This window comes from Elaeis guineensis, chromosome 6 (assembly GCF_000442705.2).
Source record: "Elaeis guineensis isolate ETL-2024a chromosome 6, EG11, whole genome shotgun sequence".
In the NCBI taxonomy this organism is placed as follows: domain Eukaryota; kingdom Viridiplantae; phylum Streptophyta; class Magnoliopsida; order Arecales; family Arecaceae; genus Elaeis; species Elaeis guineensis.
Window position 1 is genome coordinate 127101118 of NC_025998.2, and position 60948 is coordinate 127162065.

The following is a 60948-nucleotide window of genomic DNA, read 5'->3' on the forward strand; positions in this document are numbered from 1 at the left end:
CGCTAAGTATAAGCAGATCGTACTCACCACCTACATTTGGAGCCATTTCCAATCTTTCTCTTCCATGACAGTCGGCTTCTCTTCGCACAAGAGAGCATCGATCAATCCTTATTGGATGAGCTTATCTTTCACCCTCGCTTGTCATAAAAAGAAATTGCTCTTCCTATCATATCAATTGATCTCCATCTTGATTGAGCTTGTCTTCTCCATCTTCTTCAACCTCGATCAACACCATCACAATCTGGACAACCATGTGCTTTGATACCACTTGTTAGAGAGGATCCCTTATAAGTGCGAAATAGAATCCCCCATCCAAGATCGCTACCCCAAATGACGATGTCGATAGCACAACAGAAAGAAAGAAGAAATAAAAAAGAATACAATCAAATACATGGATCAGTCCAAGGCTTATCTTCATGAAGCGTACAAACTTTACTATGAAAGAAAAAATAAATACAAGAGAAGATCACACTTTCTCAACTCTCATACATCAATCTTTCTCTCAATAAGAAGTATTCAATCCCTACAATACTCTTAAAAAACCCCTAAAGAAGGCCCTCTGCTGCTCTCGAAGATCCCTGGTTCGCTCTTAGTGCTCCTCAGCTCGTTCACTATCTCTCGAGTGCTCTTAGTCGCTACCTCTTTCTCTCAGCCCATGTATCCCTTTTATAGGGTCTCAAAACTACTTTGGATTGAAATCGAAGTTTTTTCATGACTCAAGAAACCTCTGCAAGCTCCCATGGCCATCCGATCGCACCTGCAAGCTCTCCTGACTCTCAGATCGTGCAAAAATATCTCTGGATCGCGTGTGGACCGTGCCTTGCATGAACCATGGCCTCTTCGCACGTGCCGCATGTCGCGCGCTCGTCCATGCATGCGTGAGCCGTGTGAAAATGCGTTTGGATTGCGGCGGTCCACGAGGAGCACGTGGACCATGTCTCCTTCCATAGTCCATGATGGACCGCATGGGCATGCGCTTGGGCAGCGCATGCCCACGCGCGTCTTGGGCCGCATGCCCACGTGCCTATGCTGTGTGCGCTGCAGTGGGCCTGGGCACCTACAGGCCTGTCGTCTGCTTCTACGTGCTCGTGAAGCTAGACTTCTTCTTTTGGAGCTACTGTGGGTCGAATTCGAGACGTCAAAACTCAATATTGATCACTACTAGACAATGACATATCACTCTACATCCATATCTTGGATATTCTTAAAACATTGACTTAGGACCATCCAGGATATGAATTATGTGAGCATAGCATCAGAAATTTTTCTCAAAAAAAAAGAAAAAGAAAAAAAAAAAAAAGGAAAGCAGCAACAACAACAACAAAGCATAACATTGCAAATACTCAATATATTCTATAGGTTAGGAACTCACATGATAATGTTCTTTTATAGACAACTGTTGCATCCTCGTTTGTACATTCCATGTCTCTCTACCCTTCTGGAATGGGATACTATATGTGCAGTTTAAGTTCATCCAGCGCAAAACAGAATGGAGACTTCCAAGCGGTATAGTTTCCAGGCCAATTTAGGTCACTGTAAGATTAGATGGTTTCTTTGTTATATTTTGAGCTTTTAAGGCTATTTAGTAGAAGTAATTCGTTATTAATGTAATTAAACATGTCTAGAGTACCAGAATAAGTGATCATTATGTTATCTAGGTTGCATGGAATGAATACTAAGTCTAAACTTGGCCCACCAAGAAGAAACAATAATTAGAACAGATGATATTTGGATCCACAAAAGCTTCTTTTTGCACTTTTTGATGGTCCTTATTCTCTTATTTCTTTCTTAGAGAAATTCTTTGTACACTGCCCGTGGTATAGAAAATCTGACGTGAAGTACACTATCTCATCCGATTGGGCCATATAGCTATCATTTTTCAATGCGCATTTAACGTTCATAGTTCTACTTTTTCGTTTAAAATTTTGAATAATAAAAATATCTCTCCACTTTTGAAAAAATTATGACTTCTTGTGACGATACTATGATATCTTACGTTGAAATTATAACTTCCTATCCAGGATGTCATAATTTTGATAAGATATTTTCGTCATTTAAAAATTTTATAAATTTTTTAATGATAAAAATATCTTTCTCTCTTTATAATATTCTGTAAAAAAATTATAATATTCTATATAGGAAGCCATATTTTCAACGCAAAATATCATAATATCGACACAGAATGTCATATTTTTTTCCAAAAGAAAGTAATATTTTCATCATTCAAAATTTTAAATAAAAAAATGAAACTATGGATGTTGGAAAATAGTAACTATGTGAGCCAATTGAATGAGATGGTGCAGTCCACATCGAATTGAGTTGGCGACGAGGATCTGAAAGGATCAGACCAAGCCTTCTGAGTGCGGGAACCGCTTTTGGCTCTATTGTTCACTGGAATTGTGGCTGGTCGGGGGTGGAATGCAGTCATTTTTATCATTACAAGGCCCACGCGATGCTTGCCAAAAGATGATCACATGCCACCATCGATAGGAGAAAACAGTGGAGATCCAGTAGTATATCCATTGCTTCTCTGGATAAGGCACATTTTTCTGGTTGTTGGGTCACTCTCTCCAGCTAATCTCCTTCTGCCTCTTCATTTGCCAAAATAGATAACATTTCGTTCTCTCTGTCACGCACAGATGGAGAGAGAGAGAGAGAGAGAGAGAGAGAGAGAGATTGCTATTAGTTTGATGGTGGCCAATAGCAACATTCATGTGCAATAATTTAAAGTAGATTGTTATAATTTTAAGAACCAAATTAGAGGGGTCCGATTGTATCTATCATGCGAAAAAATGATTGATTTTGTTCGAGACATTGTTTGTTGGATTGTGCTCCACACAATTCCCAAAGCAATCTGAGCACCCTCATCGATGCATAGATCTCGAAATAATAATTGTGCGATGGATTCACACGAAGAAAGGTGAATCCTTCTTTTGTGCAAAAGATGCAAACCCTATCCAATATTAGAGATCGTTGCTAATATTTATAAATAAATTTTAAAAATTTTAAAAAAATATTGGTGAATTAATGATTAAAAAATAAGGATTGGACATGGAGTTCTTGGAATCAAAACATGTGGAATACATTCTCTAACAGTGAATTTGGCCCTCTCTGAAGCTTATAAAGGTCTCCATGGTTGTGGTTAAGCTAGGAGACTCCTAAAGGTCTCCATGGCTGAGATAGGTTAAAAATAGGAGAGTGGGCTAAAATTTAACTGCATGCTGAGAATCATAAAAAAAGTTCTAACAGCTCGGGAAGGTTAAAATAGGTGGGAGCTAGAGAATAAATCACATGCTGACACAATGCTCACACATATAGTCTTCAACCCAAAAATCATCGGATCCAATTAGATCTTAAACAACTGTCTTTCACTAAAGTCTCCTTGCATTGATTAAATTATCCAATATGGGATTATCCAAAATCAACAAGATTTTAAAGTCTGAAAACTTTTGCGAAAGAAAAAAAATAAAAAAAAATAAAAATAAAATATTCGAAAAATTAATTCATTAAGCGTGCTTCCTCCTCCTTTCTTTCTTTTTTTCCAACCCTCAACTAATAGAGTTAAAGATTCGACCCCCACAACCTTTTTCCCACAATTTTAAATGCAAAATTCTATTTTGTGCAACGAAATTATATATTTTATTTTTCTTCATTTACTCAACATTTATATGAGAAAATGTATCCCAGTTCCTGAATATGCCTATCAGAAATGACTAAAATCATAAAGGTAGCAATAAAAGGCCTTCTTGTGGAAGAAACAATTAATGTACTATTGCATTTTACTAGAAGGCACACAGATAAACATCAATAAGAACAATTAATATTAAGCGAATAATCATATAGAGCTCATTAATTAGTTAGATCAATTGATAAAATCTGAAAAATACAAAACTCAAAAATTAATGGATTTTTTTAACATAAGTGTATTGTGATGCATGATTACATTCTCAAAAATAGTGATGCATAAGTAGACATATCTTTTTCCACTAATATTGGAGAAAGTAAGCTCTAGGTATATCATGGTTTTTGCATATCTACATTTGAAATAATAATAATAATATAATAATAATAATATTATTATTATTATTATTAAATAAATAAATAAATGAAAGAAGTGCTGAAAGGCATTGCAACGCAAGTCTCCGAGGGGTTGCATATGCTGCACTTTTACATTGCCCCAGTTCATGTCGGTCGCTTTCACGACATACAAGCATGGGTATCCAAGATTTGATGCTCTTGTATTATATGATCACAATCGTGAAGGGGTTGTATACTTTATCCTTCCAAAGGATCCCAAAAAACCTTTTATCCTAATAGGGACACTTTTGGTTGCCAAATCACTTTATATTTAGGGGTGGCAATCGGATCAGATCAACTATATAAGACTGATTTGATACATAGGCCAGAAATCTATTAACCCAAAGCTTATATATTTATTAAATGGATTAAAAGTCTAGCTCTGCACGATCATCTTTTTTTTTTTTTTGATAGAACTGCACTCGATCATTTTAATAAATAGATAACTCAATTCAATCTACAACAAGTTAAATCAAATTAAATTGGTTAAACATTGGCAGCCCAACATTAAATGTACAAAGGTTGACTTCATCGATTATTTGAGACCTTATTAGTATTACACATACAAGAAATACCCATATCCCAAGTGAATACAGCAAAACATTGGATCATCCAATAAATAATTTTAGTAGTTGTAAATAGGATCTTTCATGATCCTAACTAACATTATTGCTGTTTTCCCTTGCCAGCAAAGGAGCAAAGCTGCCGTTTCAAATGGTGACAACAAGAGGACACCAATCAGAACTGGAAGTATATATTCACTCTGAAGGAAAATCTCCCACACTTCAAAACTACAAAAATTTCAGAGTGGCAGGGTGGTTAGGTTTCAGCCTGAGAATAATGGCCCAAGGAAACTTAAATTCAGACTAGCAAAAAAGTGTTGAGTGAGAATCAGAATGGCAAAAAATTAGGGAGGAGAAACTTTCGGAAGCAGAGAGAGACTGGTGCAGCAACCTCAAATACTCCCACTTCAGATGCTCCAGCAGTTTGTTTTGAGACATCAAGATGTACGGGACAAGAAAGACACCAAAGGTTTGTTCAATCATGTGATTGAAGAAACTGCAAGTAAGCTTGTGCAGACCAGGAAGAGCAGGGTGAAGGCCTTGGTTGGTGCTTTTGAAACTGTGATTTCTCTCTAAGAAAAAAAACTAGCTCTTGCTGTTGCAGTTCTGACGGTGTGGTGTGCTGAGATTGTACACAAATCCAATATGAATGGAGATTGGCACATCACGATCTCATGCCAGTTCGAGTGCGATTTGATACTGGCAGTATGACCTGCGCGAACTTCTCGTAATGACATGTCCAACACTCTTGAGTTACAGAAAAATGGTAGTCATAAATACAGTATTATCCAACCTGTGCACCTTCAATAACAAGCAACAAAACAGGCTAGAATCTTTAATCTCAACAGTCAAATAAATCAGAACTTTAAGATCAAGATGCAAGCATTTGCATAGCAACTAAAAAGTGGAACACCCGAAACTGGAAATTATGCAGCTTCTCACTTGGTTGTACATAGTTGGAAGCACGGATTGCACAAAAGACAAGAATGTCACTAATAGCCAGTGACATCTGGGACTTGTTCAGTGAATAAAGCAAAATGCTTGCTTTAGTATTTAGCAGCATCAACTGTGTTAAAGCATTGTGTTGCATATTGAAAACATGGCAGGGAATTCACCTGAGTGAAATCAGTTCCAAAGAAAAAAAAGAGAAACACAGCTAATTTATACAACAGGCTACATGGTACACAAAATTCCTTCATATTGCACATCATAGAGGTCTCCATTCTTAATCCTTGCCATCGGATTCATCATCATCCCCTTCAAACTCAAGACCAGAAATAATCATTGGACCGACATTTACTGCAATTTGAACAGCAAACTAGTGAGGGAACATCAACCAGAGAAACTGAACTTTGCAATTATTCCATTATTTTTAAAATTATTTTTTGGTTTAAAATGCCACAGAGAATCCTGGCTGATGAAAATATTGAAACATCCTTGTAAAGATTTGCATTTTTTGTTCTTGATCATTAGTTGGATGCAAGTATCAAGCCCCCCCCCCCAACATTCCTACCGATGAATCTTAAAAAAATATTGGCAGGACCAAATCGGTATTGGAGATGCAGCAGATTTAAGTAACTGGAAAACAATTTTGAGAAATTATGTGAAAAATGGTCCCTTTGAAAGATTTATTTTAGGAATTAATTCGATAGTGCAACGCAAATGCATAAAAGAGGAACAAGGTGCAATAATCTTTTCCTTCATTTTCTTTTATTTTTTAACAGACATTCATAGTGAACATGGTGCGATCACACTGGTCTGTGTTCTGCTAGATGGTAATTAGAATGTCTTGTGGGTGGGGGTAAGAAATTTCATCTTGCATACATGTTTCATATGTTAACGTGCAATCTTTTGCCCATCAAACTATGTTATATCTTCCCAGCAGAAAGAGATCTTATAAGTTATAAATACAAAGATCAAAACTACAAAATATCTCCTTATACCTACCAACAGCATCAAGTCCAGCTAAATTAGGCATGTACTTCTTGATGTGTTCTTCAGCAGCATTTTCTGCCTTCAGTGTCTCACACTCGAAAGAGATTGAAATCTTCTGTTTTCCATGCTTCTGTTCCACCACATCAACAACATCTTTTTCCCACCTGCATGAATCACATATCTATTAATCATTGAATAATAGCCAACTAGTTTAAGAAATTATAATGGGTTTTGAAACTATCAAGGATAGGATATGAATGCATAACGTGAATGTACATGAAGCAACTAAAGAAATGAAAGGAATTTAAATCTACAAATTCTAATTACTCCTGAATATGTGTTCCTTGCACACAGACGTTCAATAATCACATAATCTTTCCTGACTATGAACAAGATTCTGATTCAATAGAACATTATCGAAAAGAGAACAAGAGTGAATAAGCATTAGTTATTATTCTTATGATATCCATGCACATTACAGGTCATAAATATAATGAAACAAGGCAAAAATATGAAAACAAGGCAAAAATAGTGAACCTCAACAGTTTAGATTAGTAGCACAAGTTATTTTTTATGAAATAAGAAAAAGAAAAGGCTATTTTTTAATCTTTGTAATAATGGAGCGCTTTGCCAGCGGCCAACAAACTGAAGCCATTAAGGTCGATAGGCAAATACCACTTAGCTCAGATGATTATTTACAAAAGTTCCTTCTGGATATCTTGTCCTGCATCCATACATGTAGAGACTACCGACATTGGCACGAGTTGATTGAGCAGCAGAGAGAAAAAGAAAGAAAAAACAATATATATATTAAAAAAAAAAAAGCTCTATAGAAAAGAACAGTCTTCATTAGGAAATGGCTAACAATTCTCATGGATCAAGACAGGTGAACTGATTAATATATTTGCAATCATACATGCCAGCCAGCTTCTTATTCCATGACTGGATGGTCAAAATGCAATAGACCAATCCAATCTGTTAACTGGTTTGAACGAGAAAAAAAATAACTTCTTAATTGTTTATTAGAGCATTTCCTGCATATTTTGATCTCTGACCGTGTGGATGTTTATCAGACAGACTTACCCATGGGCATGATCAATATTTTGGAGCCGAGCAGCATCATGTCCTCTGCACTCCACAATCACCACTCGGTCTCTTTTGCTCTGTTTAACATTCACTATCTTTTGTGAGCAAAGAAAGTCTGGAAGCAGGCTATGGTAAAGAGCTAACGTTGATGTAATTTAGAAATAGGAAAACTGCGGAATTGGGAAAGAATTATATTATGAGTCTTACAGCATAATCAATGATTGAGAGCTTAATAAAGCGGTAATCTTCTCCTCTGCTGCATTCCCTCTCACAAGATAATTCTTAAATGACAGAAACAATTAATGGTAATTTTCAGTTATTTTCACTTATCGAGGAACAAAAAATAAATGTAATCAAAAAAGGAGGAAAGAAAAATAAAAGGATATTATCTACAGTGATTTGTATGGTACAAAATCAGTCGTTGAATTCAATGCAGAACTTTTTTTTCTTCTCATCTTGCACAAAAGAAGTCATTCTTCACACACACACAGAAAAAAAAAAAAAGCCTACTGATTGTAACTTGCATTTGTTTCACCATTGTAACATCATAACTCGAGAACGCCACCAACCTAAACTATGCTTCAAAGCACTGATTTTTCACCATTAATGTTTCTTCAGCCTGTTTGCAGAACAACAATCATCCTCCTATGCATGGACAAGCACCAAATGCTATGCATGTCAGGAGCATTTACCCCTCATCCAACTCGAACAAAGCAAACAGGCATTCTAGAGAGAAATCTGAACATTTAACCTTGATATAAAATATTAACTTTGAGAAACTTTCGAAAGACCAGAGTATGATAACCAAATAATACCTGCAGTATGGGTTTGTGCATCAAACAATTTGATTTGTATCTTGTAGTTCAGAATGTCTACATTGTATAGCTGATTCAACCATTTGCTCTCCTGCCCAGTATCCAATACCTCCTTGTGATCATTAATTGAGCACATGACACGTTTACATTCTTGAACAGTGCCGAAGGCATTTCACTACCTTAGTTTAATCATAAGGAAGGATGCAGAGATAGATGTGACTGCCTCAAATAGGTCTATGGTGGTTCGGAGTATGGGTCTTGGTGTCACACTGCTGTCAGATATCCATCATTCCAATGATGGGGAACTTGAGATATACCTACAAGTTTCTAGCTTTTTTTTTTTTTTTAAATAATTGAAAGGATAGAGCGAGGGAATCAGAAGAAGATTGAGATTACAGAACAATCAAGCATATATTTGCAAAATAAATCATTTTGAAGCAATTGGGGCATGTGTAGAAAACCTAGTTAGACATATTTTGCTCAAGGCACTGGCATGTTGCAAGTCTTGGTCCACTGCATGTTAAAAGACTTCATCTTAGAGCAGTGGGGGGAAACATTGACCTTGAAAGACAGAATGTTGTACTCGATTTGAGAATTAGGAACATTTTGCTTCTACCCAGAAAACAAAAGAACACAGGAAGTGCGGTGAAAAAGGATTCACCTTGTCATTCACCAATCTCCTTAGCATTGTTAAAGGAGCTTCATATTTCAATCATGAAACAATATAAACCAGAATTCAATAAGTATCCCAGTTCGCCACATGTCTTTTTTCTGTTTTTTTTACTATTACTATTTTCTCAACCTCGGGATGATCTTTACCTTCCCCATACTACCTCGCAGTACCTCATGAAGACATCAAATTATCCAAATTCACCATAAAATTAACAGAAAAAAATCGCAATTAATGAACGAAAAACATTACTTCAGTTTCCAAACGCGATAGTATGGAGCTATTGCATTTGCTCTAAAACCCTAAACCCTGCAAGAAATTAACCTCTTTTAACACCCAAACAGCCATATTAATGCTACTCTAACTTAAAAGTTACCAAGAATGGCTGATAAAAGAAGAGAAATTCACAAGGAAAAGCAGTTCGAAATGAATAAAATGCATCAAAAAGACAATAATTTGGGTTGGAAGTCCATACCAGTGCCATGAAGGCCGTAGCAGATGGAGTCCGGGAGCCGGATGAAATGGCCGGAGATCGATCCGCAAGGCAACAAGGCGATGGATGCTATACCTTCCATCACCTCCTCCTCCTTCGCTCGCTTCCCCTTCATCCCTGAACCCACCTCGCTTCCCCTCGCCCTCGTTGCGATCACCGCGCAAAGTCTCTCCCTTTGGCTACCAAAAGTTAAGAACCGGGCGTGAGGTCCGATTTCGATTCGGGCAATCCTTGATCGGACCCACATATTACCCCACCCGAATCCAACAACGAGAAGGCGGATTTGGAATTGGAAATTTGGAAAAATAGAAATGGATTTTTTTGATAAAACGGATAAATTAATTAATTAAAATGAGTATGTATCCATCTATAAAAATTTTAAAAAATAAAACATCCAAAAATTAGTGTGAAAGATGCATTGAAAAATCTCTTTAATGTAGATCCGATATGATTAGACAACTTGCTATTCAATCTGCGGTAGTATTAACTTTCCGGTAGATATATGAAACTTCGATAGAAAGCAAAACATGTCTCAATTGCTAGAAATCATGTAAAAGAAAAGAATATTAACATCAACAAATGATGGATGTAGTAGTCATCTAATAACTATCCAGGAATCTTCCTCTAAATGAATGTGAGAAGCACTCTATCTCCGTATAGCTTATGCCGGTCTTTCCCATACAGTTTGTAATTCCACCAATGGAATGGTAGTATCAAAAATTTTAACACCTCTAGCAGTTATAAGTGTTCTACTAGCACATCTGATAAGTATTCCACTATCGAAAGCTTCTTTTGCTAGTACACTATCGACAAAATTGATCCTAATATAGTAGAGGTAGTAGCTCCTAAAAGAAATAATATAAATAGGAGAATGTAAAAACTGTGCTAAAAGAGCCACAAATTTTTTCTTCTATCGGAAGATCCCTCTAAAGTCAATATATGGGCAAATCACAACCCAAACTTGGGAATGACCCTATGCCTATACTAACCAAAACTGTGTTAATTGTTCAAATTATATTTTTTGACTTTTACCTGTATTTATACTGCATATAAAAGAGAAAAAATTCACTCCTATGATGGCAATCTAGACCTTTGGATTTTTTCTAACCAATCTTAACCACTGAAGCTACATCAGCTATCAAAGAAACCATCACAAGAAAATATAGATTTTGCTTATGAAAGATTGATTTTACTAAATTAATCTTAATTATCTAGAGTAAAGCCTAGATCTCATCCCTTCTTATGTTTTCGGAGGAGTATCAAACTCATCCTTGAGCTATATCTTTGAAAAATATGCATCTTCTTCCTCTTCTCTTGTTTTGAGCCTAGATCTCATGTATTAGTTGTTAAAATGATTCCAACAATAAATATCGATCAAATTTGATCCCCCTGTCTTTCCACGGACTTTCAATCTCACATATCCATGCTATATATTTCATGTTCTTCTAATTTATCATCTCTATTTTATAAAACATTCTTACATTTAGCCCAAAAAAAAGACCCTCATAAGAGAAATTGATGTCGCAAGGCTCCAGAGAATGGACGATGAGATTGGTTTTGGACTGAGCTAGAGTGTTTTCAAGTATAATTTGATGAAGTCTACGAGAAATCCTGCAAAAAAAATCTTAAATTCGGTGGGATACCCTCTAGATTAAGACCCTCCAATGATTAAATCAGCCGAGGCTTTAAGAATCAGTAGTGAGAATAGAAGAACTAGAAGGCGAGAGAAAAAATTTTGAGAAAATAGATTGAGGACTCTTATTTCCTTCAGTGGGGAAGCTAAAAAGATTCAGTAGAGTTTCAGTTCTGTGAATTTTTACTTACCTTCCAGAGAATACCTTATATAGAAGGGAATTACTTAGCTACTAAGTAATAGAGGGAGTTTGTTAGGCTGTTAACTTGTTATAATAGAATGACCAGCTATATAAAGATCATGGACTGTTTATCCATATGAAGATTTAGCTGTAGAATAGCTGAAAGATAGCTGTGGTTGAGTTGGCCAACAGTTGTAAGATAATCACCTGTATATTTTAGAATCATATCAGTGACATTGGTATTTATACGATGTCTGATACAATAGATCAGTGATGTCGGTATTAGTATGACATCCTATATTGTAGATCAGCAAACAACCAACAAACAACCGAACTAATCATATTATATAGAGGATTAGTTCTGATCGATTCAGATTGGTAAATAAGTGAGCTGAGGGTTGAGCTAGATCGATATTTAGCTGATCTAAGTTACTTTAATCAATCATTTTTAGATGATTCTGATGTTGCCATATGACTTGATGATGAGATTGATTTTTATGTACCAACAGATACCCCCTAATTTCTAGACCTGAAGTGAAATTCTTTACATCGAGTGTAAAAAGTCAATTTAGAAGATTTTATCTAACTTGTGCGGTCAACATAAATGCACCACACAACTGATGGTTGAAAATATTAATTCTTTAATCATTCGAAGCAACATACTATTTTTTGAAAATGATCCATCAGATTCAGTAATTGTGAGTGCTTAGAGAATCGGGAGTTCATTATTATAAGGACGGCTGTATCCAAACATAGTCGTGCCATGTGTCACGCTCATCATTGGTCACTCTATTTATTTTTCGAATTAATCCCGTACAACTTAATCAAGAAGAGATGCACTGAACCGACTTTTTCTAGAGTCACTAAATTATCGACAAGTGACATAGATCCAATGGCATAGTCAATTAATCTGGATCGTTGACAGGAGCCGAGAAAGAGGCCATCAGAGTCAAAAAAGGGTTCCTCAAAAGCTTCCTCAGATCCTCTTCTTTATTTATTAGGTAGACTCCTTCGTTCTTGACTTCTTTTTTACGTAAACCCAAGATTTTAATTAGATTCCTGCAATCTCTATTTTCTCTTTTGGACAGTTCTCCCCTTTTTTTTCTTTTCATCTACTTTCCTCTTTCCATTGCTTCTACTTTCCTATTTTTTTCAAAAAATATCTTTTGATGGTAGTAATGAGATAAGTCATGAAGATCGTGCACCTTGGTTGATCCAATCACTTCTCGAGTTTGAGATAAAAAATCCACCTGAAGCAACAGTCAAGGTCAGTATCTTAGGTCGGAAGGATCCAGAATCTCCTATAAGGATTTTCTTGGATTACTTCAGTCCAAGTATTGAACCATCTATCCTGACTGATCTCGATCTTTAGGAACTTAAAAAAAAATATTCAATTTTAGAAGAATTTCAACTAATAGCTTTAGATTAGAATGATCGGATCATTGAACCTCCAGAAGGTTGTGTCGTATTTTATGATGAAGTACTTCGATCTGAACTTTGATTTTTTTTACATCCCTTTTTTAGTAATATTTTAGACTTCTATAGACTTCATCCAACTCAATTTACTCCCAATGCCATTAGGATGATCATAGTGTTCATCATCTGTTGTAATTTTTTCGTCATAAAACTTAGGATCTCTCTCATTAGCATGCTAGTTATCCTAAAGAAGCATCCTTATGAAAAAGACTGGTGGTATATTTTATCTCGATCTAAGTATAAATTTGGTTCCACTCTTCCTTCTTCAATACACAATTGGAAGAATCATTTTTTTTTTATTTCTTCTGATGTTCCATGGGATTTTAGCTGTAAATGATGCAAGTTTGAAACCAAATAGAATTCAAATAATGAAATATTATCTGAGGATGAGGAGGTTTTTGCGAGACGACTAGGTATGAAGGTACCCAAGCTGAGTCACTGATATCCGATCAGTCCTTGTTTGATGTTAGCATCAGTCAAATCTCTCTCCAGGATGAGTCCGATGTCAATTTTTTCTTTATTACTTTTTCTTTATCATCATGTTTTATCATTTTTTTTGATAATCTTTTTCTTTTTGTAGTAGCAATAATGAAGTTCGATCCAAAAAGATTGACTGATGTAAAAAAGAATAAACAAGATCAAGCCGACCAACCTGCTTCGAAGAGGAATAAGGAGACTGCTGCTCCTCCAAGATCAACTACCCTTCGATCTTTACTTGGGGCAATATTGATAGATACAGATGCTGCTTCGATCTCCGTCGCACCATCGATGAAATCAATCTGGCAACATATCGAGGTGGCCCATCCATCTCCAAAGGAGTCTACATGTCTAAGGCAGGTATCTTCTCTAGTACCTCCTTCGACATCGACGAAGCCAAATTGACCAACAGAGCAATGATCGAGGTCCCAAACTTTCGACATACCATCCTCCTCATCTAAGAGGATTGATCTCTCCAAGGCATCGCTTTTGGAGATATCAAGTCTAAGCAGGGATCCGCTCTGCATGATGATGCCTCAAAAAGATTTGGATGCTTGAGGAGGGATCTTTTCATCGAACAGATAATAAATTTTGGATTCAACAGCATTTTAGATATAAGTCTCATTTTCTTTATATTCTACTTTTTTCTTTTACATCTATTTTCTACCTATCTAACCATATTCACTCTTTTGCTCCTATAGTCGATCATGTTTTTTTGGTTGCTTAATAAGCACCTAGTATGATTTTTTGAGAATAAAAAATTTTTAAAAAAGGAGCTCAAGGCCAAGAAGAAGGCCAAGAAAGCAATCGAAGAGGCCAAAAAGGCAATAAAGAAGAAAGCTGCCAAAGAGAGCAAGCAAGCTTGCAGAGGGACTGAAGAAATAGTTTTAAGAAAAAATATACTCCATAAAGGAGAAAAATAAGCAGCTTCTAGACAGTTAATGTTAGATCAATGACCAAAAGATTAAGCTATAGAAAGATACTAAAAAGATTTTCGAGCTGGAGGCTAAGTTGGTGGAGGTCGAATCCGTGATCGAAAAGCATGACGAGGCCCTTCTCTCATATCAAAACAACTTGAGAAGGATAAGGAGTATCTTTTAAGAATCATTGAAGATTACAAGAGCTCGGATGCTTTTCAAGATGAGGTCATAGAGGCTTTAGAAAGAGCTTTCGATTATGGCTTCTTGAGCTATAGAAGTTTGATTATCTAGCTCTTCTGAACCTTGATCTCAGTAAGGTTACTATGGAGGTAGCTCTGGCAGCAGTAGCCGAAGTGACCTCTAGGACCACTTCTAGGATCCATACTACGGTGCCACCTACCACTCCTACTGAAGTTCTTTCGACTGAAGTTCCAGCTAGTCCAGCCGAGATCTCCATTGTTAAAGTTACTCCAATGAAATTGACTGACAATGGTCCTGCTCCAGCTTCTTCAGCAGATGTTCCTCAGACTAAGGCCTAAATTATCTTTATAATCTTTTTTATTTCAAACTCTTGTATTAGCCTGATGCAACCCTCTATAAGTTTTTTCACATTAATGGAATGAACTTTTCAAGTTAGTATTTTTTCTCTTCATTTCAGATAGTACCGATCTCAATTAATCCAATCTAGATTTTTGATGTTTCAAAAAATATCTCAAGTCATTTACAATAAATGGTCATTATCTGACTTCGATCAGATAATTACAAGTATATACAATTTAACCTTGGCTAGGTAAACAATTAAGACATTCAACAAATATTGACTAATCTCAGTCAAACTAATAATGGAGCCAATATGGTTAAATTTAACACATAAGCTTATCATTGAAATGAATTGAATCAAATCAACTAATCAGAGATAAATCAATCTCTTATAATTTATTGTAAAGATTTCAAAAGTACCTTTGTCTGAATTCAGAGTGATAGATAGGGTATTTTTACTTATGAAGTTTCGATCCACGATGCCTTGCTGCGACTTCAATCGTTGATTGCTTCGAATCGATGTAACAAAGCTTGGTTTGTAAATCTGATTTTTACTAGATTTTTGTTGAATTCATTTCGAAAATCAAATATTTTAGTAGATATTTGTGAGATCTGATCTGAAAATCAAATATCTCACATCCTTCATTTGAGGTCCAATCTGGAGATCAGATATCTCACATCTTTCATTTGAGATCCAATCCAGAGATCGGATATCTCACATCTTTTATTTGAGATCTATTCCGAATATCAGATGTCTCATATCTTTTATTTATGAGGTCTGATTTAAAGATCGGATGTCTTACATCTTTTGTTTGTAAGTCTCACATCTTTTGTTTATAAGGTCCAATCTGGAGATTGGATGTCTCACATCTTTTGTTAGTGAGATTCAATCTGGAGATCGGATGTCTTATATCTTTTGTTTATGAGGTCCAATCTGAAGATTGGATGTCTCACATCTTTTATTTATGAGGTCCAATCTAAAGATCGGATGTTTCACATCTAGCCGTCCTAGTTTGGTTAGGATTATTATAGCCTTAATTCGGCTTTTTTCGACCTTATCCAGACAGGCTTAATTTTTAATACTATCCTCATTTGGTTGGACATCGTAGCTTTGTTTGGATAGACTTATTTTTTGATCGATTTGATATCGATCTGATTCAGAAATAAATTTTGTTTATTATCATCTTCGTTTGATCAATTTTCATCGATCTAGTTTGGATGAAAAAGAATTCTTCGACAGAAAACCATCTTCATTCAGATAATCAAAACTTTATCTTCATTGGGATAAAAGTAGAAGGATTTATTAAAAGACTTCATAGATCGTACATTCTGAGATTCTCAGTATTTCATGTTCGTGAAATAATTATGCTATCTAAATTCTCAATTCGATAAGCTCCTGAACGAATTACTTTTATAATCTGATAAGGTCCTTCTCAATTTTGAGCAAGTTTTTTCTATTCTATGGGTTTAGAGACTTCAGCTTGATGAAGGACTAAATCTCTTTTTCAAAAGATTTTAGATTTTACCCAAGCATTATAATATCTAGCAATTTTTTGCTTATAAGTTGCCATACGGATCCGAGCTCTTTCTTAGATTTCATCAAGCAGATGTAGATCGATCCTCAGCCGACCTGAGCTATTTTCTTCATGAAAATTTTTTATTTTGATCGTTGGTAAACCAATGTCTATCGGTTTACAGCTTCTACTCCAAAAGTGAGATTAAAAGGTATTTTTTTAGTTGATTTTCTAGGTGTAATTCTGTATGCCTAGAGAATGCTATAAAGTTCTTCTATCCAAAGATTTTTTGTCTCAATGAGCTTTGTCTTTAGACCTTGAAGGATAGTTATATTAGTGACTTCTGCTTCTCCATTAGACTGTGAGTATCCCATCGAAATAAGTCGATAATTTATATAAAGCTTGAAATAAAATTTTTTAAACTTTTGATTATCAAATTACCGTCCATTATCGATGATTAGCATCTAAGGTAAACCAAAATGATAAATAATCGACTTCCATATGAAGTCTTGCATCTTCTTCTCAGTAATTTGTGTCAGAGATTTAGCTTCCATTCATTTGATAAAATAGTCAATAGCCATAACTAAAAAAATTTTCTGACCTGTAGCCATCAGAAAAGATCCAAAAATATCCATTCTCTATATAGCAAAAGATTAGGATGCTGTAATAAAAATGAGTTTGGCTATAGGATATCATTGGATATTGGCATACCTTTGATATTGATTACATCTGTTGACGAGGTTAGTAATATCTTTTTGAATGGTAGGCCAATAATAATTTTGTCGAATGACTTTGTAAGCTAATAATCTACCCCCCAAGCGATTATCATAGATTCCTTCATGAATTTCTCGAAGAGTATAATTAGCTTCGGATGATCGCAAGCACCGAAGTAATGAAAATGAATATGACCTTTTGTATAATCAGTTACCTTGAATGACATACCATGTAGCTTATCTTTTAACTATTTTTGCTTTAGTTGGACCAAAAGGCAGAACTCTTTTCATAATATAATTCATCAACAGATCGATCCAACTTGATTTATGCTTAATTTGGGTGATTGATAAAGCTTCAATACTAGATTTTTCAAGAATATCAATAAAATTTTTTTGGTTGAGCTTGGAAAAATTCGATGTGGCTAAATATGATAGGGCATCAATTCGAGTGTTCTCTAACCTTGGTATTTGTATGACTTCTAAATTTTTGAAACTTTTTGATAATTCTTTTATATTCTACAAATATTAAGACATTATAGAATCTTTAATTTCAAATTGACCTTGTACCTATCCGCTAACCAACTATAAGTCGGTAAAGACTTTAAGTTTCTTAACATCAAGCTCCTTGCCCATTTTGAGTCCAATAATAAGAACTTCATATTCTACTCTGTTATTCGAAGTATTGAAGTTGAATCTTAGAGCTTATTCAGTGATAACATCTTCTGGACTGGCCAGAATCAAACTGGCTCCACTTCCTTTAGAATTTGATGCTCCATCAATATGTAGCACCCAAAAAAAGCTTTCATCAATATCTTTAGGACCTTCTGAGATCGATTCTTTATCAGGGATAGAATATTTCATAATAAAATCTGCTAATGTTTGAACTTTTAATAAAGATCGAGGTCGGTAATGACTATCGAATTCGCTTAATTCAATAGTCCACTTGGCTACTCAACCTGAAGTATCAAGTCATTGCAAGACTGATTTCAATAGTTGATTGGTTAGAACAACAATTGAATAAGCTTGAAAATAAGATCGAAGTCATCTAGCTGATGCATTAATAGTTTCTACCATAAATAGTTTGAAATTATCATAAATAGTTTCTACCATTTAAGGGATTTGCTAGACGCAGATGCATTAAGAATTATTGATGCTGTGGGAGGACAGTAACTTTAGTCCTATATCGATTATGAGTGAAAAAAAGATCCTGACTTATATGAGATTAGAGTGTCTTTTACATAAGATAAAATCATGCAGCATCTGATATGAGATATTTTGTTTTATGATTTATGAATTTGCATTTTAAAGGAATTTGACATGAATAGACTTCTCTCTCCCATTTTAAAGGAATTTGACATGAATTTGACATGAATGGAGGTTATATTGGGGGGAGACCGACATCTCCAATTTAACTCCCATTTTTCATTGAAAATTTTGAATGGTGGAGAGAATGAGACCATAAAACCAAGGCTTGTCACAACTAATAATAAATAATTTATCAATAAACTATAGATGGCTTGTCACTGTTTTGCTCAACAATTAATGAACTAATAATAATATATATCTATGTAAATGCTTGAACTCCTTGCACAGTGAGGCGGCTTTCTCAAATTGCTCGAGTATTTATCAGTCACTATTGTTTTGTTTTCCCTGGAACAATGCCATTCTTAACACCCCCACCTCCCTGAAACCAAGTTTTTTTAAAAAAAGAAAAACGAAGCAAAACAAAGAGAGAGAGAGAGAGAGAGATTAAGATGCAAATATTTAATTTCTTTAGATTTGAAAAAATATTGGTCAGATAAAGATAAGCGTCTGTGACCTATGATCCACTCAAATGACGATGCTAGAGCAATATTTTGTTATAATCATGAGACCAAGTCTATTTCTTTGATGTATGTGAGCTTCTCACGTCTATCCGCCATAAATATATATTTCAATATTAATATATATCAGAAGCTTCTGTCAAGCATTATCATAAATCCTAAAATTTTAGTTCTCTTCGTTCTCACAAAAAGTATAGAATCTTTCAAGCGTCAGACCGTCTGAAATCCACTGAAAACGTGTTTCCAGCGCGCCCTGGAAAAGAGTCGTTCCTGGAAACACCTTGTATTGTTATATCCAATCATTCATGTCACGAGGATTGTACGGAGGAAAGATCCATGCATCTTCTGGCTCGCCAAAGTCTATTCTTTTTTCTTTTCGATCAATAATAATCTTTTATTTCAATTTTACTTTTTAAGTGGTGAAGACTTCAATGTGTTTTTTTTTTTTTTTTTTTTTCTGTTTGAATTTACCTTTGATTTTAGTGGGGGTATTCCCTCCCTGACTCTTCTAAAAATGAAGAATTTACCTTTTAGAGACAGAATGAAATAAAAGATGCTTTTAATCAAATTATAATTTAACATTACCATCAAAATGAAATAGAATAGGACTTTTATCCACCATTGTACTCAAAAGATGCACAAGAGCACTATCTTGTGTTTTAATCTTGTCCGGCTATTCTTGGTAAAGTTATACTTGTAAGGATCTCAATCATCAAAGGAAACATGCTCATATTTTGCTTTGCTTGAGCAAAGTTAATTAAAAATTATTGTATTTGGCGGCATTTTTTTACCATGTGACCACATGCATATTGTAATTGATGTAGATATGGGTCAAGAGCTTGCGGATATCTTTTTCGGTATCGAGGTATTATTCGCTTCGATTGGATCCGGATTGGGAGCATGCCCGATGGTCCCCACCGGGGTGGGCCCGACGCCACGTGGGTGGCGGCCTCACGGTTTTGTCCTTTCACCCCCCAGAGAGGGAAAAGATATCTCGTGAGGGAAGAAGATTCTCTTGGACTACTTAAGGCCATAGACACTCTTGATATATCCGATGTGGGACTTTCGAGAGTTGCCCTCACGAGATCTACCCACAACACAGCCCTCCTGTCAAGAGGGTGCTATGGCATCTAAGCACATCCAACATGCATGCACAAGGCTGCATAAGCTATGCATGAACCCACATCTTTGGCTGTACATATAGAGACATATTATCATGGATATGCATGCGTAGATGTTATAAACCGGCATGTACATGTATCCGCATTCACATAAAGATAACCCATTAAATTTGCATGGTCGATGATGCATGTTTTGCACTGTAGAGAGATGTGCCTATACATGTAGCCACCTAGAGAGCTCTCACACAGTCTCTAAATCATGTTGGGTTGCAAAATATGCAGGGTTGGGATATTGTGCGAGGACCCTCCATTTCTGAGATAAGTGACATGGTGCATGCCCAACTCTTTGTGGGACAAAGTATGCACAATGGAGAATCCGGTTAAGGGGATGCGAGGTTAATCGCATCGCAATTTCTAATTGGATAGAACCAATCAGAAGGGAGGCAAACCTAGCAATAAAATTTTTGGTCGAGTCAGCGAATCTTGCAGTGTTGCACCCGGCAGTCAAAGTTTTTTCTTTTGGACCTCTCCAATTCAACCCCAGTTAGTCATGACCACAAATAGGTTCTATTTGAAGGTTATCCAAGGTCATATATGATGACCTTTTTGTCACATGGAAATAAGCTAGGTTTGACGGGTCAAGCCAAACATAAGAAAAATTTGTGGGTCATGGTTGGTTTGACCAAGGCTTTCCCACTGGCTTGTCTTCCTGCCTCCTCCATTTGCCAGTCCAAAATTCCACAATAAGGTGGCCAGAATAGACTGTGGAAAAGATCCATAGAACTCGTCGTGTTAGAAACTTTCTATATGAATGTTTTTGTTCAATTTTCGAAACTAAATATTAGAAATTATTTATGGAACGCTATAAATGGAGATACTTAAGATGTTATTTTCATTCTAGAACTAATAAATATTAAAATCTTTTATGGCATAGTGTTCGTGGCTCATGCCAACATGAAAATAATGTTTCTGGAAAGGACAATAGTAGTTGGCATAACTTTAACAAAGACAGCAGTGAAGAATTTACCACCAGTTATTTAACAACCGAAACATATCTAGAAAATATGATTAGCCAAGAAATAAGGTTACATATAATTCTCATTTTGATCATGTAATTCATGAATTGTTTGAGATGTGTATTAAAAGTTATTGGAGAAAGATTTTTAATAATTCAAATATCAAGAGAAATATTAGACCTATGTTAACTTCCTTGAATGCCTCCACTCTAAAATGAAAGCAGAAGCCAAGCAAAGCAGGTGAAACCTGGGGAGGAGGATCTGATCTTCTTCCAATGCTGGCAGCTCTGGTGACTGTGTCAGCCTACCTACTCTGAAAAGAAAGACACTCCAAGGTGGGGTCCTAGTAAAGGCAGGGCATATCTTTCATCAAGGGCATAAAGAATTAGGTGACCTGTTGACCCTACTCTTTTGGTAATAATAATATTCAGAACTCAACCTTTCAGATGTATTGCTACTATGGTAACTTACAAGATTTCCCATATACTTTTCTCTAATCCTTCCATCATTAACAAAAGTTAAGCAGTTAGGATACTAATCCATGCACTTAGTTACCTAATACATAGGTTGATATCTCCATGATCATCCAATGGAACATAATCCAACTCCGGGATCAAACCTCAAACCAACCTAAATAAATTGAACCATTTGTGCATGCTTGGATGTTTGTGTAGATTCATGCATGATCAGATCTCCATGAAATAAAAAATGTAAAGTTTTTTTTTAATTTAAAAAAAAAACAAGGAGTGGGAATCTAGCACTGTCAGATCACTGTTGTTTAAGATGAGATTAAGATTGCTTAACAAAAAAAAAAAAAGAATAAGAATAAGATTAGTAATAAGGTCTTTGAGAACACTTCCTAATCATTTGCATTCTTTTATCTTGTTCCGTGGTATTAGGATAACACACCTCTCCTTTTCAATTATTGGGAAAGCTATAACTTTGACTGCGGGACCAGAGGAAGGTAGCTTTTTAAGCCATGGCCATATTGATCATATCTCAAAGTCAGTAGGCAAATCTATCGAAGACTCATTTCTCCCACGACGATTTCTCTTGTCGGAGAGAGTGAGAGGAAGGGTAAAAAAGCTCAGATCGATGGAAAAGCTCGCGCCTTTTTGCACAAAAAACGCCATTTTTATGCTAAAGCTCCTCTGAGAACAGCCACTAAAACCTTGGAAAAGAGCTTCCTTTGGTGCCATTATCCACGATTTTTTGGTGTTTATATGTGTGGTATCAGGTAAGTTCTCCTCTCATTGATTTTATCCTTGGATCCAAGGCTTGTAATCTTAGCTCTTCTTAGATTTCGTACCCACTACCCCCCCCCCCGCCCCCCCTTTTTTTTGCTGGTGTTGTTTTTGGTGTTGTCTATACTGTGATGATTGACTAATGGAAGCAGTTTGGATCAGAGATGGAATTCAGTTCATGTTTTTTTCTCCTGTTTGTTTATTTTCTTTGCGTTTTTGATTTCTGGATTTCAGATGGAACTCCCATTCTTCTGTAATTATCTTAGCGTCTTAATTTATAATTTATTTTTAGGATGATTAGATTAGTTCGTCCATTTTTATGCTTGCAGCTTGGAGCTTACGCCTTATTTTAGACCGTTGCAGATATTACTCCCAGTTCTTTTATTAGTATATTAAATGCCAGCTCTAAGCTTTCATACTTTAGTTCATATCTACTTCCACCTTTAGGTGTTAGCCCTATTTGGATTTTTTTTCCCTTTTCGTATCATTTTCTTTTCTTTTCTTTTTTTTTTTGCTCTCTTGACTCTTCTAAGAAACCCAGCTCCTCAGTCACAATATATTTAGGCGGACTCTAGTCGATATCCAGATACACAGCTGCTTTTAGTTTGTGTTGCTTAATTGGAATTTTTGTCCATAAAACCTTGTTATCTGGATCAGAAAGTTATGCTGCCTTGTTGTATCTCTAGCTTTTGTTCTACATCTTCCTAGATTGACCTGAATGGAAAGAAAAAAGAAAAGAAAATTCATAACTTCAGACATACTCCAAGCATATTCTCTCTTATCTTTTTGCTCTGTCTGAAATCTGAAGTAATGATTCCAGAACAATCTTTCTTCATGGTCTCAGAAAAAAATTTAGTCTGATTATCCTTTTTTCAAGGAAAATTCCAATGCAAGAAACATTGTTGTTTGCTTTTGCTGTTTTTTAGCTATGCTTGAATAAGATGGTTAACCTGTCTTTCTTTTCTGCCTTTTGCTTTAGGATATTTATTGAAACATCAAGATATCAGAGTTAAAACCATGGGTTTCCACCTTGTATTGTTTCTTGTTCTCTGTGCTCTTCCTGGTATTTTTTCCAAAGAATCCGCGGATGTAACTGTTATAGTCAGGGGATCTGCTACAGTAGCCAAAACCAATGATCATTTTGTATGCGCAACTCTTGATTGGTGGCCTCCTGAGAAGTGCAATTATAATCAGTGTCCATGGGGGCAATCTTCTATTCTAAATTTGGTAAGTCTACCATTGTTTTTCCCTTTTTTTTTTTTTTTTTTTTTTTGCTTTTAGAAATATGGTGGTAACCCACTGGACCAAAGTCTGTTGGCTCCCAATATGCTATAGATGATGACAACCTTCGCTATTTCTGCATTCTTTAAGAACTTGTATCAAACCATTTTACAACCACAACAAAAGTTGATACTATTTCTTTTTGCTGGATTCAGGACTTGACCCATCCGTTACTAGCAAAAGCCATTCAAGGTCAGTTGAATTTTTTCAGTAATTTGTTTATGTTTCATTTACTTTTAAATATCTGCCCGCAAATCTAAATTCTTCTAGTCAAATCATCGTCATCCTCATCCACCTAGATGCTTAGCCACAAGTTTGGCATATGGAATAATTCATCTAGAGGTAGAGATCCATGCTTGAAAAAGGTTCAAATTTGCCAAAACTTCAAAAGCATTTGGACAACCAGATGTTTTTTACAAAAAAAAAAAAAAGAAAAAGAAAATTGATATATATACCTGTATTATTTCATAGGGAAACAAGACAGGGACAAGAACCATAGATATTAGAAATACAACCATTGCTAGCAACATATAGCATCATTAGTATGCAATCGGTAGGTGATTCTTGAATAATTTGAAAAATTTGTAAGTAACTGAGTATTCCAATTATATTATTTTGGAGGACCATTTGCCCAAGAAAAAGCAAGGACTAACCTAGAATTTTTTTCAGTTGTTTGAACAATAATGTTGCTATGCCTGTAGGCATTGTCATAAGTTTCAGCCATTAAAACAATTTTGATGGTGGTTAGATTCATATTGCTAGTTTTGACAATAATGCCTGTATTCTAATGTCTTTTGATGATTCAAGTCTTGTGGGAGCTATGAACTGGTTTTTTAATAGCAATTTCTATTTTGCTTACTTTTTTTCCTATAAAACTGCTGTTGCATTTTGTCTCTAAAAAATTGTTTTGTGGTTCATCTGTAAATTGCAGCCTTCAATTCCCTGCGGATAAGAGTTGGGGGCTCTTTGCAAGACCAAGTGATTTATGGTGTACCAAATTTTGGTGGCCCATGCCTTCCAATAAAAAAGATGGCTGGTGGTTTGTTTGGATTCTCCAAGGGATGCTTAAGCATGGCAAGGTGGGACAAGCTAAACCTTTTATTCCAGAAGACAGGGTAAGGCTGGTTCAGAACTTCTATTTCTCCTCTCTTTGGCTGTTAATTTATGTATTTTTAGTTGAACACTGTTGATAATTTTAATTGTTGACACCAAGAAAAACTCATATAATCTATAAAAATGTATTGCATGAACATGGCATCGGTATACCTTTATACATAGCTTTTCAGTAGCCTGCCTTTATTGGTGAAGATGGTGCTTACATATAATAATACTTTTGGGAATCAAATTTGCCATAGACAAATCATTAATCCAATTTTTCTGAAATAATTGAAATTATATCCAGCATTCAACTTACTTTTGGATAAAGCACTTGCACAACCTGCTGATTCAAGAGCCTCATTGCTATTCACTTTTATTTTCAGTGATATGAAATTCTTGCTAGTGTCATGAGGAGAAAACTGACAACTTTTCTAGATATATTAACCAGCTTTAGAACTTGAACAGCCCATAAAGTATCATAAATCTCATTGCTTTGCAATTTTAGCAATTAATTTATTACTTGAGTAGCTCTAGGATCTTTTTGCAGCAAATTATTGGAATCAATTCCAAATCTTATGTTTGTTTCTATGGAGGTCATCATAAATATTTATGTAAAATTTCTCCTATGTTTATTTTGTATGCAATACAAGGAGAACTATTGTTCATTGGAAGATTTGTACCAACATGATAGTTACAGGCCACAGCTACCAAAAATTTTGATCTGATTAATAACTTATGTCCTGATTTCAGAGCAATTGTGACTTTCGGTCTTAATGCGCTGAATGGGAGGCATCATATACACAATGGTGTCTGGGGAGGTGATTGGAACTCTAGTAATGCTCGTGCTTTCATAGAATATACAATTTCTAAGGGTTATCCAGTTGATTCATGGGAATTCGGTAATGCATGTCTCAAACTCAACTCTTTTCCTTCTCTTTCCATTTCATCAAATCATAATGCATCCTTCTTTGCAAATCAGGAAATGAATTGAGTGGACATGGAGTTGGTGCAAGTGTTAGTGTTGAACAATATGGAAAGGATCTTGTTCATCTTAAAGCCATCCTTGATGAGTTATATAAGGATTCTCGGTCAAAGCCACAGCTTGTTGCACCTGGAGGATTCTTTGACCAGCCATGGTATGCTCATCTTCTTCAACTTTCAGGATCAGGAGTTCTCAATGCCATGACACATCATATATATAATCTAGGTGGAGGTGAGTGTGATGCACATGAGCTATACGTAGCATCTCCATTTTTTCACCATATAGAAAACTCTATAATATTTAAAAGCTTCACTAATTCCAACACACAAACATGATATATTGCAAATCAGGTAAACAACCACACAATGTGCTGTCAATCTTATTAAAAAAAAAAAAATCATTGATGTGGCTAGGCATTTCATTCCCTTTGCCTGGCATGGATCCTGGGAGCTCATGGCTTCTTTCCCTGTGCTGACACTCTTCCCTTCTATTTATTTTCTGTTGCTGTTTGAGGGTGGCTTTTCTTCCATCTATTGTGTGGGGGGATGGCGCTAAGGAGATGTGGCGCAAAGACTGTGCCTTTGTATTTTGGCTTCTTTCTCTTTTGTAGCCCATCCATGTTGTCTACTGGGCTGGGGAGTTTGCTGATGTTTATGGCTCCCTGTTCTATTCTTTCTTTTTCTTTTTGAGGGGTTCATCACCTTTTTTGTTATGATTTCATCCAACTCAATGAAATAGTGGTGATTTTGTTACCATTCTCTTCAAAAGGATATTAAATATGGTTATATTTAGTTTTGATATATGAACTCATGATGGTGGATGATAACCAATTATTTCCCCTTTCTCTTGGTAATTAACTAATTATTTGAACTTAAACTTCAGGTAATGATCCCCATATCACAAGCAAAATAACAGATCCACAATATTTAAGTCGCGAAGCTGATACATTCAGGAGTGTCCAGCTTACCATAAAGAATCATGGACCATGGGCTTCTGCTTGGGTTAGCGAAGCTGGTGGTGCATACAACAGTGGCAGTCGTCTTGTGTCCAGCACTTTTTTAGACAGCTTCTGGTATTGTTCCTTCCTTTTTCTCCATGAAGTCCTCAGGTTAAACTGAAACTTTCTACTGAATTAATGAAATGCGAAAATAAATTAATCTTATTGAGATGACATAAATGCAGGTATCTAGATGAACTTGGAATGGCTTCAAAGTATAACACTAAGGTGTATTGTAGACAGACTTTGATTGGTGGAAACTATGGACTCCTTGACACAAAAACTTTCATACCCAATCCTGATTACTACGGGTGAGGCCATTTAAACCATATACAGACATATTAATCTTTTATGTGCTTCAAAAAACATGCCTAAACCTCAGATCTACCACTATTCTTACCTCTAACCAGTGCACTGTTGTGGAGCCGGCTCATGGGGAACGGAGTTCTTTCCATTGATCTCAGTGGCTCTCCATATTTGCGTGCATACGCTCATTGCAGGAAAAAAAAAGTATGCCCTTATCTCATCATATTTCCTGTAGTTATTTATATTGTTTTCTGTTAAACAGTGGTTCTCCAAAAATTCAGGCTCATATTTAGTTTTATTTCATGCTTGTCTCTAGACTCAAATTGAGTCAACTTACATCTTTTTTCACATCTGGAATGAAATTATGCCTTGACAAATAAAATAGTAAATAAACACATTTTATTTTACTAAAAGTCTGGAATTATATTTATAACTATTGAGTAACCACTAATTCTGCCATTGAACGATTGTATGTTAATATAGGGGAAAAAAACTTTCTTATATTTTATCTTATATCAAACTGCGCATTGGAAGTACAAGTTTTTTTTCCCCAGTTTTAGACAAGCACCTCAAACTATTATTGTAATTACATTTTCGAGTTGTACCTATCATGGGTTTTAACTCCCTCTGTCAAAACTAATAAACATTGCATTTTCCTATCATGCTTTCTCTTAGCAGGCAGGTGTTTCCCTACTGTTGATAAACCTAAGCGAATCCACTGAGTTCACTGTGACTGTAAGAAATGACATCAATGTTAATCTTGCCGAGGGAGGAGGCATTCAAAGGGATGGCGCTTTTGTTCATGGTCTTAAAAAGACAGTTTCTTGGGTCGGAAGGAGAGCATCAGATGAGTCAGAGATGAGAGAAGAATATCATCTAACAGCAAAGGATGGGAACCATCTAAGCCGAACTGTGCTGCTTAATGGGACTCCTTTGGAGCTTACTAAAGATGGAGATATTCCACCTTTGAACCCTGTATCCATTGCAGCCAACTCACCAATATCAATGGCTCCCTTATCCATTGCATTTGTGGTCTTTCCGAAATTTGAGGCTCAAGCTTGTGTATGACAATTGTTTACAGATCTAGCTAATACTACAGTTGTATACGTTCGCTGATTTGTAATGACTTATTGAATGTATACAAGAGCTTGGTCAAATAGGCCCCAAATGTTTTTGACTTGAAAGAATAAAAGGCATTTTAAACCTTCAGATCATAGTATATTTATTTCATTTTGCTTCGATAGAGTAAAATTTCTAACAGTATAGTGATATTTATGCATATTTCCTTTTGGACCTGGATTGCTAAAACAATAAAAACAAATATGGCTTTTGATATGTACTTGGCAGCATCTGGTATGGCAGTCACATTTAACTGAAGTGCCCACCAGGCTTGATTTGCTGGTGGAGATTAAATAGTAAAATAAAAGTACAAACATGCTGATTGTTTGATTTTTAAAGATCATCATCACAAAGCATCCCAATAGGTTTGACTTCAAAAAAGTTGATGTGAAATGCCACCCAAATGCTGTTTACTTTTAACAAGAAGTTTGAAATTATTTCCACAGATTTGAAGGGGGCTACGGCTATTAGCTTTATTTGAGGCGAACCAGTTGACATTCAAAGAACCCCAAAAAGAACTACTAACATATTTGGGACCATTGAAGTCAAGTGGAGGGGATCGTAAGTATGTGATGAAATAAAAAGAATTTAATCTAATTCAAATTTGGATATATATTTAAATAGTAAATTTATATGTGGCTAAAGAGCATTCCAATGCACAAGGCTTTTGCCACTATAGAATCTGAAGGGTTAGATGTATATAGCCTAACTCCCATATGTGGATTGGATATCTCCGTGTTTTGAACCTGACACTAGCAATCGAGCAAACTTACTATTACACCAAGGCCATTCCTCTCAAGCTTGAAGCATTGGGAAATTTTATGAAGAGCAATTGAATCTCAGAGAGTATTTACAGCAAGGTTCTAAAATCTTCTCACCCAAAAAGGCATATGCTAAAGCTATCAGACCTTCCATAGTGTTATGGAATTCAAGAGTTCATTGAAGGTGTATCCAAAAGCTACTAGATTTGAGTACGAAGGATTGAAATCTAACCGGAGTGATTCCAGATTTGTCTGTATTTAGGGAGTATTTGGTTGGGGAAAATTGAGGACTAGAATGAAAATAGATGGCTCCATTTAGTTGAAAGGAGTTTCATTCTAATTTCGATTCTGAATGGAATGAGAATGACCTAATCCCCTTAAAATTCAATCTCAACTCTTCTATCAGGATTCAAATCTCGATTCTAATTCTGAATCTGATCATGAATTAAATATTTTGGAGGATATAATAATGGATGGTTTTGTTCACAAGCACATTTACAGATGACCAGGTGTGGGAGCTTGCAATCACAGACGAGAATTTTGATCTCAAGAGTATCCACATTCTACGCAGACAAAGCATGGTATTAGCACATCCTGTACACACTCAATATACTACATAAATTAAAAGAAATGTATATTTCATGATGCTGGAAATATGCCGAAAGGGCAGAGGTGAAACATTAAAATGTTCATAATGAATCTTGAATTCTTTACACCTATTGTCATATGAATACTCCATAGAATGCACCAAATATTCAAAAGAATATACACATGAAAATCTATATAACCACCACATTTTGCATGTAGAAAAATTTTATTGTGATTTCCAGTTACTATTGAAGGCAGCATAATATTCTTATTCTGTATCTAGAGCCAGATCCTCTCAGAAAGAACAAGATTATCACCAGATATCAGAAACAACTTTGCAAAGATTTATCACTAGACATCGGAACAGCCCGGTGACTGCAACGCAGCCAAGTCTGACCTGCACCCAGTGACTTCAACTTAACCAAGGTCATTCCTGTATTATCTTTTAACGGCCACCATCCTCTATGAAGAGGAATATTTACAGAAGACTAAAGAAACGATGACACTGTTGCCTCTTGGCTTGTGAAAGCAATGAAACAAATGATGCCCACAGCCAGAGAGGCTGAGCAAAAGAATTATCTGCACATTTCTTATGAGTTATGAATAGTAAAAAATATCCTACAATCCCCAAATTAATATGGGGTTTCTTTCACAATAATCTCCATAGCCTCTAAATCAAAAGATGATTACAGGACCAAAAAAGAACAGTGATTTAAAATAAATTATCAGATCTCGAAAAGGGAAAAAAGAAGATAGGTAAACCAATCCATGCGTCTGTATGCGATATTGTGCACTCTGCTGCTCCACCATAGCAATGCAGAGAGCATCATTCGTGCCAAAAAAATGGGGTCACATCTCGTTGTAAGCATCAAAGAAATACCTTACAGCATGACGAACACTGATCGCTATGTTACAAAATGAACTGAACCTCCCGTGCCACCAGCAATGCAGCCATTACTAATAAAGGGAAACAGCTGGGAGGGACAACTCCTGAGAATGGCAGCATCGCTCAAGGGACTGATTTCTCAACATTCTTAATGAAGGTCCAGATTTTAGATGCAAAAAATAGAATGTAGCCACATCTCTCCTACTACCCTCCTCTCTGCTTTATCATGTCCTGCCTTCTGGTCTTTTATTGGGGCTCCAAGATATGACAGTTCCTGACGAAGTCATTCGAGTAGTTTACATGCTTTGTCCAGAAAGGTTGGAGGTGCTTATAGCCAATCTCCAACCATGGTTTACACTGCCCATTGTAATGGATCACAGCAGCCTTGCTGACACTGTCAAGGTCAGTCTTTTCCTGATAACCCAAGCCTAGCATGTGCCAAGATGGGTCGATAGGATGGACATTGCCTCTGAATGCTATAAGCGCCGGAGGCAACGTTCCAAGCTTCCACAATGTCAGATTTGACTTCAGATTCTGCCATCCAAAAACGAGAGGGGGTTAAATCAAGGAATATTACAACTAAAACCCAAAAATATGCAGATAAATGCACGCATGCACATGTAGTATTTATGTAGACTTTTTATCATTCCAAGATATTTGGTCATACTAATGAAATATTTTGAATGGGGCTTTCCAAAATTGGCTGACCTTATTTCAGTTTCAGTTTCAGATCTGTGTCCATTCCTTTGTGTGCATGTGTGTGTTTTTTTATGTTTTTGCAAAAATGGTCCACTTTTTAAATCTTCAGGTGCTTTTGCCACTCAAATGCATAAGTTAAAAGGGAACACATATATTCCCATATGAATGCACATATTTGTTGAGTGCTGGTGTACAATCACAGGCTGAAGTGAACCCATGGTGTCTGGGGAAAAGGGCTCTGAGAATTTCAAAAAATTAGGTTCATTTCTGAGAAAAGACAGAACACAAAAGGTAGTCCAAAAATTTAAAAACTAGGTCCATTTTTGAGAAAAGACAGAACAAAAAAAGTTGTCCAAATCTGCAGAGACAAAAAGTAAAATGGACTGTTTCTGCAAAATTCATGCTTTGGAAATAATAGGCTGTATTCAAGTTACAGATTCCTCAAATAATTTATAGCTTTGACTTCAGACCTACAAATATATAGTGATATCTTCTACAAAGAAGCTAACATAAGAGAGAAGTTGAGGAAAAATGACCAAATGAGGTGCTGAATGAGTGAGGTAACATGATTTTGGTGAAGGATGATAAATTAAAGGAATAAACAAAACAACTCCATTTTTAAATACAATCTATATGGTATCTTAGTAACGGAATTGGAAGCAATTATGAAAGCAGATAAGGTTGCAGGACCGAAGTTGCATGTAGAAACTTAGGCAGCAGAAGTGCCCTGGAAACCTTTACTTGGAATAGTAATAAAAAAATTCAAGTATTTAATATTGCTTTCAAAAAATATATATTTTATCTAACTAGTTTTCTTCTTATTATGTGAATTTCGCATTTGCAATTAGGGGAGAAAGCATCAATTTGACTAACAATGAAATAATTCAGGAAATGAACTAAGATTGATCAAGATAGTGTAGAGGAAGCAATGGTTTTTGCATTGGTACAACAGAGGGCCAAAAGTGTCAGGAAGCACAAGCAGGAGACAGATTCCAAAGCAGGTTTGCTGCATGTGGTAAAAGATTATGGTTATTAAGATCCCATTTCAACATCTATAGCCCTTATGGCTTGAATCAGTAGCTAAAAGCACACATTTACTCACACATTTACTAAGATATATTTAAAAGATGGCCAGAAAAGTTCACAAGAAATTCTGCAGCATATTTAACGACCAAAAGGATAACTAGCCCATTATCATTGGGAGGATAACATCCTTGAGCGAAGATGGTGTAAGACAATAAAATATCATCAGCAGTATTTATAAATGAGAACTATACCAGAGGAACAGAATAGGAGGAGCCATAATTGGGGATGCAAATAGGACATTTGCTTTTCTTAAATTTTGGTTCGCAAAAGAAAATATTGTTGAAATTTCAACTAAGATAAGTTTGATCTTTTATCAATACTCTAGTATTATATGTAGCACTATGCTGATAATGAGTATACGATGGGCTAACTTCTGAAGACTGTAGGCCACTGAATTATGGAAACTAGCTAAAAGCAAGAAAACAATATATATCAACAAAAATTACATGCATGAATATTGAGAATAAATAACATTATAGTGAAACATATTAAAATTAGAACTTCTAGTGCTTTATTTCAGTTCGAAATATTATTTATAAATCAAACTATAAATACGTAACACAAATAATTATCAAAGTTTAAGTTCAAAAGAAAGCGAAAGGAAACATAAAATATGGTTAATAATGAAATTATAAAAAGGACCAATTTTGTTGAAATATACTAAAGGAATAATATAAAAGAGCAATAATTATGGAGAATGTAAGCATGCTGCCAGACAATTCCGATAATTATAGTAAGGCAGTTCAGACTTCAAAATGTATATAAAAGATTAAGGACCCAGATAAAATCATATAGCTATTGTCTATATTATTTAAAAATTTTGAAATGTATATTATTGTCTTATTTCAGTTCAGACTTCAAAATTACTAACGGAATATGAAAAATATCAAGAAATTAAAAGATAAGTCATACATTACTATATGTTTTGTTTTAAAAACAAAGAATGCAAAAATCATACCAATTATCATGCAATATAAGCAAATGGCCAAGCTATTGGCGAACATTGACGAATCAAAGATAAAAGAAATAATGAGAATCATTCTGAAATAGTCAACCATGGAGACCAGAATCTTAGGTTCATTTGTTCCAATGTAAGCAAGTACTAGACTTAACCCTAAAGTTGCAACTTTCAACCAAAACCTTTTCCTTTTTTTTAAGTGGCTAAGAAAATTTTACATGCAAATGCACCTATCGAAAATATAAACATATATATACCCACACTAATTTTTAGGTACCATGTCAGATGTATAAAATATAGCTTTTACTTTAGCCTTTTACAATACTTTTTTCCCATTTAACATGATTTAGTCATGATTAAATTTAAAATATTCCAAACGGATCTCTAAGTGTCAGTATCAGTTTTTGATTAAGTTTATTACTATTAAATCTAATGTAACTTGAGTAAACTTGATGCTCTTAGACCTCCAAAGTAGAATATGGGATGTTCCATGAACCTAAATCCAATTAAATTTGTAATTTGACTTGATTTAAATCTGCATTACAAAACATTTATGATTTTTCATATGGCTGCTTTTCCACTTTTCTTTCTATTTTCAGAAGAGTATGTATCTGGTATCGTATGAGGATTGTATTGCATCAAGCTACTTCCTTTAAATGTTCTAACAAACATTGACTTGAATTGGAACTACCATAGCTAAATTAACCAAGAACACAGTTTGTTTGCGAGTTCTGCCAACTTCAACAGGTATAAAACACAATATGGTAGTGGGTTACATCAAAAGATATTTGTGAAACATGTCCATTACATCTGAACCATGTGGCCTTGGAGTATTCACAAATTCACATGAACTTGCAAACTAAACCAAGTTCATAAATAAACTCATAAAATCATAAGAAGACATACCAAGTTCATTAATAAACTCATAAAATCATATGGAGTCATACCATTTAAAGAAGGTAATATCTTTATTGAGGATAATTTCTGATTCTTGCATTTCATTGTTCTCCAATAGGAGTATATATAGATTACAAGGTCTAGCTATTATAGCAATTACAAGAAGAAGGAATATCTCGATTACATACTAAGTAAAGAGAAACCAAATGTAGAATAGCTAAACAAGGAGAAAGACCAAATAGGAGTGCCAGCCAAATATGAATATGTGTTGACTTGCTAAACATAGAAAAGAGCCAAATAAGAGTGCAAGCCAAAATAGAATGTTGGGTTGGAATGAGTGTGTGCTGATACACCCCTCAAGATGAAGAATCGGGAGCACGAATCTTCAGCTTGTCCCTTAAGAACCTAAAACGGGAGGTACCCAAGGGCTTGGTGAGAATATCGGCAAGCTGATCTTGGGTGGAGATGAACTAAACAGATAGTTGATGTCTTGCAACACGTTCACGAACGAAATGAAAATCAATTTCGACATGCTTCGTGCGAGCATGGAAAACAGGATTGGCCGACAGATAAGTGGCCCCAATATTGTCACACCATAGAATCGGAGGACCATGTAAGGGATGGCCAAGTTCCTGAAACAATGACTCAAGCCAGATAAGTTCAGCTGATGCATCTGCTAAGGCTTTATATTCAGACTCTGTGGACGAGCGGGCAACTGTTTTCTGTTTACGAGATGCCCAAGAAATGAAGTTGGGGCCGAGAAAGATTGCATAGCCCCCAGTGAAACGCCTATCAGTCCCACTACCCGCCCAATCTGCATCCGAGAAAGCTTGGAGAGAGCGAGAGGTGGATCGGCGAATGTGTAACCCATGATCAGCTGTAGCTTGAAGGTACCGTAAGATGCGTTTGACCATAATCCAGTGATCAGTATTAGGAGACTGCATAAACTGACATACTTTATTCACTGCAAAGAAAATATCCGGACGTGTCAATGTAACATACTGAAGAGCCCCAACAATGGAGCGATACTGTGTGGGGTCCGGATGGGGAGCACCCCCTGAATCAAAATCCTTTGTCATGGCCATTGGGGTCTGAACAGGTTTACAATCAATCATGCCTGCCTTTAAAAGAAGATCTTTAATGTAGCGGTTTTGAGATAATAATAATCCAGTAGAGTTCCGAATAACCTCAATTCCTAAGAAAAAATGGAGATCACCAAGATCCTTAATAGAAAATTCCTTAGCAAGTTGTTGAAGGAGAAGAGAGATCTGACTGGAGTCATTGCTGGTTACCAAAATATCATCAACATAGATGAGCACATAGAGGACATGAGACCTCAACCTTAAAATAAATAATGAAGGATCAGTTTTGCTGGCAACAAACCCTACTCGGAGAAGAAACTGGGAGAGACGGTGAAACCAGGCACGGGGTGCTTGTTTTAACCCATATAAAGATTTGTGGAGATGACAGACATAATCTGGATGGTCGCGGTCCTCAAACCCTGACGGTTGGGACATGTAGACTTCTTCTGTTAGGTTGCCATGTAAAAAGGCATTATGAACATCTAATTGCCGGATGGACCAACCTTGAGAGATTGTAATACTTAGAATAGACCGAATGGTGGTAGGTTTGATAACCGGACTGAATATCTCGTTGTAGTCTAGGCCAAGTTGCTGATGGAATCCTTTAGCAACTAGACGCGCTTTGTAACGCTCGAGAGACCCATCAGCTTTTCTCTTGATCCTGTACACCCATTTACACCCGACCAAATTCTTTTGATGAGATGAACGTGGAACAAGAGACCACGTACCATTGCGAATTAAGGCATTAAATTCTTCAGTCATTGCAGCACGCCACTCAGAGTGTTTAGAGGCTTGAATAAAGCAAGTAGGTTCTATGGTGAGGATAGTGGTGGTGAGGGCGGATGGCTGGTTGGAACGGGGTCGAAGTACCATGGAATGTGTACGGGTGGATTGGGTAGGTGGGTCAGGGGAGGTTTTGTCTTGCTGGAAGCTAGTTGTAGGGGAAGGTGTAGGAAGGGAAGGTTTTGCTGATGAGGAATTGCAATAGAGGTCAGTAAGTAATCTGGTCCGAACAGGTGCAGAGTCGTTAATGCTAAAAGGGCTTGGAGTGGGATCGGTCATAGGAGAAGGTGTTGAGGCAGACCGAAAAAAGGGGGATGCAGCCGATGATGAGTTGGACAGACGATGCAAAGGAGAATGTGGAATCGATGGAGGAACGGATGGTAGTGGGGTGGCCTCTTGTAGAGGTTGAAGTAATGTAACGCCCCAAGGTGGGGAAGAGGGAGATGATGGTGGTGGACAAGTTAATGAAGACTGAGATTGAAAAGGAAAGGTAGATTCGTCGAAGCGAACGTGCCTAGCGATATATGTACGATTTGTTTTTAAATCGAGACATCGATAGGCACTATGAGAGGGACTATAGCCGAGAAACACACACGGTTGAGACCGATACTCCATTTTATGCTGAGTGTAAGGACGAAGAAGAGGATAGCAAAGACACCCAAAAATTCATAGGAAGGCATAGGATGGTGGTTTGTTGTGAATGAGTTCGAAGGGGGATACATCACTAGAGACTTTAGATGGCATCCTATTAATGAGAAAAATAGTCGTTTCAAAGGCATAGTGCCAGTATGACATGGGCACGGATCCATGAGCAAGAAGGGATAGACCGGTTTCCGTAATATGACGGTGACGACGTTCGACAGCCCCTTGTTGCTCGTGGGTGTGAGGAGCAGCAACACGATGGGTAATGCCAATTTTACAAAAAAATTGAGGAAGAGAGCGAAATTCTCCTCCCCAGTCAGTTTGGATTGATTTAATAGTACGAGAGAAATGCCGTTCAACCAAGGCTTGAAATTATAAGAAAATAGAGAATACATCAGATTTGCGCATTAATGGATAAAACCAAATATATTTACTTTGATCATCAACAAAAATTATGTAGTAGCGGTGTCCTAACAAAGATGGAGTAGGGAAAGGACCCCAAACATCACTATAAATAAGATCTAATGGAAACTGACTGCGACGATGGGATGAAGGTAAATGCAACTTATTAGACTTGCCTAATTGACATGAGGGACAAAGGGGACGAAGATGTGCAGACTTGCAGGGTAGATTATTGGTCTTCACCATGGAGCGAAGCAAGCGATAATGGGGATGGCCCAAACGGTTGTGCCAGCCATCAAGAGTGGTGCTCTCGGCTACGTGAACAGATGCAGACAACGGAGGACTGGAATGGAGAGTGTATAATCCTCCTTTACTCGGACCGGATAACACTATGGTCTTGGTAGTTCGATCCTTCACAAGAAAATGAGAGGGGTGAAATTCAAAAAAGACATTGTTGTCTTTTGCGAACTGTTGTACGGAAAGTAAATTTTTAGAAATAGAAGGAACATGTAAGATGTTAGATAACTGAAAAGAAAGAGAAGAGTAGGGAGAGGAAAAAGAACCATGACCAATATGTGATATATGTAATCCCTTACCATTGCCTACATGCACCTGATCAGAACCAGTGTACTCATCATAGGAGGACATAGAATGAATGTCAGGAGTGATATGGTGAGATGCTCCTGTATCTGGGTACCAAGTGAGGGCAGTGGAGGGGTGAGGGGTAGGGAGAAGTGGTGAATTAGGGTGACGTTGAGATGGATTTGGATTTGGATATGGTGAATATGAGAAATTGGCATTGGGTTGTGGAGAGGAAAAGTATGGATATGGTTGCTGAGGGCGATAGAAGCAGGTGGCATTAGAGTGGTTGTTACGATTGCAAAACGAACACCATTGAGAACCACGACCACCAGGTGGACCAAAACGACCACGACCTCGACCAAACTTGCCACACGTCCTCCACGACCTCGAGTAAAGCCACGGCCAATAGAGGGCCTAGGGTCATTAGAAGAATGGACGAACCATTGAGCAGTATTGGCGGTAGGATTTGTAGGAGTGGCATCAGCAACAGTTAATTTTCTAAATGCCCGCATGCTTTAATGGCTAAGTAACAGCCCATGAAGTTCAGTGTATGTCGGAGGGGTGTATCGGTTGAGAATGCCAGGGACCGCATCTTGTAGATCATCACATAGAGCACGCAATACATGAAGATTAAATTCGGTTGGCTTAAGAGCATTACCAGAGGCAGCAAGTTCATCAGCCACAGCTTTGGCACGTCGGAGCAGAGAGGTGACGGTCTCATCTGATTTTTGACGTAGATTCTGCAACTCTAGATGCAGAGACATGAGCCTGGTAGGAGATGCTGAACCAAAGGCTTCATGAAGAGTGATCCAGCACTCAAAACTAATCTCTTTGTCAAGAAGAAGAGGAACCAAATCTTCCGATAATGAAGCAACAATAAGGCTTACGAGTTGGGCATCTTGTTGTTGCCAAGCAGTAGCGGCAATCGGATCGGTGGGCTGTGGGTGAGAGCCATCAAGGAACCCAAACAGGCCTTGACCCTTTAAGAAAGGAGTAATTTGCTTTCTCCAGATCAAAAAATTGGATGCATTTAATTTAATAGATAGAAAATGCTGTGCCGATGAAAAGGTGAGAGGGGTCGTTGTGTTGGGTGGAGGAGGAGAAGAGGGATTGGAGGAGGTGGAGATAGATGAGCTGGTGGCCATGAGAGAGCACAGAAGGAGGAAGAAGAAGAGATGCTCGTTGGAGCTTCAAGGCTCTGATACCATAAAGAAGGTAATATCTTTATTGAGGATAATTTCTGATTCTTGCATTTCATTGTTCTCCAATAGGAGTATATATAGGTTACAAGATCTAGCTATTGTAGCAATTACAAAAAGAAGGAATATCTCGATTACATACTAAGTAAAGAGAAACCAAATGTAGAATAGCTAAACAAGGAGAAAGACTAAATAGGAGTGCCAGCCAAATATGAATATGTGTTGACTTGCTAAACATAGAAAAGAGCCAAATAAGAGTGCAAGCCAAAATAGAATGTTGGGTTGGAATGAGTGTGTGCTGATACCATTCAAAGTTGAAAAAAGTCATGCCATTCAAAGTTGAAAATCAAGACAGTTGTCTTCTAAAGAAGCCAAATTTTATTTGCACACTTTCCAAAATAGATAGTTTGCACAATATTTATCTAAATATTAGTAGTAAATTATACCATCTCATGTGCATCATCACCATGAACAGTCTCAATGAAATCATACTTGGAAGCTATTCTTAGAGAATAGGGATAAATTATTGTCATGGTCCTTTGTCACTGTACATTATCAAGATATCATTGATGCAAGTCCAGGAATATGGCTGACTAAAAGGTGGTGGCCCAGCTCCATGCTGATCATGTTGGAGTTAAAGGTGGTGATTGAAGTGATTTTTCATGGTCCTAATGAAAATTCTTGGGGATGGCAATGGGATTAGAATAAGAAAGACAAAAGAGAAGACTGATTTGTCTGAAGATGGACTCCAATCCAAATGGAACAAAGTTTTGTTGCTTGCAAGAGAGAAACTAAGCATGTGACAGTCAAAATTTTACATCCCCATGGGACATAGGGTGTCTCGGCCATCTTGTCCTGTTCCTATGAGAAAATGAGACCGAGACAAGGTTGAGACTCCGAAAATCCATCTACATGGGAAGAGACGAAAAAAGAGGATAGAAAGAAAGGAAAGAGAGATAAAGAAAAGAAAAAAGTAAAAGGAAAGAAGAAGAAGAAAAATGAAAGAAAGGAAAGGAGAAGAAAAAAAAGAAAAAGAGAAAGAGAGAAGAACAAAAAGGAAAAAAGAAAGGAAGGGATAAAAAAAAAAAGGAAAGGAACGAAAGGAAGGTAGGGATAAGAAAAAAAGGAAAGAAAGAAAAAGAAGGTAGAAGAAAAAGAAAGAAAAAAAAAAGAAAAAGAAAAAAAGAAAGAAAAGAAGGGAAGAGAGACACAGGATATATACCTGATCGAATGATCGAGACTACCACCTGGACAAGACAGACAACAGGCATCCCGTTCTATAGAGAAACCAGGACACCTCTATCCCACAGGATTTATAACCTTAATGATAGTATTGGACTTTCTAATAACTGCTTATTCAAGGATTGAGAGGATGAAAGTCCTGGTTTGACTTTTCCAAAGAAAATGCAAATGAAACACATTATATTTAGCATCCATCATATGGTGAAAGGATTATCATATTCCTCATCCATTCTCTCTTCTATCAAATGCCCAAAAAGTATCAACCACCATTCTTGAAATTGTATTAAAAGTTAGAAAAAAGGAGAAAGTCTCCAAAAAATCCTAACATCAATCTGCACTGGACGATAGAGGGTAAGGACAAGAATCTTTGAGTTGATTTCTCTTCAAAAGATAAAAGAAAAATAATAAAATGACAGCATAATCATAATTGATCATGTGGAGAAAGGTTCATCACCTCCCTTCAGTCTCCCACGTCCCACCAAGACAAATAGCCATCAGACTTAATCCCCCCCATCCAAAAAAAAAAAAAGGAAAACAGCACACCTTTAAAAAACAAGCAGATGAGAAATATATCCAAAACTGTGAAGATATCATGATTAATTGATTATGATGACCAAATCGGCAGAAAAGCAGATGACTGAGAGGACTTTAGTGTTTGCCTGATACAGCAGCCGTGAAGAAATCCTCCACCACTAGTCAGCTATCTGATGTAGAGATTTACATGGATATTTTGAAATTTAAAGCATTTATATGACCGAGAAACTTTGTGAGATTTATTGCTTCTGGATGTACAGATTTATGGAGGATTTAAACATCTTTATATCATCAAAAAAACCTTTTGAGATCTATATTACATCACAGCTATGGAGATTTTAGAGCCTTTATATGATCAAGAAAACTTCCCAAATATTAGATTGGGAGACATGAGGGTTTTTTGGATTCTTTTATGACACTTTAGATGGATAGGATTTGCTCCGCTAGACTTACGAGTCCAGATCACTTACAGACAGAAATTATTGACACTTTTATAGGTAGTATAGACATAGATAAGGACCAATGAGGCAACTTGGACTTTCCAAATCCCTCTAAATTACCATCATATTTTTTGGCTTAAGGGGAGCAGACTTCAAGCTTTAATGATTGGGAGAAAATAAAAATAAGGGGTATGTGGTGGCGAACTGGATTATGGACACTAACAAAAGCATCGGACTAAGACATGTATCAAGCATCTGACTCGACAAGAAGAAAAAGAAGGGACATATGGAGATACATAGACAAAAATAAATTTAATTAAATCATATATATATTAAGTATTGCTAAAAGAAGCCACTAAAAGATTTTATTTGTTAAAGGTCACCCAAGCTCCACAATTAGCATAAGGATATAAGACAAATGACATTTGTATAGTTACTTTAAAACCTACTGTTGTGGGGGGTTTAGTCCCACATCGGTTGTGAGTCAGATATACTCTACCTTATATGAGATAGGAGATCCTCTCTCTCTCAAAAGGCACCTTTTGGGCCAAAGCCCGGCGGACAAAACTGTGAGGCCCGATAGCTGCAAGCATATAAGCTACGGTATGCATACAGCCAAAGCGGACAATACCTCTTGCTGGGATAAGCCCTCTGTCCGTATGAGCCCCGAAGTCCTTTGACCACAACAAATGATGCTAGAGAAAGGACCCTCCAATAAGACAAGGTTCCCCTGACTGCGGGGGGGGCTACTGTTGTGGGGGGTTTAGTCTCACATCGATTGTAAGTCAGGTGTACTCTACCTTATATGAGATAGGAGATCCTCTCTCCCTCAAGAGGTGCTTTTTGGGCTAAAGCTCAAGGGATAAAGCCATGAGGTTCGGCAGCCGCAAGCGTACCAACTACAAGGGCTACAAGCATATAAGCTATGGTATGCACGCAGCCAAAGCAGATAATATCTTTTGCTGGGATGAGCCCTTCGTCCATACGAGCCTCGGAGTCCTTTGACCACAACACTTACATTCTTGGATAATTTCTAAAAAGCATAAAACTTGTCCCTAACACCATTATGGTAGATCAAACTCATTGTTGAGAATCTAACTTTTTACCAAACATTTAAAAACATAATCAAAGAATTTGATGAGTATGCAAGTGTCACAACATGTATTTATTTCAGATATGTGTTTCACATGAATTCTTGGAGCTTGATGCAAACGTCCATGTAACCAGGAAGTCCCAATTATCTTGACTTGATCGATACCTCAGCCAACTTGATCATGAAATCTAACCTAATCGGATTAGATCTGGCTTGCTCCAAATTTTATCTAGTCTCAGCCCACTTAACCCAACTCAGTCAAATTGGGATCAAACCAAGCAAACCAAACCTGACTCAGTTAGACTACCTGACCATAGTCAATAAGATTTCACTTTCACTATGTTCAAGCAAACACAGAGTTTATTGGAACTACAACTAGATTGCATCAAATTGCATTTAAATAAATACTAGTAATGAGCTCACAGAACTTCAGTTCTACTTTTGGGAATTATGCCGATATAAATAGGCCATCAAATAATTGACATGCTTTTGAGAGAGAATACTTGTCAAAAACCTATACCCTATACTTAAAGATGTGTGAAAGAAAGCACGTCATAGGAGGCACCAAAAGAAATACTACCTTATGCTTTGACCTTGTGGACATAAAAAATGGCTATCAAAAGGGCTTATTGACAGCTTTAGTGTGAGAAAATATAGGAATATATGGGCAAGACTTTCCAATCATGGTGACCAAGGGGTTAATCTTAAGCTTTCATCATATTACTGGATACAAAAATGGACAAAACAGCCAATATAATTTGTCTTTATTGGATAAAAATAGAAGATTGCCCCAGAAACCTAAACACTGCATATCTTTAAGAATTAAGACAATCCATGTCTACAACAAGAAGAACTACAATTTTTTGGATAAAAATAATTGGAAATATAGGTAAACACATGTTTGATGTGAATAATAAAGTAGTAGATTAGGATTTTATGATAAAGGAAAATAGGAGTTCCATCAACTGAAACTAAAACAAATAAATGACAGACCACAAACTGAGATGATATAGATATATTATTCAACAAATAGAAAAATTTCACTACACCACTTCATTCACTGCTCAAAGCACTAGTTATATATGGAAGTTGCTGATTGACTGTTGCACGAGGCCCTGACTGATACACAAGTACTCCATCTATACCACACCAATCCCTGACTGCCAGAGAGGATTGGTGCTATGAGCAGGGAATGGAGTGGTGTAGGGTAGCAGTACTCTTCAACAGCATATCACACTGACAGGGATGATGTTGAGTTGTTGACAATTGAAACAATTAAGGACGTTTAGTTAAAAGAACAGACATTTGTTGTAATTGGTCCAAGATTACCCCAACTACAGAAGAATAGAGAGAAAGACAAACATACAATTACTAAATTATGGCATGGTGGATAAGGTGGAGGAGAACTTTTGGAGTGTTATGAACTCTTGTACTTAAGACATCAAGAGAAATTCTTATGACAATAACATTTAGTTTGGATTAGTATATTGAGCAATAGATCATGCAGATGAGAATAAGAGGTGGATAAGATCAATAAGTTTAGAAATGATTGCATAAACAGAAATGCATGTGCTGTAGCATCTAAAGATAAAGTTGTGGAGCAACACCCGCAATCTTGGTACTATGTACGGTATTAGTACCTACTAGTACACGACATAGTATGATATTCGCCCCATACTGAAATAGCTCTATAATCACTTTCTCAATTTTCATCTTGGTACACCTCAATATAGATTGATACGCTCTCATATAGGTCAGTATGCAACTCAGTACATCTTAGAACAAGTCAGTAAGCCTTGATATGGGGCGGTATGTCTCGATATGGGGTAATATGAGGCTTGTACTGACTTGAAGTTGAGTTTCACACCAATTTTCTCCCGGTATGGTACGGTATGCCTCATAACGGACTATATGGGATGGTACAACAGACCATATTTTGGAGAATTAAATGTGGTGATATATTCAACAAAAATATGAGTAAGATGGGTGCTTAGGTTAATGTTCAAAGGTCGTAGATGAGAAGAGGAAGGCTACAATTACGTAGATGAAATTGTGAAAATGGGTTAGAAAAAATCTTAAGCTTGCAAGAAGAGTAGTACTTTACAACTAAATTTTGACATGGATTTGCATGGAGCAGTTTAGTGGAAAAAGAAAAATACTTGCTGCTATGTGTATATGGATGCGCATTGACATAATTTATATATTTGTATGATGCATGTCATCGTCTAACTGCCAACCAAGATTGATATCTTGCACCTCAATAGAATATGTGCTACAATCTTGATATGCATGCTGTATGTACATAAACAATAAGGATGGATGGCAACCTACACAAGAGCAATGTCCATCTGTTTCACACTGAAACCGTCCTGATCACAACTCAAATTGAAAACCTTACCTTCTGAATAATTATAGATATACTCCAAAAGTTATCTAAACATGTGTAAAAACACAAGTTAGTTGACTTTTATCAAACAAGGATAGAGAAACAGAGGACTCATGGTTCAGTTTTCCTATCATTACACTTCTCCACAACTGAAATTAAATACTTGCATATCCTCAACCATTCCTTAATCAATATAGACTCCATGATTATTACTGATCAAATAAGAAGCTTCAGATTATCTGCAAAAGGGTTTTCACCAAAGAAATGTAAGTGAAAGTTTGAAGTGATATTGAGATCATGGAGTTGTCTCTAACTCTCTAACTGCCTGGTATAGGAATTTTATCCGAGTGACCTGGATCCTGGTGTGCCCAATAGGCTGGGTGCAAATGTCATTTATTAAAGTAATGCCATTATCTGAAAAGGGCAGCAAAAGAGCATGGGCTCGAGAATAGGTGGATCCAAGACCAATTGACATTACTCTCACCATTGTAGCGTCGATTCCTGCTGTGAAGTAGTGAGGAAAATCATTTTGTAGATAAGGATAGGTCGAAGCATCATTTCAGAGAGCAACTAAATCAAAGTATTAAGCCAATTATTAGTATTCGGATAGCTATTTAACAACACACCAAACACATGGATCCAGGGAGGAGGGTTAGCACATGTCTATATTTAGGTGTAAAAGGGTAATGGAAATATACGGTTTTTGACTTGTCAAAGTTTGACAAATGGATAATCCAAATTTTTTTCCATGTTTTTCCAACAAAGTTTAACTTAAGGGTGCTTTCACACAATAATCAAATTTCTTAGGGGTGCTCAAACTATAGATGAGAGAAGACTTTCTTCTTAATAATGAGATTTATAGATGAGAGAACACAAATTAAATGCACCAAGTAAATTACTAATTTATACAAAACATGTATAAGCTCATATAGCTACTTTTTCAAATGAGTTTTTAAAGCCTCCATTTAATTCCATCAGAGTTTGTTTAAATTTCTGATATAGCTTGTAGAAGAGAATATTTAACCAAAAAAACACTTAGCTCATGTACTAGGGTTAGACAAAATTTTCATATTAGTTAAATTTCCATTCGTTATGGTTAGTTTACTGGAACATAATCTCGGAGAGCCAAATTCAGAGGGTGGTGACAAGAAGAGGATGCAACATTTTCTAAATTGAATTTTTGGTAGTGCAGATAGAAAGGAAAAAATGAGATGGCAAACGAATTGAAACATTACCTCTTTCACCCAGTAATGGTATGTGTCTCTTATGTTTGTCTTCCTCCATGCATTTAAGTCAAATATATTCATCCCATATGCCCATGCACACTCATGAGGGTCCAAATTATTGGCTACGAGAGGATGGGAGAAGTTAAAATATGTCTTGAAGCGCTTAGACATCACCCATCTATCTTCACCTTTGCAAGTTTCTACAGCCCCATTTACCTTTCCAGAAAGATCAATCTCCCACAATGGTGATAAATCATGCTGAATAACGACATCATCATCCAGAAATACCACCTTATTGAGGTTCGGGAAAAGCTGTTTGCACATATCACAAAGCTCTTGTTATCACCATATGCAACTAAAATGACTCAATGTTTAAGAAACAAAGTTTTCAAAGCAAAATAAAGAATATAGAATTTGTGATTTAGAGACAAAACTCAGATATTATACAATATTTAGGATTTTTCTGTTCAAAATCCCCAAAGCTTATTAATCTAGCCAGATTGCATGGTGAGTTAGACAAACAAATTTTCTAAATTTTGTTTCCTGAGTAAAATTTTTGTCATGTTAACCTAAATAAAAAATGACTGAGTGACTGAAAGATATGAACCCATATTCTGTATCAGTTTACCTTTTCTCATAACAATTCTTCCTGTTTCTTCTCTCAACTGGTTCTTCCTACACTTTTGCTTAACTTATCCCAATTCTTTCTTCTACTTACCATTCAGATTAAAAATCTATCTGGTCTAAGCATCTATTCATTACAATTTAATTTTAATATACATTAAATGCATTTCTTCAACATCTTTTGAAATTAAAATTTCAAATTGTTATCCAAACCTGAATCTGGTCGGCACAATAGAAGAGGTATCACAGCAAAAAGACACTAACAATGTATGTTGATCCATTTACCTCAGGCAGGTATATGCGGAGATGATTGAGCAGGGAAATGTACTTTGGACTCCTGGCCTGCAGTTTTGAAGCAAAAAACCTTGGGTTTTCACTTGCATTGCTAGCCACCATGTGCTTTCCATGATAGTGATTTCTGACACCTTGATGATTTTCTATAGCCTCAAGGACTGGTACATTCTCTCTTGTCAACCAATCAAATTGGTGAACACCTTTCACCTCAACAATGGCAGGGGACACAGGATTCAAAGCAAACCATGAATGCATACCCGGATAAGTCTTCTTGTCAGTGATAACATGGAAGACTACCTTTTCAGGTTTTAAAGAAGATCTCACAGCTGAGGTGACCACAACAGAGGCTGCAAGAATGTTATCAGTAGCTACAATGAAATGGTAATAAGAGTTATCTGAGAGCAAAGGTAGAAACTCAGGGGGAGGCAATTGTTTCCGGGCATGAGCATTGGATGAATACTCATCAGTCAAACGCAAGGAGAGACAATAAAGGCCTTTCGGAATAGCAGTTGCTGCAAAATGTTTGTGCAACTGTTCTGCCAGCCTTGATCTTTTTACCTCCCTATCCATATTTTCCATCTGCATGAGTCAGAAAAAACAATAGTTCTTAGAAGATTAGAAGATTAACTAAAATAATTGAGCATAACAGGATACACCACATACATGATAATTGAATGTAAGAGTTTTATAAACTAATATCATATCAAAAATGGAGAGATATGATCCAGACCTTATTATTAGGGCCACAAATAAAATGGCTATATGCTGAAATATACATAAGTACATACATAACATACATACTTAAATAGCAACTTAACAATTTTGAATTAGCAATATATCAAGCTACAAATGAAATAAGTCACTTTCAATAAATAATTAGTAGCTTAGATTTTATGCTGCTACAGTATTTTCACACACACACACACACACACACACACCCCTTATAATATACAATCCATATTTCGAGACTTGGGCATGATTGAGTCAAGTTCATTTTTGGCTATGCTTGAAATTAATTTCAAGCCCATGAAATAGGTTTAGGCTTGGCTCAATTTAACTCAAACCAAGCTTGATTTGTGGTTATTTCTGGCCAAACTTGGGCTGCTTAGATCAACTAATGGCCCCAGAAATGAAGGAGTAACATATGCTAAATTAAGATCAGCCCTGCTTCCATCCTTTAAAGAAATTAAAAAATACCAAGATTTTAACAAAATGCAAGAGCTTCTGCTAAAGTTGATCCATATAGTAGTAAACAAAGCAACAATTTTTTCACCGAATATTTTCAGCTTATAGCACTTGCAGCAAAATGGAGAATCTGAGATGCCAAGGAGATAACACTTCTAACTCATGTAGAAGTGTTCATTCCTAGTAGTCTTAGAAAACAATGCACCAATAAAACATAAAACAAAAATAATCAATTGCATACCGTCGCTTTCAACCTTATAGCAAATGACTTGGCATCATACTGATTATTCTTCATTTCAGAAAGAAACTCACTGAAAGATTCTGGCAGCTTCAAGCCAGGTGGAATCTCCTCAGAATTTAGTTGATCAAGAATCTTGTATAAATTAACCATAAGCTTCTGCACAAGTATAATCAGGTGAGCCAAAGTAAGGTAGCAAATTTTAGTAGCACACATGCTTCTGTTTATCACAAACTAAACACTGAAAATTTGATAATTACCACTGAATCACTGCCGCCCCTAACAAGAAACCTTGGACCTAACCGTCTTCCCAAACAATCTAGAGGGGAAAAAATGAAGGTATTAAAAAGAAATGGATATGACTCACCCATAAACAAGTAGACAAGCAAATCTATTCATAAACAGCATAAACAGTCATAAAGATGATTGTGCATGAACACCTGAACCATTCTGAAGGTAGATTTTATTTCCATCCTACTAGAGCAAATTAGTGAAGAGGCCCTTAATTCCAGTTGAAAGAGAGTTTCTCTACAGACCAGCTGAATTGGCATATGCATATACATTTACATACACACACATATACACATACATATATGCATAAATATGCGTAACTGAAGATACTGCAGAGGAAAGAACCAATAACTTTTCTATAAACCTTGTTGAGACTATTCTTCATGCAGAAGATTGATCCAGAATTTTCTGAAATATGGTAAATATGGTTGGTGCATGATATGAATATCCAAGAATTAGAATGTCAGGCTCAAACAACTAGCTAAAAATTGACTACCTAATCAAAGTTCAATGCCCTAATATGCAGCAAAGATTGACTTAAACAAATATTAGATGAAACATTCTGTGAAATGGAAAAGCACAAAAGTGAAACATGATACCATGATGTTGCTGGGAAAGTGGCAATGAAAGAAACCATCCAAATAAATTGGACTAATAATGAAGCTAGAATAGTTTCTCCTTAGTACTATTAATTTGGCAGCAAAAGAAAAGTTGCATGCCCGACATAGCATTCCAACCAAGCAGCACCACTCCATGAAAACATTAAGGATGAATCCATCTTGTCAAATTCAACAAAACCTAACCTATAGGTCTTATACAATGCAAATAAAAAAATGATAAATAGATGCTCAATAATGCCGATGAAAATGGTTGCAGCACAAACTGCAACTCAGCACCTAAAAATTCAAATAGGTCAGTAATGACCAGAAAAGGGTCCATCAAAACAGAAATACAAACAAAAAAACCACAAAAATTAACATCAAAAATTGTATCCAGTTCCAAAGAAAAGCAATATGGATTGGAATCAATTAAAAAAGGGGAAAAAAAAACATAAGTAAAGATGAATATATGAATAAAAGGACAACAATTAAATAGTAATGCAGAACCTTTCATAGCATGAGTTCACAACTTCACAGTCAAATGAAAAGAAGAGATAACAGTGGGAGATATGTATATCCAAATAGGAAAAGCAATTTAACATCACCAGGGAATAGGAGAAGTGTAGTAATATATATCCAAACCAGGCAGCTAAGCAAGCATCAAAACAAAAACCATATCAAATGGCAGACAGCTCAGTTTATACCGGAAACAAGAAAAGCATCAAAAAGTTCCGAATTAACACTATTGAAATAGTTCCCAAAGAGCAGGAAAGAAGATGAAGCCAAGAGAAGGAAATGATGTACCAGCTCAATTAGTACAGCTAGGACAGGAAGTTGGGTACTCAACAAACAACATCAAAAGACACCACAATCCAAAAACCCGATATGCTACCAGGATTTTTATTCACCCCAATTCCAGAAGCATCTGGACAAAACAAATGCAAGCACCAAAATAAAATAAAATAGAGATATTGCGACTGATTCAAACACCTAGAATGAAAAAACATCCATAAATCGAAGGCCAAACTACACCAGGCAATTCAGATTCCAAATCAATCAAACAAAATACAAAATTTAAGCTAATCGCACCAATCTAAACCCACCCAAGATCACATTGTGAAATCAAATTAATCCAGCACCAGATATAAAAAGCCAGGACAACTAAGACTAGAAAATTAGCAAGACCTAGAACAAGAGCCAAGGATTCGATAACAAGAAAAAAAATAATAACTTGTCAACCAAGTAGCAATTCAGATTCAAAAATCAACCAAAATTCTACCACAAAAGCAACAAATCATCTACCAATTCAAAATTGAGATGCACGAATCTAAAAAGCATAAAACCTCAAAAATTCATAGTCGAATATATATTAAATCATTATGAGACGTCGAGCGAGCAATTAAAGCAGAACTCGACGAGCTTACTGAAGGAGGAGCACTTGTTGACGCCCTCGAGCGTGACGACGGCGGTGAGGATGAAGACGAAGGGAAGGAGGAGGGCGAGGATGAGGATGGTGTGGAAGAGGGTCCGGTAGGAGATGTGGCGAGCTGCGACCTTGACCTTCATCAAGTCGAGGAACCCATTGCTGCTCGATATCGTGATGCTTCTCATGCTCGGCGAGAACCGTATCTGCATCGTAGCAGCCGATGCCGCCACACCCTCCTCCGCCGCCGCCCCCGCCCCTTTTCGCCGCCCGTCGTCGTGGCGTCGCCGGCGGTTCTAAGCGCTGCCCATGCAAGAAAATCGCCGGGGCGGGTGGCCTTGGGATCGAGGGGAGGAGGGGGAGAGCAAGCAACTGAGGGAGCCAAGATGTGATTTTCCCGGCGTCACCGGATCCGGCATTGGATTCTATAATAGGAAATATAGGAATAATTGGGCAGGAACGGATCGAATCGGTTTTGGTTTCTCTATGAATCGTTTCTACGGGAGGATTTTTTTCTTTTTTTTCCTCCTTTTCTTGTTCCGAGATCTTGCTTACTTTAGGAAAGAAAGGGGGAAGGAGTTACAAGGAGATCGGATGACATATAATTGTAAGATTTCTTGCTGCCTCGGGATTTTTGTTTTGATTTCTGTCAAAAGTCAAAAGACTCAAAACCGCGTGTAACGAGAGGAGGGGGATAAAGAGAGAGAGAGAGAGAGAGAGAAACAGGGAGGAAGGAGAACCCCTGTGGCAAGGAGCCTAAAATTAGGGAAGGTGATGTGGTGTAATTAATTAAAGGTAATGGAAGGTTTGACCTGAGGATAATTCTAGGGACAAAGTAAGAGGAACCTAGAGGGAGGGCTAACCTTATAGGGGTCCTAGGTATTTGGAAGCAGATACTTAATTAATAGTGATGTAGGATTTGGATGCAATTATATATTTTGGTTTAAAGCTCAAATTGTAGTGTTGTTTGGCACTGTTTTTTTCTTTTTGGCTGTGTGCAGCTAGACTGGGCAGGAGGCCAGCTATTTTTGATAAGTTCAAAATGGAAGTTTATACATAATTCTAGGTTTAAGAGGTGTCCAAATGTTGCAATGTCAACCTCCTGTAGTTGAGCTTGGTTGAGCTGCAATAATTGAGGACAAAACATGAGCTGGTGCAGTGAGAGTTGTCATGATTCTAAATTTTATGCAAGGATTTGGATAATTTGTGTTTGATAGGCTCAACTTGAGATTGTAATGGTTTGCCAATTGGACCCCTTTATACTTATAAGGTAATACTAATGTCGGACAAAAGAAGAAAGAGAGAAAAGAAGACGGCAGAAGAGAAGAGGACAAGGTAAAAAGATAGGGCAATTCAATATTCTATATTTTTAAATCTTAATAATGCAAATTGTATTTTCAGTTAATATAGCAATAATTTTATATAGATAATCTCAAAGTATAATAAAAATAAAATACTAAAATTCACATAAAATTCTAATTTTAAACTCTACAAAATTGTAGTTCCAGAGTTCATATAAAAATTTTAAAAAAATAATTTTTAAATAAAATATATTTTTAAAACTTTTTATTTCATAAGTATACCGAGATTTCTTATTAAATGATCCTCCTCAAACACAAATTATTTTTTCTTCTTTGATAAGAAACATTCTGAGTAATTTGAACCCTTTTTATCATCTCATGGATGCATCTAGAATGCAAGACAAATGTTATAAAGATGCTTCTCCCATCCCAGTTTCTTTAAAAAATAATTAGAAAAGAAAGAAAGAAAAGATTACCATGATAGAACATTCAGTAAAAATAGAAGAAAAATTAAAGTTTATGAGAAGAGTTAAAATAAATACTTTGAATGACCTTTGCCCTTTCATGATAATGCCAAGTGGGTTTTGCATAAAAAATCCATTTATTTAGTCAAGGATTATAAAGAACTATGAATCAATCGACAACAATGGAAGAAGAAGAATTATAAAAAAAAATGTCATGCAAGACCCTATAAGGTATATAAGGGCAGGACTCATGCAATTATGCATGCAATGGACAGTGAATGCATGAATGACTTCATGCAGGCTTTTGCATTTAAGTTTTGTACATACCCATACATAAACAAGAGCTCAGGCTTATTTTTGCATCTGCAGGATAGCTATACATTCTCTTCTATAGGTCCTTCACTTAATGGTCCGGACTTGAGATTATCTTGGCTTGCTTATTAAGTGCCATTCATGTCTAGTGACCAAGAAAACCATGTTTGTTCCAAGATTGGTTTGAAATGGACTGGAGGATCAATGGATGCGCATGCTCTGTCTGAACTTTTTTCTGTTGACTCTACATTGTTAAAACATGATCTGGCCAAAAGTACAGGTTGGGCACATGCCTTGCACTCCTTAAATAGGGGGCTCCATATGTGGCTGGCTTGTTTTCTTTATTTTATCTTCTTGGATGTTTCATAAGTCCCCTGGAAAAGGCTTTCTGCTTGGTTTATGTTCTTTTGCTTGCTGAAATGGTTCCATCCAAGCTGGGCCCCTAATGTTTTTTAAGCTAGATTTGCTGTTTTTCATTGCCATCTAAGAATCTAAGAGAGATTGACATGTTGGTGGATGTGAGATCGTTATGTCACTACTAGAATTCTACCCAACTTCTGAAACTATTATGGATATGATTCAAGATATAGCTCAGGTTGAGAAAAGAGGTGAGCAAAAATTATGTATCAATAACCATAACCAATAATACTCTCAACTACTAGCATTTGTCTTTTTGACAGAATTCATGAAATGTGCTGTATTTCAGATCATTTAAAGCTTCCCTTTGTTAATTCCAGCTAAATTCTGATCTTATCAATTAAATACTTGCCACAGCAATCTTTTTTCCTTTTTTTTTTTTTCTCTCTTGAGAAAAAGTACCAATGCATCTTGCTAGTAAACTTATAATTGATGACAGATTTATGGTTAGAGATGACCTTGGAGTAAGCCACTTGACACTTACCAAGTGTAAAACCTTAGTGAAAGCTGTAGGGAGCACATCGCATACTGCATTAATAATTAAGGGACAAGATCCAGTGATGTTCTTGCTGTCTTGAATCACGCATTGTGGCTCAGTAACCAAACATCCAACTGATTTAAAAGATGTTCTTCAATACCACTGGGTAGAGACTGGTGGTGGGACCCTTTCCTGTCTGCTTCATTGACTAGCACCACCCACAGAGACTACAAGATCAGATGTTCCCACTTCAGTTGGAGATATTGTCAGGAGTTTTCTTCCTGATGAGAACCAAATGCTGGGTTGCAATTAATTTTTCCTGCCTTGTTTTTTAAGTTGATATTATTGCCACTGCTTTTAGCTAGGCTATGCAGGAATGGTGATGGAAAGAGGGAACCAAAGATAGATGGAAGAGGCAAAGAGCTCTGCCATACATATCAAGGGAAAATAACTAGTAACAGCTGGAAAGACTTTGGCTTTCATTGGCCATTCATAAGATTGCATGGTATAAACCTTCTCAATCCATGAGTGGAAGCTCAGCAGATGCCAATAGATGGCCACTTTGATCATGAAGACTTTTGCTTCATGCTGTCCCTGGATCTTCACCAGCACTCACATAAAGCCATCACTTTCACAGCTTAAAAAGAGACTGGAGACACTCTTAATGCCTTCTTTAGCTTTCAAAAACAATAACATCCCTTCCATTGCTAAATTATTCATCAGCTTTAGTTACATACTTCTATATATATTTAACAAGGCTAAAGATGTAGATATATAAAATATACAAACAACTTATATGAAACATAACTATAAATTAAAAATAGAAGTATAAATTATTTATTAATTTCTAGGTCAGGTAACATCAGGTTCAAGATCAACCCTAAATTCTCACTTTTTCCCCAGCGGTCGCAGTTTTTGCGACCCCCTGCGATTCGCCGCCATTTCTGGCTGCATTGATTTTGGAAGCCAGCCACATCGTCAAGCGTGCCAGAGGCAAATCCTGCCGTCGGATCAGAGGCAGGATACGTGTCAAGCAAGATCTGCATCCTCGAGCGCAGGAGCCTGCGAGATGCGCCCGTCTATGACAGGTCTGGAAATTTCCCGGCGAAGGCAGGAATCTATCGAGTTCCAATCCCCTTTCCCTTCTCGCTCTTGCTTTCGCTCTCGCTCTCTAATGGCAAGCGCGGCGTCGGCTCCTTCGAGAGCCGAAGTGCTCTCCTTGTTCCGATCCCTCCTCCGAACGGCCACCAAGTTCACCGACTACAACGTGAGAGAGTACGTCAGGAGGAGAACGATCGATGGCTTCCGAGAGAACTGGGGGCTATCGGATCCCTCCTCGATTGCTTCGGCCTTCGCCGACGGGAGGAACCAACTTGAGGTCGCGAAGAGACAGGTGGTAGTGTACTCTCTCTACGCTCCGAAGATCAAGAACGTGATGGAGATCAGGAGCGGATGAGGTATCTGACCGAAAGGTATCAACTTTCTATGTAGGGTTTAGTGATTCCGATGGTAAAAACGTGTGTTTTTTTCTTAATTTTTAGTTGCGGTTTTTGCTAATTCTTGGGTGGATTTTTCTATCTTTGTTTTAAAAAATTGGTGATAGTAAATAGACAGAATTATTTTCCTTATTGATGTTATGATAATGGATTGAGGGATATCGAGTTGATGGAATCGTGAAATTTATCTGAATAATATTTCTACTCTATGGTATTGCATTGTTATTTATTGAACTTTATGGTGACTTTTTAATAGCATGGTTGAAGAAATTAGGGAATATGCGACTTACTAGGCCACGAATTTTTGCCTTGTATGTGTCAAAATGCTGGTCTTGATGTTGATATGAATAACTGTGTCATCTCATGCCAGGAAAGTTAGTACAGAATTATATGTCAGAGGATTCCCCCTCTTCCCAAATAAAATTTCCTGCCCAGGTCGTTGGTTTTGATTTGCTATGAATCATTTTGAGCAACTTAATTGGTTTATCCCATGCTCAAGGGGGTCTGAACTGCTTGCAAAAATCTTACAACATACAGATATTACTTAAACTTCATATTGTAATGATGTCTATGAAATTAGCTACATTACTTCTGTTTATCATATCTTCTATAGATGCTAATCTTCTCAATTTTATGAATTTTAACTTTTGTTCTTGTTGTTCCAAAATCTTTTGGTCATTCTCTAGGCTGAAACATAGGGTTGTAGGATGACCATGAAGAAAGTTCCTTGCTCATGTAATTACAGCTATTGAAGTGCAACTACAGAATGAGGCTTTTATAAGCTGAACTAAGCTATTGAAGTGCCTATACATTCTTTGACATCTTTCTGATTTTATAATTGGAAATAATTCAGTTTTAGATAGGATGTGATTGCCATCAATTGAAGCCTTTGCAATTAGTTAGATGAACTAAGGATTGATAATATTTGGCTGTTTTAATGTTTATGCTAATCCTTGCTTACCAACTAGGTATGCTTTATCTTCCTTAACTTTTGCATTGGCTGGAGAATTATTCCATATTTGATACGAAGGGGACAAAAGTTCGTGATAGACCAGGACAAGGAATTTGGTCTTCTTTTATTTCATTTCTGTGATTTGACATTAATTATTTCTGAAGCAAGCTCATTTGTAAGAGGGGATGCTTCTTGATGCTTTAAGGTAGTTTAGGCCTGCAGTTGAAGATCAGTAACAGCATATTAGTTGTTCTCTGTGGAGACCGGAAATAGGTTCCTTCTTCAGTCTCATGTTAGTGGCTGTATTCTTTTTGGTCCAAACTATGTCATGTTGGAGTTGATTCAGAGGGAAGTCATTTGTATATCTAGGAGAATAACCATGAAGCAAGTTCTTCTGGGTCAATATTTTCATATTATCAATCTTTTATCTGTGGTCTGTGAGGGATGGAACTGAAATCTGCATAATAGTTTTCCATAGTGGGGTAATGTTGTTTGAAGGAAAATATGATGGACTTTGGATGCACAGAAGTCCATGTAATGGAATAAAAATGCAAAAGTGGAATCTTATCCTTGTTTAGCATGAAATGGAGAAGAGGATAGAAAAATTAGGATAGCCAATTTTAAAACAGTTGGAAGAGACATCTTGAAATTTGACAGAATTTATACAAACTGTGGATCTGCCAATGCTCAACGTGAAATTTCATCTCTGTGAAGATCCTTTCTACAGAAAATGAATTTCTTGGAAGGACTTTCTTAAATCATTGTTGCAAGAGAGAATGAAGTGGGCTTCATTGGTTATAGAAGGCAAATCTTGAAATAGGAATGACAGCAAGTACATATCAATCCAGCTTTAGATGGCTTATTCATTCTAAAATCACAGCATATGGAAGGATATGGAAATGAAATTTTATGAGTAGGGAAACTCTCTGATTAGTTTTTACTAGCTACCTTTATAAGGATAGGACTAGGGAAACTACTGGTAGATTACCTAGATACCTCTGCCACGAATGTCAAGCGTCAAAGCAATTGAAAGCATCTGATGGCTTAATTGCCAAAAATTCAAAATTAAGCACTTCAGGACAACACCAATACAAGCTATATACACAACCAAAGTGTTCTATTCAACCTTACATTTTTAAACTAACTTTGTGTTTCATGTTATTTGCATTAAAACTAAAGAACTTGCAACTCATTACAAGTGCCCCTGTAGTTTAGATTAATATTATTTGGACTTAAAATATTTGGGAGTGAAGCGCCGTTACTTGCATAATTGCTAGAAAGGAGATGTCAATATACCAGGTTGATCTAAGCATGATGCCCAAGTACGAAGTGCTTGTCTTGCCAAATTGTTACACCCTTTGGATGCTAAGAATTAAATGTCATAACAAGCTAGGTTTAAGCTTCATGTACTAAAGTCCTTGTGGCAGTAGTTTCTTCTTGTATTTGTGATGATAGTATTTTCTTACTTTTTAGTCTATGTTTAGTGAGGAACAATCATTTTATGCATTAATTTATGGTGAATTCTTTGGTACGAGTACATGTAACTTAGATCTGAGGATGCCCTAATAGGAAGACCCCCTAGTTTTGGGAGGTGAAAAAGGAGATTGAGAAAACATAGATGAAGCTATGGAAAGAAGTTGAGAAAAACTAATTGTGATGATGTAGCCTTTTTTTGGTACAATGATGATGGAGCCTTTGATTGGAAGGAATGTGAAAAATTATTATGCCCACTTCACAGAGCTGGGAGAAAGTTTATTATCTGTTTTGGTCTTTGTCGAGCACAATGAAGCCTTCTTCTCTTGCTTTAGAATTTTGCAGTTGCTGTCATCTTCATTGTCCTTTTTGACTTCGATTATGTAATAAAAGGAATGCAGGAATATTAACAAAGGGCAGTTATATTAAGTCATTTTACAATAGATAAATATTACCATTTATTGTGAGTTTTTCTGTGGTATTGCTTGGAGGAGTTCAGCTCTCAAATGTGAAAAAGCTATATATGCGTATTTAGAAACATAGACTGCAATATGATTGCTGCTAAATGCTGTGGGCTGTTCCACATCTTTTGAATGAGGATCCAACTTGGCCTGAGTATGTTTGCAGCTTTGTATTGAGGGAGGTTTTGGATGTTGATTGAGGACTGAATCTGGCCATTTTGCCATATCAGGTGAAAAATCATTTGTAGGAAGGTTTATAGCGCCTTGAATGTTGGGAATGGAGCAGGGGATTTCATGAGGTGAAATGATGAACCAAAGGACTGTTGATTCCTCTGAAGGCCTCAAATCTCGCATGTTTTGCTTGAAGTTGAACTTTCCGCGGGAGCTCTTAATGTTTTTAGTATGTCAGCATGTTTAACTTAAGCAGTAGTATAGAACTATTTTGCTTCCTCTGCGCACATCCAATCATGGACCAAGTCTTCCTTTGGAGAGAGGGGAGGAGGGGGGGGGGGGGGGTGGAGGGGGAAAAGAAAAGAATAGGAAAAGGGAAAAAGCAACATGCCTTGGTTTTTAATTGAAGGCATCATTTCTTTCCAAGAAAATGGACCAAAAAGAAAGCGAAAACACCCCACTGAAACTATCTGTTGACATAGAATGTAGCAACAGATGCAGCTTAGTTTTCATTCTCTCCTTCCTTTCCATGTTATTTGTATGATTAGATATGCAATATAGCAACATGTTCTCTTTCATCTGCTATATATTATAGCGGTTTCAGAGCAGTCTTACAGCAAATAATTGGTCGTGCAGGTTTGCCGTCGGGATGGATTTGGTTCTCATTTCTCATTCCAATTCCTCATTTTTCCGAATCAAACTTAAAGGGTGCTTTATACCAGCAGAAATAAGAGATGAGGCTGTCTCAACTGGTGAAGCGTATGCTATATATATGAAGAGAGAGACCTCAACTGAAAATTGTAACTTTAAAGTGTTCAAAGTATCTTAGACGTTGTGATTATGAATTTAAAGATTTTTTAGACTTTGTAACGGCTTCTCTTAATTCTCGTGAAACCATTGAGCAGAGTAGTCATCCCGTTGGTTTTGCTGGGACTTTTCAGTCTTATTAACTGCTCGAAATTCTGAAATATCAACTTCTAAGTATTTTTTGAGTAAGACATCAACTTCTAAGAATAAAGGGCTGCTGGTTGCCCATCATGTTCCAGTTCCTGTGAAATGAATGCATCGCAGGGCAGGTAAGCTGTGCTGGAAGGGGAGAACGAAGTCCTGCCAGTATTATTTTGTCCCACATGTTTTTGTTTGCTCTTTTGTATTTTCCCTATTGCTGTTCCAAAGGGTAAAATTTGTCATCAATTAATCATTGATGATATTTAATTGTTGGATAATCGTTAAAGGCAACAAATTGGTGGCTGGATAATATGTTCACTGTCTGTCTATGGCATACTTTTACCTGGATTATGCTGTTGTATCCCTCAAATTAGAGAGAAAAATAAATAAAACTCACTGAATCATTGACTTGGTACCATATCAATAACATTACAGTGCACAATAACCATTTTTGTTAGCTGTTTTGCCATACATTATGCTCTAAGCGTACACATGTGCAATAACATTCATATGGTGATCTGGTGCTATTAAGTTCCAGCTCTGTTGGTTGCCGGTTGCTATAGCTTTTTTGATCTAGGTGAAGACATTCTAGAGGTTAGGCATTTATATTGCCATAGTTATTCAAAGATCTCGTGGTTAATTTCTCTGTACCTATCTGCTCCTATTCTGGATTTTAGCTTTCAAAATTATGATACATGATTAGGACCTTTTTGTATTTTGCTGTGAGCTGAAAGATTCAAAGTGGCCAAACTTCCAATGTCAAAAAAGATCTCATAATGGTCAGAGGCAAATTAATCTATGACCGTTAGAACCATCCAGCTTTTCCTCTCAAATATACCACAAAATTCTGACTAAATAAAAGGAAGCAGGAGAATAAACATATAAAGGGAAGGGAGCTGCATCCCATAAATGAGCTAGAAGTGAAAGAATGGTAGGCTGCATCACAACACACAAGAATAGCGCATAAAAGCATTTATTTGACGACGGTTAGAGAGGTGGCATCGTCGGCAGGACAAGGCCGGCCCCACCAAAAAGGTCATGCATTGAGTTACTCTGCCACCTTCCAAATTAATGAACTCACGAGCTTCTCTGAGCCCAAAAGGACCCCATGTTGGAGGGAGAGGCAAAAAAAAAAAAAAAAAAAAAAAAAAAAGCTTTAGATCGAGGTAAAACATCCTCCATTGTAAATTCTTTCCAATAACTAAAACAGTGACATCAATAGTATCTTATCCGCCTTGGATGAACAAGAAAGCAAGAAAGTTTCGGTTCTCCAAGAAACATATCAAGAAAAATGGAAAGAAAGAACAAGAAAGGATGAAATGCCAACCTATATAACTACGTATGAACGAACCATTAGAAGAACATGGAGGGATCTCCCTCAGTTGTGAAGAGGGTTGGGACCGGTGGGGACGAGCCGCTTCTCGACGCCGTATCTTGGATCGATCTCCTCCGCAAGTGGTGGTGGCGGTGGCTGAGGAGGGGGCTGGAGTTGGCCTCGTGGGAATGGAAGGCACCAAGAATTAGGTGGCTGATGGTGCATGGAGAGAGAATTCTCGTGAGAATGGTGATGATGGTGGCTGCGGTGGTGGCGGAGACGGTGGTGGTTGCAGGGGTGGCCCAAGAAGGCTTTACATGGCAGCGAGGCCTCCGAAAGCCGGATGCATAAGGTTGCGGAGAGGAAGATAGAAATCAAGAAGATAGCCCGGAGAATGGATATGGTGTTCATGGTAGTGGCAGAAGAGGAGGAAGAGATCTTCATGGCTAGGAGTGGGAGAGCTGCAAGAAAGAGGAGGAGAAGTGGGGAAAAGGAGGAAAGAAGGAGAGAGGGAGATGGTGAGGTTTAAACACTTAGGCAAGAAATCCATGAAGAGAGAGGCTCTTAGTAAATGGCAAGAGGCAAGTAACAAAAATGGGTGTGTGTCCAAACAAGAGTAGCACACTTGGGTGATAGATTTGGCTGGACATTATGGTGTGAGTCCTAGATAGCATGTAATGTTGTGGAGTGCTTATGTCCTTGATCATACGGCTCATACCGTGTGTGATGATGTCACGGGACTCATGGGATGCAGTGAGGTGGTCGTGTTTGAATGCCTTGGCCATTATTATGGGAAGCCGGTGCCAATTCTAGCAGGGTCAAAGGGACCATCAGAAAGGTACATGGATAACAGCCACTACTGGACACCATATCGGTCGTGTTTAGGTTACGGAGGGACATAGGAACAGCGAGGTCTAGAGGGGCCACTTGTATCTGAGTT

The 60948-nt window shown here is 36.8% G+C and overlaps 4 protein-coding genes and 2 non-coding genes across 10 annotated transcripts; 2 read left to right on the forward strand and 4 right to left on the reverse strand.

The window, feature by feature from the left end:
• Window positions 1–5664: 5664 nt before the first annotated feature.
• On the reverse strand, window positions 5665–9820 carry LOC105046629 (uncharacterized). 2 transcript variants are annotated; one of them, XM_010925278.3, is made up of 5 exons: window positions 9622–9820; window positions 7869–7942; window positions 7659–7738; window positions 6588–6739; window positions 5665–5939 (listed from the first exon to the last, which is right to left on the reverse strand). In XM_010925278.3, the coding sequence occupies exons 1-5, from the start codon at window positions 9752–9754 to the stop codon at window positions 5866–5868; spliced, it is 513 nt and encodes a 170-aa protein (XP_010923580.1). In that variant the 5' UTR covers window positions 9755–9820; the 3' UTR covers window positions 5665–5865. The 2 variants fall into 2 exon arrangements, with proteins under 2 accessions (XP_010923580.1, XP_010923581.1); XM_010925279.4 differs by having other exon boundaries at window positions 6584–6739.
• Window positions 9821–22020: 12200 nt separating this feature from the next.
• LOC105046630 (heparanase-like protein 2) lies at window positions 22021–28170 on the forward strand. 2 transcript variants are annotated; one of them, XM_010925281.4, is made up of 10 exons: window positions 22021–22290; window positions 23277–23524; window positions 23734–23770; window positions 24510–24693; window positions 25427–25575; window positions 25656–25889; window positions 26541–26730; window positions 26841–26966; window positions 27066–27165; window positions 27640–28170. In XM_010925281.4, exons 2-10 carry the CDS (start codon window positions 23315–23317, stop codon window positions 28027–28029), a joined length of 1620 nt encoding a protein of 539 aa, XP_010923583.1. In that variant the 5' UTR covers window positions 22021–22290; window positions 23277–23314; the 3' UTR covers window positions 28030–28170. The 2 variants fall into 2 exon arrangements, with proteins under 2 accessions (XP_010923583.1, XP_010923582.1); XM_010925280.4 differs by having other exon boundaries at window positions 22120–22290; window positions 27637–28170.
• Window positions 28171–29970: 1800 nt separating this feature from the next.
• On the reverse strand, window positions 29971–50734 carry LOC105046632 (probable galacturonosyltransferase 13). Of its 2 annotated transcripts, XM_010925282.4 has the most exons (6): window positions 50222–50734; window positions 48168–48226; window positions 47911–48066; window positions 46476–47063; window positions 45576–45878; window positions 29971–30849 (listed from the first exon to the last, which is right to left on the reverse strand). In XM_010925282.4, the coding sequence occupies exons 1-6, from the start codon at window positions 50430–50432 to the stop codon at window positions 30562–30564; spliced, it is 1605 nt and encodes a 534-aa protein (XP_010923584.1). In that variant the 5' UTR covers window positions 50433–50734; the 3' UTR covers window positions 29971–30561. The 2 variants fall into 2 exon arrangements, with proteins under 2 accessions (XP_010923584.1, XP_073115893.1); XM_073259792.1 differs by lacking the exon at window positions 48168–48226 and having other exon boundaries at window positions 30366–30849; window positions 50222–50395.
• Window positions 40014–40111, reverse strand: LOC114914344 (small nucleolar RNA Z103). The gene has a single exon (XR_003801236.1). It is a non-coding gene; the product is annotated as a small nucleolar RNA Z103 (small nucleolar RNA).
• LOC114914343 (small nucleolar RNA Z103) lies at window positions 40241–40347 on the reverse strand. The gene has a single exon (XR_003801235.1). It is a non-coding gene; the product is annotated as a small nucleolar RNA Z103 (small nucleolar RNA).
• Window positions 50735–54167: 3433 nt separating the features above from the next.
• LOC109505979 (uncharacterized) lies at window positions 54168–58741 on the forward strand. 2 transcript variants are annotated; one of them, XM_073259793.1, is made up of 2 exons: window positions 54168–54649; window positions 58382–58741. In XM_073259793.1, the coding sequence occupies exon 1, from the start codon at window positions 54262–54264 to the stop codon at window positions 54646–54648; it is 387 nt and encodes a 128-aa protein (XP_073115894.1). In that variant the 5' UTR covers window positions 54168–54261; the 3' UTR covers window position 54649; window positions 58382–58741. The 2 variants fall into 2 exon arrangements, with proteins under 2 accessions (XP_073115894.1, XP_019706747.1); XM_019851188.2 differs by having other exon boundaries at window positions 54247–54664; window positions 58382–58639.
• Window positions 58742–60948: the final 2207 nt, after the last annotated feature.

Excerpts from the sequence above, each read along its gene's own strand:
- LOC105046629 (XM_010925278.3), bottom strand. The coding sequence starts at position 9,754 with ATGAAGGGGAAGCGAGCGAAGGAGGAGGAGGTGATGGAAGGTATAGCA. Across the intron at positions 7,943-9,621 it reads CTACGGCCTTCATGGCACTG|AATTATCTTGTGAGAGGGAA; the intron begins GTATGGACTTCC and ends CTGTCATTTAAG. Across the intron at positions 6,740-7,658 it reads AATATTGATCATGCCCATGG|GTGGGAAAAAGATGTTGTTG; the intron begins GTAAGTCTGTCT and ends TGATTCATGCAG.
- LOC105046630 (XM_010925280.4), top strand. The coding sequence starts at position 23,315 with ATGGGTTTCCACCTTGTATTGTTTCTTGTTCTCTGTGCTCTTCCTGGT. Across the intron at positions 25,890-26,540 it reads TATATATAATCTAGGTGGAG|GTAATGATCCCCATATCACA; the intron begins GTGAGTGTGATG and ends CTTAAACTTCAG. Across the intron at positions 27,166-27,636 it reads CTCATTGCAGGAAAAAAAAA|CAGGCAGGTGTTTCCCTACT; the intron begins GTATGCCCTTAT and ends GCTTTCTCTTAG.
- LOC105046632 (XM_010925282.4), bottom strand. The coding sequence starts at position 50,432 with ATGCAGATACGGTTCTCGCCGAGCATGAGAAGCATCACGATATCGAGC. Across the intron at positions 45,879-46,475 it reads TCCGCATATACCTGCCTGAG|CTTTTCCCGAACCTCAATAA; the intron begins GTAAATGGATCA and ends ATGTGCAAACAG. Across the intron at positions 30,850-45,575 it reads ACCATTACTGGGTGAAAGAG|AATCTGAAGTCAAATCTGAC; the intron begins GTAATGTTTCAA and ends TTTGGATGGCAG.
- LOC109505979 (XM_073259793.1), top strand. The coding sequence starts at position 54,262 with ATGCGCCCGTCTATGACAGGTCTGGAAATTTCCCGGCGAAGGCAGGAA.